This window comes from Beta vulgaris, chromosome 2 (assembly GCF_026745355.1).
Source record: "Beta vulgaris subsp. vulgaris cultivar EL10 chromosome 2, EL10.2, whole genome shotgun sequence".
Classification (NCBI taxonomy): Eukaryota; Viridiplantae; Streptophyta; class Magnoliopsida; order Caryophyllales; family Amaranthaceae; genus Beta; species Beta vulgaris.
The window spans coordinates 15,691,230-15,752,422 of NC_079203.1; the positions used below are offsets into that span (position 1 = coordinate 15,691,230).

The 61,193-nt window shown below is 34.6% G+C and overlaps 2 protein-coding genes across 2 annotated transcripts; both read left to right on the forward strand.

Moving 5' to 3' along the window:
- The first annotated feature begins 16,041 nt into the window (after positions 1-16,041).
- LOC104906176 (ribosome biogenesis protein WDR12 homolog) lies at positions 16,042-37,472 on the forward strand. Its single transcript, XM_010694896.3, has 14 exons — positions 16,042-16,304; positions 16,467-16,567; positions 16,961-17,067; positions 17,438-17,473; positions 17,559-17,644; positions 23,664-23,731; positions 23,847-23,957; positions 24,049-24,174; positions 25,512-25,655; positions 25,845-25,953; positions 26,061-26,197; positions 26,295-26,330; positions 26,411-26,528; positions 37,080-37,472. Exons 1-13 carry the CDS (start codon positions 16,148-16,150, stop codon positions 26,501-26,503), a joined length of 1,311 nt encoding a protein of 436 aa, XP_010693198.1. The 5' UTR covers positions 16,042-16,147; the 3' UTR covers positions 26,504-26,528; positions 37,080-37,472.
- Positions 37,473-37,859: 387 nt separating this feature from the next.
- LOC104906187 (protein FAR1-RELATED SEQUENCE 8-like) lies at positions 37,860-39,807 on the forward strand. Its single transcript, XM_010694906.1, has 3 exons — positions 37,860-37,952; positions 38,118-39,414; positions 39,728-39,807. Exons 1-3 carry the CDS (start codon positions 37,860-37,862, stop codon positions 39,805-39,807), a joined length of 1,470 nt encoding a protein of 489 aa, XP_010693208.1.
- The last annotated feature ends 21,386 nt before the right edge of the window (positions 39,808-61,193 follow it).

A 61,193-nucleotide genomic window follows, 5' to 3' on the forward strand; every position in this document is an offset into this window, starting at 1 on the left:
AAAAAGTTACTTGCAAGTTGTGATATTACTATTTCTTACGACATATTTTTTTTGACGTGTATATTTTCTATGAGATGAACTTGGTTATTTAATGTCTTAAATGGCATGTATGCATGTGATCAAATTCATGCAAAGTGATCATTCATATATACATTGTGTAAAGCATTAATTTGTTTATTTTGTTGATTTATAAGTGTTAGGAGAACCTATGAGTTCAAAGTAAGCCAAGTTGACTATTTGAGATCCATCAAAGGTGAAGACTATTCTAGTTTATTCCTTTGAAGAAAAGAAGTTTAGTAGTTATTTTTTTAGTAGGAGTGTAGGCAATACATTGTATTATGTGCCAAGAATTGTGAAATTAGTCATTTGAAGTTCTATGTAGTTGGATGATCTTTAATGTTTAGTGACATGAGTAAGGAAGAGTTTTTTTTTTTGAGTTGTGGAAACAAGAAGTAGGAGATCAATGATTATACTAGCCTTGATGAATTATTAAGATTTAGATAAGTTATATATTTTGTTTATGGATATAGTCAACACCATCTTAGCAATGATATAGACATAACCTTTGAAAGGTGACAAAATAAGGAATATTATGAGGACCTTACAGGTATGCGAGGTACCATATTTGAAGCTGGATTTAATTAAGGAATTTTCCCCTATGCTGAATCGCAAATATTTTAAAAGGAGTTATCGTTGTTATAGTTAAGCAAAGAAAGTCCGAAGTAAGAACATATTTGAAACTTTAGCAGGTTCCTTTAGATCATTTTTGTTTTCAAAGGTGAAGTAAGATACTAGAATTCTCTATTGCTTAAGTGATAGAGTATTCATAATAATTGTTGTTTTGGCAATATGAAAGATAAAGTGATTATAAGGATTGGGTATATCCTTATTGAAATAATTTAGTGACTCTAATAATAGAAGAAATATATTCTTTTGGGAGAAATTCATAGCTTAATAAAAGAGAAAAAAAGGAAGAAACTAGTCAATCAAGGTAATTGATTTTGGAAAGAATAGTCGTATTTTTATATTATGGATTTAAGCATTGAGTTTATATTATGTGAAGGAGTTAATTTTATTGAAGTGAAGAATGTGTGAATTTTCAGGAAAAGTTTGTTTAGTTACTACCTCAAGTCCTAGTTGAGTATTGTCTATTTGATATGAAATGGTAGTCGTTATATAGAGTTCTAATTCTGTTAGGATTCTATGTAAATTAGGGTTTTAATTTCAGCATTATTTTAATTAAGTGTTTAAGTGATAAAGGAATCCTATTATACTTAGGAGTCTAATTCCTTATCAAAGTCTAATTAGGAGTCTTAATAGGCGTGTGATATATAGGTGATTATTTATCGTGATCCTTAAGATAAAGATAGATAAGATTATGTTTATCTTTTAAGCTTTACTAGTCATAATAGGTTTAGGAAAACTTGTACTATATAATGAGTTTTTCGGCCATAATAATAGTTAGATTGATTTTGAGTTAATTCTTGTGAATTAAAGTTTCAGGAGAGAATCCACAAAGTTTCAGGAGTGAATCCACAAAAAACCCAGTTGAACTTTGAGTCGAAATACGCCTAAGTTCTTCATATCTTGGTTACTAATTGAGTTATTGCGACGAAATACGCCAGTATACTCAAGGTTACATTAAATAAAAACATAAAAATCCAATCTTTTATAAATAAAGCCACTAAACTACATCAAGAGCCCTAACTAAGTGAATTCTTCCATAAAGAATCACATCACTATTTTTGAGAGTAAGAAAAATTTGAAGACGAATTTCGAGGAGTTTTAGTTTTGAGGACCTAAGTAAGGAAGTCTATTTTTTTCTTCAGGTATATGTTGTGTTAGTATATATACTAACAAGTTTTGCTTGTGAATAGTGATGAATTGTTTTGATTTTGATTTGTAATAAAGTAGGATTAAGGATTTTTTTTTTTTTTGATATTTATTGTGAGACCTTCATGAGTTATGTGCAGTTGAGTAAATTTTGAGGAGAAAGTAAAAGTTTTTTTTTTTAAAAAAGAAGAGATAGACTGGTTTGAATATTATATTTTCGAGTAAAGCTTACGAAAGGTTTTATAAAGATTTTTTGTTCTCACTATATTATAGTATTTTGATAATATATTAGTATATTCTTAAATAGTTTTCCTACAAAACTTGTCTTTAGTATCAGTATGTAATTTTTAAGTATTTCAAGAATTTGGGAAAAAAAATTATGCTCAAATTTTATAAAATTTTCAGTTTGTCATAAACTATACCCTTTTGGACTTATTCAAATATTTTCTTTATTATGTTGACCTATTATTAAAGGCAATTATTTCTAATACCTTGAAATAGAGATTATTCTTTTTAAAGTTTAAAAGTTATTTTTGAAAGTGTTATCTCTCTAGTGACTTTACTATTATATTTCCAGCAATGATTTTTATATTGTTTGCATTACAAAATTGGAAAATAATTTTAAGTCAAATTTTAAGCTTTAGTAAGTTACAGGGTCGTAACTACTTTTAAGGAGGGTATAATACGATAGAGTTTCGCGCTTTTAACTTAAAACGGTATTTTTGACCTAATTTTGACTTATTTTATGAGTTATTAAGTGAGGCAACTTACTTTAATAGAAATAATTTGATATATATGTAAATTAATTGCTATATTTCTTATTTGCTTGCTTCAAGTTTCGAGGACGAAACTTCTTTTAAGGGGGGTAGTCTGTAATACTCCATATTTTTTTAGTAAGTTATTATTTATATTTTTATAAAAGTTTTAGTTTTCAAAAAGGTATTTACTAAAGAGGCTTTTAAAATAGGCTTTTATAAAAGATTTTGAGTATTTAAAATAGATTTTAGCCCAAATAGATATTTGGGCCTAAGTTTACTAGTTTTAAAACTCAAGTACTTTAGTAACAATTTAAAATATTTTAAAGAAAAGGTTTAGAAAAGAAAAGAAGAAAAAAAAAAGATTTAAAGAAATTGCAAGTTGTTTTATTTATGCCATTATATGGCTAAAGTTTTATATAAGAATTATTATTCTTTTTAAAGGAGGATTATTTCCGAAGAATTTTTATTTGTTATATGATCTTTTATGATCACAATTTATAAAGAGGCCACGACTTGTTAATTATTAGTAAGAACGGTAGCTATTATATTATTTACCCATGTACTTTTTGTATAAGTCATGTGGACAAGGTAGTTCCCCTCGTAATAGACTCATTAAGGAATACTAAACTTGGGGGGTGTACACACTTTAGGAAAGGTACCTAGGCAAGAAAAAGGAGTTTTATTAAAGTTATATACTTTATATTATATAAGTTATTACAAGTACCCAAGGAAGGTTTATATGAATATTTCTGAATGTTTAATAAAGTATTTAAATTTCCGCATATACATGTACTCAGTATTTTTACTGACACGCATTTTGTTTTGTTTTGTTTTGTTTTGTTTTATGGCTTTGTCCCTATGATGACCCTATTTTGGCGAGCAGATTTTACAGGTTGATATGATGCATACTTCATATGGGGGAGCTAGTGAGGAATCATAATTAGTCAAGGAGAAGTTATTTTATTTTCTTTATTTCCATTGTTATATAGTTGTACAATAAAGTTCAGATTAATAAAGAAAAGTTATTTAAGTTATTTCCGCTGCATTAGTTTAAAGTTCAGTTAGTAGTTAGTATCAAAGCCTTTAACGTTATCACGTGGCGGTAATACTCTTAAGGAGTTTTATATTAAAATAAGTTTTTCCAAAAGAGGGAAATTTGAGGGTGTTACAGTGATGACTTGAATTAAAAGTTGTAAATCACTTAAAATGAAATATCGGAGGAAAATGATGAGCATGTTGTCCTGTATGGGAGGTTTAGTGGCCCCCTACAGGTTTATCTTGTTACTAAGCTGAATTTCTATTACTTGTCTTCCTTCTACCTTGTTGATCCAAGTAGAAGGGGTGTGCACACTAGGGACTCCGTTATTATGGCCATTATGTTATCCGTAGGTGGTTACAGAGGATTGACCCCGGCCTACAATGTTGAAGTAAGTGGTTACAGCGAATTGACCCCAGCTTACGGGTGTTCTATTTCCTCTCCTTTAATAACTTGTTTAATTGAATTAATTATGTGATTATTCATTGTATATGTGCTATGATCTTTAAACCTATTAACCCACTATTTTTCAAAGTATTTTCAACTTAAATATTTTATGGAATGTAGTTGGAATTACTCAGTTTTTATTTTTTATTTTTGGGAGCTTCTCTCTCTTGTTTCTTTTCAACGTATTTGTGCAGGTAGGTGATCGGCGGGGGAACCAAAGGGAGATCATTTAGAGTTGTCATCCACTTAGCTTATGATTTAGCTTCCGCTGAAACTCTGAAACACTTAAGTATTTAGTAATATTTCATGAACGATTTACTTAGTTGTAAGAATTAATGCATTTGAGTTTAGTATGTTTTAACCTAACCTTGCATTTATTTCCAAGGAGGTAAGTGTGGCGGTAGTGCCTTCTTGTCGAGTCGAACCCTCGTGGATTTTTCCCCCATCTCGAGTTTTTACTAAAAGAAGGAGGGTCTTGATCGATGGGGGTGTTACATTGACAAAGTAAATGGTGTTGAACCCTAGTTTTAATAATGACAAAGAAACAAAGGAACAAACTAAGTAGTGAACTAATGAATTATTTAAGTGTATGGTGTCTAAGGTATCAATGCAAGGAACTGGGAGAATACGAAGTCAATGAAGAAGTCAAGAGAGGATTTCAAAGGCTAAGTAAAGAAGTTTCTATGTTGATACTGGAGCAAGCATTGGATCAAGAATAATAGAAGCTAGGCGTTTTATTTTCTAGTTCCAATGTAAAGGAACAAAGAAAGAATGGTAAGGAACTGTGGCAGAATATTTGAGAATGAAGCGTTTGTTCTTGTAAGGAACAAACTCAGTGGCACTTAGAAATATGTTAAAGGAACTGAACTAATATAAGGAACTAGACTTAGGCGTGTATTAGTATAACGTTAAAAGATAATGGAGTAAGTCATGCCTAGATTATAGGAAATTAGTTATTTCTAATTTCAAATGATAAAATCAGTTTTAAAAAGAAAATCTGTTTTGGAAAAGATTTTATTTTTCGGAAAATAAGAAAATAAATATCCGGTTGTTAGAAAGATTTTATTTCAAAGATATTATTTTCTTAAAGATTAGAAATTCAGATTTAAAGATAAAAGAGTTTATAAAAACTGATTTTCGGATAATGCTCAAGGAACTCCTGTTATTTAGGAGTAATGGCTGCATTTTATCCACGTTCATTATAGTTCATGGGATCATGGGACATGATGTAAAACGTGTTCCTTAGGGGAAGGAACATCATGGGTAAATGGATTAAAACGTGTACTCTAACATTAATCCCACGTTCTTCATGATTAACACTATAAATATAGAAGTCTAGATAAGTTCCAAATTGTGTCTGACTAAGTAATTAAGTGAGTTTAACTTATTAAGTGTCAGTGCCTTCATTCTCTCATAATAGCCATTTGTTCTTTGCCTTCTTACTCTAATTCCACTAAGCTTATTTCGATCAATTGTATTTTGGTTTTTGGGGTAAGGGAACTTTGAGTGAAGTTCTGTAAGAGAAAGGCTTTGAGTGAAGCTTGTATGTGTGAGAAAACTTCGAGTGAAGTTGAGAGGAACTGCTGTTAAGGGAACAGTGGTTCAGGAACTTGAGTTTAGGAACTCAAGGTAGGGCTCGAGTTAGAATTAGGTTGTAACAGAGTTGTTTGGCCTAATTAGTGAAAGTGTTGAGTTTAAAATCCCTAGTGGTCGAGGTTGTTTCTTCTTGTTGGGCCCAAGAAGTTTTTCCTCGTAAAAATCCCTTGTGTTCCTTTAGCTTGTTTATTCGTTTAAGTTTTAATTTCCGCAAAAAGTTACGTTTATTTCTACACCTACAATTCACCCCCCTCTTGTAGTGTTCCTAGGGAAATAACAATTGGTATCAGAGCTAGAACTCACGTAAGATAGGAAACCCTATTGAGGAAAAGATCCAAGGAACAATGAATACCACCGAGAAACTTGAAGAAGGTTATTCCACTCAAAGGCCTCCTATGTTCAATGGGAAGTACTACAACTATTGGAAGAACCGCATGGAGATATTCATCAAGGCTGAAAACTATCAGGTATGGAGAGTCATTGAAGTTGGTGATTTCGAAGTCACAACTACAAATGACAAAAATGAGGTAACTCTTAAACCCCTCTCTGATTATGACAAATCTGATTTTGAAAAAATGGAAGTAAATGCCATGGCTATTAAATTATTGCATTGTGGACTTGGACCCCATGAACATAATAGGATCATGGGATGCAAATCCGCAAAGCAAATATGGGATTTACTAGAAGTAACCCACGAAGGAACTAATGAAGTTAAAAGATCGAAAATTGATTTACTTATGAATCAATATGAACTGTTCTGCATGAAATCCAAAGAAAGCATCCGAGACATGTTTACTCGTTTTACTAACATTATAAATGAGTTGGCTTCTCTTGGAAAGTTTATTTCATCTGAGGAACAGGTTCGAAAGGTTCTTAGGAGTCTTCCTAAGGACAGATGGATGGCTAAAGTCACGCTCTTCAAGAAACAAAAGACTTCACTAAGTTCAACTTAGAACAGCTGGCAGGGTCACTTATGACTCATGAGCTTCACCTTGATACTGAATATGGTGAAAGCTCCAAATCAAAATCAATTGCTCTCAAAGCAGATGATGAAGATGATTCGGACTCTGAAGAAGAAGAAGCAGCCCTCATGGTTCGAAAATTTCGAAAGATGTACAGGAACATGAAGAATGGAAACTTCAAAGGTAAAACTAAGAAATTTTCTAACAAAGCTGCTTGTCATAAATGTGGAAGTACAGATCACTTCATCAAAGAATGTCCTCTTTGGGAAAACGACAAAACCAAAGAAAGGAACAAGGAACGCTTTGCTGAAAGGAACAAAGAATCAAAAGCACCTTTCTCTAAGGCAAATGTCGCAAAGCTATGATAGCTGCTTGGGGAGATTCAGAGACGGAAGAAGAAGAGGAACAACCAACTGAAGAAACAGCAAACCTTTGCCTCATGGCAAACAATGACGAAAAAGAAGATGAAGAAAAAATTGAGGTAAGTCAACATGGACTTGAGTCAGAACTAGATGGTAAAACTAGGACTGAAATATATGATCTTCTTTATGATGCAATTCTTGAATGTAGAGATGAACGTGAAAAACGTGAACAAACGGAACAAGCCTTAAAGGTTTGCAAGGAACACATAGAATGGCTTAAGAAAATGAGAACTGATGTCGAAACTAGATTTTTTGATTTGTTTGATAAAAACTTAAAAATCAAAGAATGTTATGAGAGTTTGAAAAATGAAAATTATCTAATTAATTTAGAGATTTCACACTTGAAGGAATTTGTCCCTGTTCTGAGTTCCTTTGATATAAGATCAACCCCTTTGAAAGGATACAGATCTGAGATTGAAAAAATAAATAAAGAGAAAAATATTTTAAAGGAACAGATCTGTAATCTTAAAAAGGAACTGGTTGTCGCAAGGAACAGAGGCAAAATCATGAAAGTTCCTAAGTGGATTGAGAAACCACAGACCAAAAGGAAGGAAGGTCTTGGTTTTGAAAACTACAAGAAAAGGAACAAGACAAAGAAATATGTTGATCTACCTAGTGATAAGTTCTGTATGTATTGTGGCAAGGTAGGTCATTACATAAATCAATGTCAACTAAAATCTGAGATGATTGGGAAAAATGTGACAATAAGTAAGAAAAAATGGGTTGTCAAAACTAAACCTAGTCAGGAACAGGAACCCACGAAAGATGGGGTTCCTTCAACTAACAACTAGTTGATTTTTGCAGGTTGGAGTGAGGGGGAACAACACTTGGTATCTCGATAGTGGTTGTTCCAAGCACATGACAGGAGACAAAACGAAGTTTCTCTCACTCACAACCTATGAAGGTGGCAGTGTAACATTTGGTGATAATAAGAAAGGTAACATTGTTGCTATGGGTAAGGTCGGTAAGTCACCATTACACTCCATTGAAAATGTATTTTTAGTTGAAGGTCTAAAACATAATCTATTAAGCATTTCTCAATTCTGTGACAAAGGAAATACTGTAAAATTTGATAAGAAAAATGCTTAATCATCAACATTAAAACTAAGAAGGTTATTTGGAAGGAACAAGGAAAGGGAACACATACATTGTGGATCTAGACCTTGTTCCTCAAATCAATTTAACTTGTCTTAGTGTTATTGAAGATGATTCACTTCTATGGCACAAGCGTCTAGGACATGCTAGCTTTTCATTCTTGAGAAACTTAGATCAAAAGACCTTGTTTTAGGATTACCATCTATAAAATTTCATATTGATCAAGTTTGTGATGCATGTGCACGAGGTAAACAAGTAAGATCCTCTTTCAAATCTAAAACGATTGTAAGTACCACTAAACCATTAGAGTTAATTCATATGGACTTATGTGGACCCATGAGAATTCAAAGCAGAAGTGGAAAGAGGTATGTACTTGTGATTGTAGATGACTACTCTAGGTACACTTGGGTTATTTTCTCTCTAGTAAAGATGAAACTTATGATGAGTTCCTTGTCTTTGCTAAAAGAGTTCAAAACCTAAGTGGACATAAAATAATGCACATTAGATCAGATCATGGCAAGGAATTCGAAAATTATAAATTTGATGACCTAAGCAGAGATAATGGCCTAGATCATAATTTTTCTGCCCCTAGAACACCACAACAAAATGGTGTTGTAGAAAGGAAAAATAGAACTTTGGAGGAAATGTCTAGAACCATGTTAATTGCTAGTGAACTTCCAAGGAACTTTTGGGCTGAAGCTGTTAATACTGCTTGTCACATAATTAATCGTGCCATGATGAGACCTATCATTAATAAAACTCCTTATGAACTTTACTTTGGAAAGAAACCAAACATCACCTATTTTAGAACATTTGGATGCAAATGTTATGTGCATAATAATGGAAAAGATAATCTTGGAAAATTTGATGCAAGGAGTGATGAAGCAACATTTTTAGGATACTCCTCACATAGTAAAGCTTATAGAGTATATAACAAGAGAACTATGTGTGTTGAAGAAAGCATTCATGTAATCTTTGATGAATCTGACAAACATAATCCAAGCATACAGGTTGATGACTATGAGATAGGGTTAGCAACCTAGTCAAGGAACACAGATTCACAAGAAGAAGAAGAAGTGAAAGAGGAAAGGAACGAGGAATTCGAAAATAATGAGATCAATGATATTCCTGTTCCTCAAGGAGGAGAAGATGCTCCTGTTCCTCTAAATGAAGGAACTGAGTCCACCGAGGCTAACAGAGGAACAACTGAGCAGAGTTCCTCATCCATCAAGGAACTCATGAGGAACAACATGTTCCTATAAGAGAGTTTCAACCAAAACCTTGGAGATTACAAAAGTCACATCCTGTGGAACTCATAATCAGCGACATATCCAAAGGTACGCAAACTAGATCTCAGTTAAGGAACTTTTGTGCATTTCATGCGTTCCTATCAATGATGGAACCAAGAAATCATGAAGAAGCCTTAACTGACTCTGATTGGATTATTGCAATGCAAGCTGAATTAAATGAGTTTGAAAGAAACAAGGTATGGCATCTAGTTCCTTCATCTAAACAACAAAAAGTAATTGGCTTAAAATGGGTGTTTAGAAACAAACTAGATGAATATGGAACCATTGTAAGAAACAAAGCTAGACTTGTAGTAAAAGGTTATAACCAACAAGAAGGAATTGATTATGAAGAAACCTTTGCTCCTGTAGCTAGATTAGAAGCCATTAGAATCTTAATTGCATTTGCTGCTTACATGGGATTCAAATTATATCAAATGGATGTTAAGTGTGCATTTTTAAATGGCTATCTAAACGAAGATGTATATGTTGAACAACCCCCTGGTTTCGAAAATAACAATCTCCCAAATCATGTCTACAAGCTTGATAAAGCTCTTTATGGGTTAAAACAAGCACCTAGATCATGGTATGAGAGATTATCTAAGTTCCTTTTAGAAACAACTTTAAAAGAGGAAAGGTTGATAAAACCTTGTTCCTAAAATCTAAAGGAACTGATATTTTGCTTGTTCAAATATATGTTGATGACATCATATTCGGAGCTACTAATGAAACATTGTGCAAAGAATTCTCAAGTCTCATGAGCAATGAATTTGAAATGAGTATGATGGGTGAGTTAAATTTCTTTCTTGGACTACAAATCAAACAAACTGAAAAAGGTATAATTGTTCACCAACAAAAATACATAAAGGAACTATTAAAGAAATATGGCCTCGAAAATTCAAAGATAAATCACACTCCTATGGGAACTTCAACTAGATTAGATGAAGACTCCATAGGAACAAGTGTTGATCAAACAAAATATAGAGGAATGATTGGTTCACTTTTGTATCTAACTGCTAGTCGTCCAGACATAGCTTTCAGTGTTGGTTTGTGTGCTAGATTTCAAGCAAATCCAAAGGAGTCTCACCTCACTGCTGTGAAGAGAATTCTTAGATACCTTAAAGGAACAGATGATCTTGGACTCTACTATCCAAGAAGTGATACATTCGAACTAAAAGGATATGCAGATGCAGATTATGCTGGAGATCTTGTTAATAGGAAAAGCACCTCAGGTATGGCACAATTCCTTGGTCATAGTTTAGTTTCTTGGAGTACCAAGAAACAAAACACAGTTGCTTTATCCACTGCTGAAGCAGAATATGTAGCTGCTGCTGCATGTTGCTCTCAAATGCTTTGGATAAAACAACAACTTAGTGACTATGGAATAAACTTTGAATGTGTTCCTATTTATTGTGACAATACAAGTGCTATAAGTATATCTAAAGATCCAGTGCATCATTCTAGAGTAAAGCATATACATATTAGACATCACTTTTTAAGAGAAAATGTGAAAAAGGTTTGATCAAACTTGAGTTTTGTCAAACTGATTATCAGATTGCTGATATCCTAACTAAGCCTTTGCAAAGAGATAGATATGAAAAATTAAGGCTTGAGTTAGGCTTAATAAAAATTAAGTGATTGTTCCTATGTCAATTCCCCCATGTTTGAATCAATTTGAGTGACTTTGTGTGCTAAAAATAATTGTGTTTAATTGCCTAAGACCATTGCAAATTGGAATGTTGAAAACATAACCATGAAGTCAAAGAAATAAACAACTCACAAATGTCACATAATACTCCCCTTACTGTTCCTAAGGTCAAGAAACATGCATAGTATGAAGGATATTGATATGTAGCATTAGTTGTTCCTATAGCACAAGTTCCTTAGCATTTATTTTCTTTCAAAAATTAAAATTCATAAAAATCCGAAAAATCCGATAAAATCCCAAAAATAAGGGGAACCAGTTTAATTAAATCTTGGTTCTTTTATCTTTTCGTTTTCTTCCTTTTATTTTATTTTTATTTTTATTTTCTTTGCTTTATTTCTTTCCCGCGTGTCATAATTACTATTACATGCAAAACTTCCTTCTTCAATTCATCTAAAGAAACCGTGTTCCTCTCAAACGCTTCATCTTCACCAAATCCGAAACCTCATCACACCCTTTGATACTCCATAAAAACCTCCAAACCTTCGAAAATCATGGCAAAAACTTCAAGAAACTCACCTTTTCCAACACCAAAAACAACCGACACTTCAAAAATGGAAATTTCTTCATCTCCAACTAAAACCCTTGAAACCGACATAATTCAAGAAAACCCCATAGAGGAACAGCAATTAGAATCTCCTAGAAGGAGCATGAGAAGAAGAAAATTGATTGGGGAAGATGAAGAAGAAGAAACCCCGGAACAATCTCAGGGGGAAGAAGAAGAAACTGCACCTGTTCCTTCCAAAGGAACTGTTTCTTCGTCTTCCAAGAAAAGGGTCGAACGAAGTGAATCTAGGTATGTCTTGGGCTTTTGCGTCGATTTAGAATGGGCAATAAAATTGAATTTCTAGAATTAACCTCCATTCTAAAGGAACAAGGCATGGAATTCTTGTTTGAATTCGCCTTTAATAATGCTCTTGTTCCTCTAGCTATGGATGAGTTTTGTGCAAATTTTGTTAATACTAATGGAACTTGCACAACTGAAGTTAGAGGCAAGAAAATAAGGTTTAATCAAGCAACTTTAAGCAAAGTATGGGAAGTTCCTTGCAAAGGAACTGATTTGTATTTTAAAAGGAAAGGAACTGTTTCCTTTCCTAATTTTCCTCAAGACAAAATCTTAGAATATTTTGGAGGAACAGCTGGCCAAAACAAACTTAAATCAATCTACTCTCTCCCCTTCACAAAGTACTGTTTAACTTGGTTTGGAGAGCACTCATTCCTCGAACTGAAAAGAGGAATGAAGTGGGTCTCTTGGATATGTGTTACATGTTTTCTTGGACCAACATACAAATAATTTCCCTTCCCTCTTCATTCAACACTTAACCCATTGATTGAAAATCATTGTGTATTGGTACGGGCCTTGATATACTTCTTACTTCATCATTTGAAGTAAGACTTACTGGTTGGACCACCATAGGGTCAAACAAGGGAACATGAATGAGAAGACCCTAAATGGACTTGGTTGTCTGTCCAAGAAGGTGTTCTCATTCAAGGAAGAATGGCTTCCAGTTCCTCAGGAAAAAGAAAATGCCCAAACTGGACTTAGAAGAAGATGATGATGTAATCTTGGATAACCCTGTTCCTAAGCCGGAGGAACCGAAACCTAAGAGGCGCAAACACATTGCCACTAAGCCTAAACCCTCTGTTCCTTGAGAGTGAGAAAGAGCACTCGTCGAAAAATTGCTCCTGTTCCTGTTCCTTCCAACGAGGACTCTCCTTTAGTCCTTTCGGATAATGAGGAACAGGTACCCTCTACTCTCAAGGAACCATACCTCCACCATCTCCCAAACTCTCTGTTCCTTTCACAAAAATACCCTCCATTTCACCTTCGTCCTTCTCTGTTCCTTCAGTTTTGAGCAGTTGAAGGATGAAATAAAAGGCCAAATCCTTTTGCTTCCACCTCCACAACTCTTCCACCCACACCACCATTTCTTCCTCCCATTTATCACCCTTCACCTTCTGTTTCCATTCCTGGAACAGATGAGCCTTCCACTCAAACCTCCCCAGTTCCTTCACAACATCCCCCATCTGCCTCTAGTTCCAAGGGTAAGGAACAGGAAAATCCGGATGACACTAACTGGGTTAATGAAGTCTGCCTTCCTGCACAACATATGATAAAATTTTACAATCATCTTCATTGGACTTTGGATGCCAAAACTGATACTATGTAAGTCTTATGAAGAAATTGAGTGATACCGTGGTTCGCAGCAAAGAAGATGGACTATGGCTCGTACCTTGGAGGAGCTGAAGGAACAGGTTGAACTACATCATGGGGTGGTGATGAAAAAGTTGGAGGATGTGGTTGAAGAAGAAGTTGTAGAGGAACACCATTCCCCTTCCCTTTCTTAGTTTCTTTAATTGTTGTTCCTGTTTCTTTCATCAAGGAACACAACTTTTGTTTCTTCCTTTTTCTTTTCTTTCTTTGTTTTGTTATGGAACAAGTGCTATATAATCAATGACTTTTGCTATATTGTCTATGTTTCTAAATGCTTTGCATAATTTCTTCCTTGGAATGGCTAGTATTATGTGATTGATGTTTGAGCAAGTTTACTCTTTGATTTTCTAACTTAACCACTAATGGTGCTTGCATATTGGTCTTAAGGTGTTAAATCAATTCATCAATTCATGCAGAGTCTATTCTTTTTGAGGATGACAAAGGGGGAAAAGGATTTAAGGAACAAACTAATATAAACAAAAATAATGAAAATTGAAAAAAATTAAAAATTGGATAAGGTAAATGAAAAATCAAAAATAGGTTAAGGTAAATGAAAAATCAAACTTCAGTTACTCATATAATTGCGTTTTATTTTTCATTTTCTTCTTTATGTTTTTATTTTCATTCACTTATATTATTTGTTATTTTCCTTAGTTTGTACCTTTGTTGTCATCATCAAAAAGGGGAAATTGTTGAACCCTAGTTTTATAATGACAAAGAAACAAAGGAACAAACTAAGTAGTGAACTAATGAATTATTTAAGTGTATGGTGTCTAAGGTATCAATGCAAGGAACTGGGAGAATACAAAGTCAATGAAGAAGTCAAGAGAGGATTTCAAAGGCTAAGTAAAGAAGTTTCTATGTTGATACTGGAGCAAGCATTGGATCAAGAATAATAGAAGCTAGGCGTTTTATTTTCTAGTTCCAATGTAAAGGAACAAAGAAAGAATGGTAAGGAACTGTGGCAGAATATTTGAGAATGAAGCGTTTGTTCCTTTGTAAGGAACAAACTCAGTGGCACTTAGCAAATATGTTAAAGGAACTGAACTAATATAAGGAACTAGACTTAGGCGTGTACTTAGTATAACGATTAAAAGATAATGGAGTAAGTCATGCCTAGATTATAGGAAATTAGTTATTTCTAATTTCAAATGATAAAATCAGTTTTAAAAAGAAAATCTGTTTTGGAAAAGATTTTATTTTTCGGAAAATAAGAAAATAAATATCCGGTTGTTAGAAAGATTTTATTTCAAAGATATTATTTTCTTAAAGATTAGAAATTCAGATTTAAAGATAAAAAGAGTTTATAAAAACTGATTTTCGGATAATGCTCAAGGAACTCCTATTATTTAGGAGTAATGGCTGCATTTTATCCACGTTCATTTATAGTTCATGGGATCATGGGACATGATGTAAAACGTGTTCCTTAGGGGAAGGAACATCATGGGTAAATGGATTAAAACGTGTACTCTAACATTAATCCCACGTTCTTCATGATTAACACTATAAATATAGAAGTCTAGATAAGTTCCAAATTGTGTCTGACTAAGTAATTAAGTGAGTTTAACTTATTAAGTGTCAGTGCCTTCATTCTCTCATAATAGCCATTTGTTCTTTGCCTTCTTACTCTAATTCCACTAAGCTTATTTCGATCAATTGTATTTTGGTTTTTGGGGTAAGGGAACTTTGAGTGAAGTTCTGTAAGAGAAAGGCTTTGAGTGAAGCTTGTATGTGTGAGAAAACTTCGAGTGAAGTTGAGAGGAACTGCTGTTAAGGGAACAGTGGTTCAGGAACTTGAGTTTAGGAACTCAAGGTAGGGCTCGAGTTAGAATTAGGTTGTAACAGAGTTGTTTGGCCTAATTAGTGAAAGTGTTGAGTTTAAAATCCCTAGTGGTCGAGGTTGTTTCTTCTTGTTGGGCCCAAGAAGTTTTTCCTCGTAAAAATCCCTTGTGTTCCTTTAGCTTGTTTATTCGTTTAAGTTTTAATTTCCGCAAAAAGTTACGTTTATTTCTACACCTACAATTCACCCCCCCTCTTGTAGTGTTCCTAGGGAAATAACAAATGGGTTTCTATGTTTTCTCCTTCTCCACGAACAAGACGGTCGCGACAATTTTAGGCGAGGCCGAGATATACAACTGCAATACATTGCTCATTTTTGGCCTTAAGATTGTTGGCAGGTTTTTCAAATGCTCCTTAACCGTATGGAAAGATTTGCTATGCTCCTCACCCCATTCAAATTTCTTATTCCCCCCTTAGCAACTCAAAGAAGGGTAAAGTCTTGTTGAGATGAAACGAGTTAGAGCCATCATTCTTCTAGCCAATCTCTAAATGTCTTGGACACTTCTCGGTTCTGTTAAGTCCATAATCTCATGGAGTTTGTTCGGGTTCGTGTATATTCTTCTAATTGCTTACCTAAACCTTTAAGAATATCTCGTCTCTTACTCCAAAGACACATTTATTTAGGTTGAGTTTCATCTTGTGTCGTGTGAGAGTATTGAATGCTTTTTTCAAGGCTGTCAAGGTGTTCACGATGAGTTTTACTTTTGACGATTGAGTCGTTAACATACACTTCAATGTTTCTACCATTCTAATTCGCAAAGACCCTATCGACCTGATAACGGATTAGTGGCTCCTTAATAATTTTTAATATAAGTATATCACGAATCGTATAATATGACTAGTTAAAAAAATAAAAGAAACGAGATGTTGGCATTGTCATAAACCCTAACAAAACCCCTATTACATTTTCTCTCTCCTAGTTTCCCCTCTCTGTTGCCAGCACCTCGGCAGCCATGGATATGGACACAGACGAGAATGTGAAGAGGGTGCAAGTTCGCTTTCGTACTCAGCTTGAAGACCAATTTAAAGTTCCTACCAACGCCATTGCTATTCCTTCAGACCTTACTCGATTGGGCCTCTCTTCTATCATCAACAGTCTTCTCAAAGCCGGTTAAAAATTCTCTCTCTTTCCTTTTCTCACTTTCTGTTTTCTTCCGTTATTTCGTTGTTCAATTAATCAAGTATTTTGGTTGTTATGATTGTTTCTGTTTTAATTGGTATGATTGTTATTGTACTGTAAGCTGTTAATGTTTGATGAATTCATTTTGACAGTTGATTCTGATTGGGAGGCTGAACCTTTTGATTTTCTAATCAATGGCGAGTTGGTTCGAATGCCGCTCGAGGAGTTTCTTCTTGTCAAGGGGATTTCAGCTGTGAGTTTTTGTCTATATTTATGCAATAAAGTATTATTTTTTTTGTTTCTGTTAGCAGTAACTTTATAATGCAGAAATTTGGATCATCAATTGTTTCTTGTCCCTTTTTCGGGTGTCGGTATGTAGTACCAAGCTTCGTTCAGCAATGCTATATGTTGAATTGCACAAAACAGATTGTGGATTTGAAACTCGAGGTTATTCGTGTTAGTCTAGAGCTTTGGTCATGCGCTTAAACAATATAAAAGTTTATCGTACATTTAGTCTACATGAGAAAGAATATAGTTATTAACCAGGGGAGGCTACTGGTCAGTTCATATATGCCATTGATTGCACCTCGAAATTTGCCATCTTTACTATATGTCTTGGTCACTAGAAGTTTCTTTTCTTTTACAGGAAAAAGTCCTTGAGATAGAATACATTAAGGCTATTGTCCCACGCAAACAAGAAGAGCCTTCTTTGCACGATGATTGGGTTAGTGCAGTCGATGGCTCCAATCCCGGGTAAATTTACCTGCACCCTGTGGCTTTTTTTCTTCTATATTTTGTTATCTTTTTGCGCTGTGGTAGCGAAGATGCACATGAAACTCCATTTGATTGCACCGTGGTAGCTACATTGCATCTATGTTGTTGAACATATGGCTGCATCTTGGCTATTATTTGATGGAGATAGGCAATCTTAAACGAAGTAAAGATTGCTGGTTTCTAGTATTGCGTGTTATGGTAGCTGTAATTATACTTTGTTGCCTTTTCTTTCCAATTGCACTCTTGCAATATATTGTTATCTCTGTCTTATTATTGTGATCTTTGAAATGGTTGGTATGACTGCCTTCATTGATTTAATTTGATTTATCTGTGTTTTTCTCTGATGCAGGTTTGTTTTGACAGGATGTTATGACGGTTTTGGAAGGTACTAGTGCTGTAAGCTGTTGTGATTCTTTTTCCTCTGTCCATGTTGTATACTAGAATAGAATTTAATGAATTCTTTTTTACAGGATATGGAAGGGTGCTGAGACATGTACACATATGTTACAAGGACATAGTGGTGCCCTAACTTCCCTTTGTATCATCAATTCTAAGGGTATGCCAGTTGGACTTTTCTCTGAATTTTGCACCTTGTTTGACTTTTTACTTTTTATCTTTTATACTATGTGCGATTATCTTCAATTTTTGGTAAATGTCTAGAAAATGGACCTGCTTGTTGTTAATGCCTCATGGTTAAGATGTTGGCTATAGAAGATAAGCTGCTCTTGTGAAGAGCATTGTCATTGACAGCCTTGAGCTTAGAGCCTCCTCCACGAGAGCGTTGATTGGGAAAGCATAATTAGTCTTGGTTTTTACACAGAATTAAAACCTTTATGTGAAATGCTTAATTTGATATGTAAATAAAGCTCAAAGATTGTTGACCTATGTAATTGACTTATGAGGCCGTTTGGTTAGAGGGTTTCGACAAAAGGGAAAGGGAAATGTTTTCCTTGTATCTCTTTGTGTGCGCCTGGTTGGGTTTTTATTTTCAATTCCCTTTCCCCTTGAGTTACCCCGGACTCCTCTACCCTAATTCCACACTACCCTCAACAATTTTCAATTCACCCAAAAATTACTGCCACCGTCCACCAACACTACTACACCTACATGGCTACTGCACACAGAGTTATTGTTTACACAATCACAATCAACAACACTGATCGTCTTCATGAGTGTGATACCAAGTCACCAACACTATTGTAGCCCTAGCACCATCACCCACTACCACTATCCTTAGTAACCTATCAAACTCTAACCAATTGCCAATAAACCCACCACTATCAAATGCCAAGAAACCTAATTGCATCACTAACAATCTATGCTTTCAAATGACCAGTAGCTACAACCACTTGCAGCAAAACCCACTTTTGAAAAAAGGATTCAATCACCAATCACATGCCCTTTTATGCACTATCTCGCCACCTCCACCTTAGTTTTAAAAGGCACAAGGTGCACCAAGGCGCCACACACAAAGCGAATGCACACACATTTCGTAGGTGAGGCACACCTTTGAGGTCATAATCTTCGAAAATCAATTATATAACATATTTCTACTAAAACAACATAATAATTACACTAAAGATGAATATAAGAATATAAGATATAACATAGTTCATCAGTAAACTACCGCAAAAGTTGAGAAGTACTAAGTACAAACTTAAATCAACTAAAAGAAGTAAAAAGAAAAACAAAAATAGTTTCTTCTTTTTCGATGTTATTTTATTTTATTTTTGGTAAAATGGCTCAAATATAAGAATTAAAAACAGTTGAAAAACAAGTTTAAAAGAATTAGGCGGGTAAGAAGAGAATCACGTTAGTTGCAATTTAATAAAGGTGGGTACTCATTAACCGCGTGAAATGAATGGAGAGGAAAAAAAGAAAAGAAACAAGCTGGGTAGGGTACATGCACAAAGAGAGAAGGAAGACCGAGTGGCATGGGTAGATTGAAGAGGAAAAGGATCTCATCGGAGATAGCCGCCAAGGAAGACAGACATGGACAACGGCCACCGGAGACATGTCACCGACAATTTCTGTCTAATCTACAACCATCAATTTGCGGTATTCTTACCCAATTTGTGAAATAGGGTTTTTTATAATTAAGGATCATAATTTGGGAGTTCAAATGAAGTAAATTCATGCAATGACTTGGGGCTTTTGATCGAAATTGCATGATTAAGATTGGGTAAGTGTTTTTTTTTTTTTATAAAAAGACTCTTTATGGTTTAAGCTCAGATGTCCCTTTTCTCTCGTCTCTTCCGAAATAGCGTGCAACTAGAGCGCCTTGCACCTCTCTAAAAAGCGCAGAAGGCGCGTGCCTTATTGCGCCTCTCATAATGCGCTTCCCCCGTGAAGGCGTTTTGGCTTGCCCCCCATTTGCCTGGTGCCTAGGCGCACTTTTTAGTTTTTGTAACTAAGACCTCCACTACCACCACCAAACAAAACCCCGACCCAACCTAATAATAACATTAAAAGAAGATCTTAGAGAAATTATATGTAAGAGATAGTTTAGTATAGAGACACCTTTAACATCTCAAATGATGGTTTTCCGTTCTTTATAGTGACGATAAGAATAATTGGCGGGATAGGACCCTTAGAAAGCTATGTCAAAAGGCGTTTTGCGAGATTTCAGCGGTGTAAGGTAGTTTAGAATGATAGTGATGAGAGTAGGAAGAGAAAATAGTTTGAGGTAGATTATACTCCATTCGCCATAAAATAGCCTGAATAATTTCCTTTTGTAGATGGCCCAAATTAGTTTCAACATTTCCATTTTAACATGGTTTCACTATTATTATATTAGTTTTCTAACTCCCCTTTTGGCCTCTAGTGTATTTGTGGCAATAAAAATATACCCAATTTTCTCTCTCTCCTTCAATATGCAAATCTCTTCCTTTTCTTCGGGACCAAACATCGATTGGAATGATTCAGTAAACGGCTCATTGGGATAGACTCTATCAATACCCCTCCGAAAATATATAGGAGGTTTTAAATAAAATACCCCACCAAGTCATATTAATAACATTTGATAATAATACTACTTCCTCCGTTTCTTTTTAATTTACTCACTTCACTTTGGGAGAGAACCAAGGAGGAAGTACAAAAGTATGAGAGAGAGACTAAAAAAGTGGAGAGAAAAACTGAAAAGGTGGAGAGAGAAACCGAAAGGTGAGAGAGATAAAGTAAAAAGTGGGTTAGAAATATTAAAAAGTGGGTGACATGGGTGGAAAAAAAGGAGAAAGTAGATGTGACATGTTACCAAAAATAGAAAAAACAACAGTGTGTAGATTAAAAAGAAACAGACCAAAAAGAAAAGTGTGTATATTAAAAAGAAACGGAAGGAGTACAACTTATTGAATTGAACTATGTGTCACAACAAGTGTTTAAATCTTGCTAGGACGGAGGGAATAATATATAAATATAAATATAAATTAACTAAAAAAAAGTAGGTTACATATACTACCTATGTTTTTAATTAGTTGCAACAATTTTTACTTTTAGGTGTTTTTAATTAGTTGCAACATTTCCCTTTTTAGGAAAGCTTTTGGGATAATTTGACTATATTACCCTTACTTCACCTACTCTTTAGTAGCAGGGGCAAGTGGGTCAATTATATTCTATTTTCTCATTTCTTAAAGTTTTGCAAAAAGGTGAATGTTGCAACTAAATAAAAACAGAGGTAGTAGTTGTTAGTTTGAAGTAAGGTTGTCTTAAATAGTTTTGGTGCCCTATTAGGCCTCTAAAATAATAATTCCTACAATGTTAAAATTCAAACATATCTCTACCGTAATTTTGCTATTGTATTCTATTTATTACATAATGAAGCACCCAAAAAGTGTATATTATTATGTTTATATTCGCTTGATTTGCATAGTGGTAGATGATGTTGGAACTTAGGGATGGGGATCGAGTACACTACGAAATATGAATTTGTAAAAGAATATTTCTTCCATTCAATAATTCTTGCAACTGCTAAGTATTTGATGATCAAACTAATTAACTTTAACCATGAATTTTCACCATTATAAAGGAAAAAAATTCATGTGGGATTATGTTATATTCATCTCAATGTGTAGCTTTCAAATATTAGATTTTCATAATTTCTACTAATACGTAAATGAAAATGTTAATGGTCGAAGTAATGTGTTGTAGATCTTGAAATTTCAAGTGTTGCCAGTTAGTTAAATTTCAATGTGACAACTAATAATTTACATTTTTCAAGACAGTTAATCAATATGCTTTTTGAATGGTTAACAAATGAATTTTCAAGATAAATTGGTTATACACTTATAATTTATACTATCTAAGCATGACTAAGAATATATAATAATGAGGGTGAGTTTTTAAGATTTTATTTATATTTATACCGTTGGGTAACTTCTAGAAATCAAAATTAGTATATTACTATATAAAGTGAAAAAAGGAAAAAAATACCAAGTGATTTTTATTGGTTGGAAGTATAATTAATGAGGAAATACACAAACAATAGATCCATTAAAAAAATACTAATGGAAGATTAGAATCTGAAAAGGCAAGGAGCTATAAAGGGTAGCTTAAACTAAAAATATATATACTCGAAGCAAATAAGGCTTGACATAATTGCATGTGATGGACATCAAACCCTAGACTTGAGCGTACAACTAGTTTCTTATTTTCGCCTCTACTGCCATTAAGCTTTATTAGTAAATCAATTGGGACTTCCGACAAATTGGGTCCTTTAATAATTGGTTCCTTGTGCTATTAGTTTGTTTGCACATACCATTAGCTGAGATTGCCTTAAAGTATACTTTAAGCTGAATTTTGGTATTAAAATTATAATCTTTAAATCATGTACCTTTAGCCATAATCTATTTATACTATATTATAGATTTTTTTGTTCGTGTTTTCGAAACCAAATTTTATAAGTTTCCCACATTCTACATTCTACTCTCTGTGTCAAAATCCATTTTGTCATTTTGCCAGTGGGGTGTCTCAAGATACTTTTTTTTTGTGCTCGGACCACATCGTAATTATAATATAAAATTACCCACTATCTTCTGTCACATCTACCTTTCCCCTCTTTTCTCAATAAATAATCTACCCAAAATGTTCAATCATATATTAATATCTACTCTTTTTCTCTCTACTCAATATACTCATTACTCTCTCTATTCCTTAATAGACTTTTCAATTGCTTTAGGCATAGTTTTCAAGACACGCCTTTAACAGCTTATATTTTCAATTATGTATAGAGTTTTTTTGGGGGTATATACCAAGGTATTAAAGCATTTTGTGGGGATATACCAACCTAAATTTAACTTTTGTTTTAAGGTACCGAAGACACTATGTCTGGCGAGAAAGTCAAATTTTCGGCCTTTGACTTGCTTAATTACTCTTTGTATAGTGCGTGATAGTCAATTGCTTCTATTACATTCATTTTCCTCCAACTTCCTTATTGTCAATTTGTGGCTCACTCGCGAGTTCCTACCAAGTCAAAGGCTGGAAATTTGACTTTCTTGTCGGAAATAGTGTTTTTGGTACCTCTTAACAGAACTTGAATTTAGGTTGGTATATCTCCACAAAAAAAAAATTAGTGAGATATATCCCCACAAAATGTCCTATTACCCTGGTATATCCCCACAAAAAACTCTTATATATTGCTATATATTGTATTATAAATTGCTGGGAATTTTATTGTCATATTTTACAAAGTTTGACATTGAAAAAAAAGAATGGGAAATCTATGAAGGTACAAAAGGAATAGTATATGTTCAAATGGCCCACCTTATATTCTCTCCTAAAACCTTGTGCCTAAAGTAAATGAGTAATGTATTATGAGATGGAGGATTAACTGTTAATTGTATTACTACGAAAACTCTTATATATTGCTATATATTGTATTATAAATTGCCGGGAATTTTATTGTCATATTTTACAAAGTTTGACGTTGAAAAAAAAGAATGGGAAATCTATGAAGGTACAAAAGGAATAATATATGCTCAAATGGCCCACCTTATATTCTCTCCTATAACCTTGTGCCTAAAGTAAATGAGTAATGTATTATGAGATGGAGGATTAACCGTTAATTGTATTACTACGGAAAAATAGGCATAAATATATTATATGACATGGCATACCTAGTTGCACGCTCTGTGCATTTAAGGAAGTTACTCTTTTATACAGATCTATATTAGTATATGAGAAAATGGATGAAAATTAAGACACTGTTCTTTTCCACTTATTTTGTTCAGTTGAGATTAGTTTACTTCTGTTCAGTTTTTGTGTGTACTTCACTTTAGTTCAGTCAATTCAGTCCAAAGGATTAGGGCCTTCAGCTCATTTTGTCAGAATATAATTTTTAGCAATTTCAGAAAAAAAGCTTGTCAGATAAAAGAAGATTTTTGATTAAAAGGTGCAATGTTCTTCTTGTAAGATCTTTATGCTATGCTAACCAACAATTTATTCTGTTAGAAGTAAATGTTGATACTGGATACTGCAATAAAATGCATCTGCAGTTCAGTTCACAGAAACTCACTGGATGTAGTTTTTGCTTTACCCTATGTATCTTTGAGATTATCTAGTAACGAGTATGCTTTTCTTAGGTTCTAATAATGGTAACAGCATCCACGTGGCTACTGCTTCAAAGGATCGGACACTAAGGCTGTGGCAGGTGATTCATGATACTGATGCTCTTATTTGATTTTTCTCATTTTTTTTTTGGGGTGGGGTGGGTTTATTATTTCTTGATTTTTTTTTTGAATTACGTAATTATTTTTTCTTTATAGGTTGATACAGAGGATGCCAAGAATCACCCTGCAACGGTTTCTGCATCTAAAGTTTTACGAGGTCATAGTGCAGCTGTTGAATGCGTCTCATCTCAGAAATCTGGAGATATGGTATTTATGTTTGACATACAGAAATTAGTGACAGGTATATGTAATTGGTGTCCATGCTCAGTTTTGCTTTTCTTTTTTGTTGCAAACTTAGGTGTGTTCTGGTTCCTGGGACTCTACAATTAATTTGTGGCAGACAAGTCTCTCTGATGTTGATGGTGATCTCTCTTCTTTTAAAAAGAGAAAGACGAATGGTGTCGTAAATGATTCACAATCGGAGGTAAGTGTATCATGGAGTTACAAGTTGTGATTTATTGCATTGTTTTAGGAAAGGTAGATTTGTTGACATGTCCATTAGAAAGATGCAATATGTAAATTGATGAAGGGAAGATTTCAGACGGTGAATGTCTTTGAATCAGTCCTTTGATCTTATACTTCGTTCTTCTGGTTACAAAATTTGATACTCACATACTCCACTTTGAGCATCTTGTATCATCTATATGCAAAGAAAAATGTAGTCATGTGGGATCTTATTAGATTCGTCTCAATATATCAACTATATATATTTATTTCTTATACATAATTGAAATTTTAATGCTCAAAGTTGTGCGTTGCCAATAATGCAAAAGAGAAATGGTGGAACTACAAATAAAACGGAGGAAGTCTTATGCTAATGAACTTGAAACATATTGTTCAACGCTTGAAGCCTGAACTTGAGAAGAATTTTTAGTAGGTGCTGAGAATTTTCAGCACTGCCTTCTTCTCAATATCTGAAACCTTGCAGGTCTTGGTGCATGCACTTTCATCACTTGAAATGCTTAGATTGTTTAGAATATATGATTTAATGGGGATGATATGATATCTGAAACCTTTTGCATTATAGGATTTAATGGGGGCTATTTAATGGGATTTCTCTCGGCAAAAGAGATGAATTTTCTAAGGAGCTAGATGTGTCACCTTTGATTTTAATATGAAATTCCTCCAAGGAAGGCTATTTAATGGGATTTCTCTAAGTCAATTGTTATAGAAGTATGTTTTTAAGGAGTTAGCTGTGGTAGAAGGGATATGTTCTTAATGCTTAGCACTAGCCTTCCTTGGGGTAAGCCTGCCTTTTCCCATAGTTCCTGCTGGTACTCCCTGTTCTGTGATGATTGAATCTAGTCAGTTACATGGAATTTGACTTGTAGAGATGCTTCTAGACCTTGTGTTTGCTTAAATATCAAGAGAACATAAGGATCTCGTGCAGCAGTTTATATCGTGACCTTTTTTTGAATCTGCTTAGAATCAGTACGGGCTGAAGCTTTGGTTATTGATTTATCTGTGTCAGAAGATTGTTTATGATGCATAACATAGTATCAGGATAGTGATTCATTGGGATGCCTCACGACGATCAATAGAAGTGATAGGTATCAATTGCTATGCAACACAAGCACACAATGAGCAATGCTCTGCACTTTTTTGTCTGTTACATTCTGACAAATATTCGTAGCTTGTAAGATACTAGCGTATATGCCTGTTACTCTTCATTGTATTGCTCTCTCTTCTCCCGAAAGAAGACAATCACATAGTTGATTCCAAGAGAGTGTCCATTTCATTATTATTATAATTCTATTTCAGGGTGAAGCTGTATCTACACTGGTGGGACACACCAATTGTGTTTCCTCTGTTCTTTGGCCAGAAGCTGAAACCATCTATTCAGCATCCTGGGACCACTCCATCCGAACATGGGATGTTGAAACAGGGACTGCGACATGGAGTATGGTGTGTCACACTATTCTTTATCTTTCTGTTATTATGTCTATAATTTAATCCTTTTTGCTCTGCACCTATCTGTCACATCTCTGAAGTTTGCACCTTTTGTGTTATGCTCATTTTGGGTGAGGGTGGGTGAAGGAATTTTGCTATATTGGTTTTGTTGCTCACATATTTTGGATCGATTCTGCATTGCAGTTTTGTGGCAAGGTTCTTAACTACATCGATGTTGGAGGTGAGAGCTCTGCTCTAGTATGCGCTGGGGGATCTGATGGCATGTTAAGGATATGGGATCCTCGCAGACCAGGTTCGAGTGTTTGATAGATCTGTTTGTCCACTTACACCTATCATGTATGTGTCCATGTTTATCATCTCTCCACATCTCTAGTTTGATCGTGAGATTTATTGTTGCAGGGACACTGGCGCCTGTGTACCAGTTTTCATCGCACACCAATTGGATTTCTGCTTGCAAATGGCACAATAAATCATGGTTCAATTTAGTTTCCGCATCATATGATGGGAAAGTGATGTTATGGGATTTGAGGACAGCGGTATCTTCTCTTGTCCTTCTATCACACATTTTATTTTGTTGACATATTATTAGTAATTCTGACATCTGCTTGCTGAACAACATATGCTGTGATGCAGTGGCCTTTGTCCGTGATTGATTCACACAGTGATAAGGTAATAGGTTCTCATATTACTAAGGCTTTTCACTATTATTTTTTGAACCTTTATAAATTGTGCTTATTATTTCATTTTAGGTGCTATGCGTTGATTGGTGGAAAGGCAATAGTGTTGTCAGTGGTGGAGCAGACTCAAAAATGTGTATTGCTTCTGAGATTCCATTGAAGTGAAGCAAGATTTCACAAGTTTCCTCTGGTAAACAATTATAAGTGTTTGTTAAAGTGTTTTTGTTTCAATGATACGTAATGTATCACATAGTAGCCTCGGTACATGATAAAGGTTACCTTAGTATACAAAACGTTCAAGTTAGACCTTAGTATACATAAACCTTTAAGCATCTACTTCAATTGTTAGAGGTGACTGGTTTAGTTGCTTTCTATAGAATTATTAGGGTTGTGGCAGTTAGTTTTGTATGTTACGTATGGAAGTAACAACGGATCATCAGATTTTTTTTAAGAGTAAGGGGTTTGAGAATCTGATAAATCTAAGGCTAGGCCTTGGTAGCATGGTGTCATAACAAAGCCGTATCATATCGCTTGTATCGTAAAGGTTTTCAAATCTACCGAACCGATATTACCCGCATCGTAAAGGTGTAAAAAACCCGCATTTTAGGTAGGTTTTAGGGATATTTCATGGTTTGAGCCAATATTCCGGGGTACGACAACCGTATCATCCCTGTTCCCGCATCACCGTGACCGTTACCGCAACTGTGACCGAAAGCGTATTTTCGAACTATGTTTGGTAGAGATGTAAGTCCCTTAAACATGAGAAAACTCATAGAACGCTACTCGTTCATGTATTAAGGTAAAACACTCTCTTTAGTTTCTTGTTTTTTTTGGGGATCAAAGATATCAGTACCATCAATGTTGATTGTACTCATTGATTGATCTTTTGTTTAGCTAGGAGCTTTTAACTTTCAAGAAAAGAAACATAGTAAGAGAATTGAAGTCTCATTCCCTTTCTCCATATCTGGTTATCTACTATACCAAGTGTCTTTTTTATGTCACTCATTTACTTCAATAAAATCACCTTGATTCTTTGAGAGGCTCCTTTCCGATTCCTCGTTCTCATACAAGGTTTGAATTCTTCTAATTGGGTAATTAAAATTATGAAGTTTGCATGATAGTACCAACGATGTTCTTAATACTTAAAAGATAGAATCTTGTGATTTGTCATCATGCTTATCACTTATCATTGTTGTGTATCAAGGGTTACAATATCATCTCTCGCACAAATAATGGAGCAAATAATTTCTTTTTGACATTAATATTCATTCATTGATTCAAAGTCATACGACATCTATAATAGATTTCAAAACTAACAAATACATATCAAAACACGATCGTTGATGGGATCTAATACTTTTGAAAACCTTCGTCTTTCACATCGTTGTTTGATGCAGCCTCTACAAAGGGGTCTATTGATTTGTTGTAGTTTTGAAGTAGAAATGGATAAAATTCAAGTGATTGTAGTACTAGCATCTGTTGCAACCCCACATAAATTCCGATCAACAAATCAACCTTTAAAATCTCACTAAAAATAAAAAACAGAGTCTTTAAGCTCTCACATGGAAAGAGATAAAACTTAGTATATGGGTAGATATAACCTAATATATGGATAGTTAGGAAGAGATTGAAGTTTATTAGAAACAATAACATAAAAACTAGTAACAAAATGAAAAAGTTAGTTAAAGGTAATTTAAGAAAATGGATTTATTATCAGGATTAGGATTTAGAGAGAACGATGTGCTTATCAATGTTGTTGAGGAAGGAATGGCTATTGAGGTGGTGGTCATTGAGAGAGATGGTTTTGTGGTAAACTGGTTATGATGTTGATGGAGGTGGCTTTGAAGAAGAGTGATAGGAGGGCTTCTATTGCTTGAGTTAAATTGATCATGGGCACGTGGTTTTTTGTTTTTTCTTCTTGTGGTCCGAACGAAAATTCAATTTCCTTTCGATTTCAATCTTTCTTGAGTCCTTTTCCTTCCCTCCCTTTGACCGTAACATATTAAAATATTAAATAACATAATCATCCTTGGTATGCGTAACTTAAGTAAGAACCTTGACATGCATATTATGATTTGCACAAAAAACCAAGGCTTTATCTTTTGTTTCCCAACCAAAGTGTGACTTCATAAAGTAACCATTAATCCTTTATTAAAGAACACAGGCTTTAATTTTGTTTCGTGATCAATGTGGTGCAGATCCAAATAATGAGTATTGTTACAAGTTAGTGACATTTTGTAGTGAAACTAAGGTTGTTGTTTGCCTTTTTAATTGATGTGGGACATTTTATATTTCTACAAGTTGTTTAAGAATTTTTTGGCTTGTTCTCTAGCTATCTAGCAATAGCCTCTCGAGCTTGCCTAATAATCTGCTTAGTTTCAAATAACCTTCACTCAGTTAATCTCCACTAAGGGTTCTAATTCACTTTTAGGAATTCACTCACCTTAAACTTGAATTAGGTAGGGTTTTAGATGATTTGATTTAGGTTCACTCAATAAATAATTTTCCTAAGCTTAATCTAAACTTCACTCGTTCAAATCAAGGATCTTTTGTTTAGGTTCATTCCCTAAAAACAATAAGAAGTGTGGAAAAATACGTCCAAATTCAAGATTAAACTCACATTTAACTTTAAGCAAAAACAACTTGTTTATTAGTAGGGCCGAAATCAGCTATAAGTATTACAAGAGTCCCAAACCAAACTGAACTAGGAAAAAGATAAACCAAAACAGAATACATGAACTTATCCCTAATCACATGGCTAACGTAATAAAAGTCCTAATGCAAAATGACCTCTAAACAACTAACAAGACTCTATGATTAAGGGAATTAGACACCTAAACATAATAGGATCCCTTATTCAATCACACGCCTAAATAAAGAGTTGCAATGAAAATACATAGTTCCCTAACAGAACTAGGGAACTACATAGTGAGTCGTAACAGAACTAGGACTTATTGACAATCTTCTTTCCTAAGGGAGACAAGCACTTCCAATCCACATCATACTCTCCTCTTCCTCAAGTTCCATATTCATAACAAGGAACCGAATCAGCAACACTCAAGGCTGCACACGCGCCATCTCCAACCGAAACATATCATAATTCTCCCTATGCACAACCTTGACGGACCTTCTTCAATTGGTTCGGTTTTCCCCTTTGCATTGTTGTGGAGTTTTTGCGCACTTAAAGGCAACCATACATAGTCACCAATCTCGAAGGGTGTTTTTTGCTATGCATGTAAGATCCGATCCACAGTCGTTTCTTTCTTTTGCTTGCAGTTCAACCCATGCTCCTCCACTCCTACAAGTGAAAGTACCTCGCCATCCTTCTTAGCCACCGAACTCACCTTGGGAGGTAATGGCTTTAATCCCACTCGTAGGCCTGGCAATCAGGTCGGGTTGGGTCAGGTTCGTGTTCGGGTCACCTATAATCGGGTTGACTAACACCTGCCCTGAACCCGACCTGTTTATATAATCGGGTCAAAAACAAGAACCTGACCCTAACCTGACGTGCGTGACCTAATTTTTTTAACGTACTTTTTAGCGGGCTAACCTGAACTGCTAGACTTGTTATTTTTTTTGGTTTGACCCGAACCCATTAACCCATATAACCTGATTTTAGGCTTTTCTGCTCTTTAAAAAAATCAAACAAAATATATTGCTGCTCTTTTAGAAGATTATTATACAAAAGATAAACAAGCATCTTTAGAAAAAAAAAAAAATGGCAGAACTTGAAAAACATAAAAGCAGAACTTGAACAAAAATATACACCAGCGTTTGTACTGTGTAGGCATAAAATTTACAGAGAAAAAAAAAAATAAAAATAAAAGCGTAAGTTAAAAAAATAGAGAAAATTCAATATAGAACTTAGTACTTCTTGATTATTTCTTGCAAAATACATAAAATCAAAATAAAGTAAAAGAGTAGTATAAAAGAATGAACACAGCATCACACACAAACACTCATACAAAGCAATTTAAACATTCTTTAAACAAAAAAAAAAAGAGGAGAATTGATATTGTCGATTGAAGCAAACGAAACAAGTGAATCTTCTTCAAGAGCTTTGAAGCGCAGCAAGTTGTAATCCGAAGAGGAGAGAGTAGATAGAGATATCGAGTTGCGAGAATTAGCGCAGAAGAGATAGGTCATATGAAGGAAGGGAGGGGCTGAGAAGGAGAGGAACGAAGAGGAGAGAGAGAGATTGAGAGGTGACTGCGTAATAGATCTGATAGTTGGGGGGTTTTTGATGTTAGCTAGGTTAGGTTATTTTTCAATAAATATGAGTAAGAAGATTTGGGCTGGTCAGATGAGTCCCAATTCTAACATTTAAAGTTTGACCCATTAAAATTCAGGTTAGACGGGTCAATTTCAGGTTGAAAATTTCGACCTTAACCTAACCCATTTATCTTTCAGGTCGGGTTCGTGTCGACCCATTTAACTAATCGGGTTGAAAAACTCAACCCAAACCCGCTATTTTCAAGTCGGGTTCGGGTCGGGTTATCAGGTTAGGTCAGCTTTTGCCAGGCCTACCCACTCGTCACCCCTCATGAAGCACCGAGACTACATTCTTCTTGGCTATATATATCACGTCCCTATCATACTGCCACGATCTTCCCAATAATAAAGCACACGCATCCGTAGGCACTATATTACACCAAACCTCATCCTTAAATCGCCAATTGAGAACGAAACAAGCGCTTGTTTTGTAACAGCCACGCTACCATCATTCGTCAACCAGTTTAACTTATAGACGTTTGCGTGCTATCTTGTTTCTAGCTTCAAGGTATCCACCATCTTCTTAGAACAAGCATTAGTGCACGAATCATTATCCACAATCACCGAACAACTCCTCCCATCGACCAAGTAGCATGTATGAAATAAGTTCACTATTTGATTCATATCCTCTAAAGGACTTGCTTGCGCATGAAGAGCTTTCCTCAACACCAATGTCTCATTATCAGGCACGACTTGAAATAAAGGTTGATCCTCTAAATTCACCACATCCATGTCATCATCACTACGATCCAAGCCCTTGCCCTTCATAAGCAACACACGGTTTGTTTCTTCTTCCTCCAACGCATTAAACATGGTGGCAGTCATCACTCTTCTATTAGGACAGTCGGATTGTAGTCCCCCAACACTTGATCTCATCCTTCTCCCCCCTTTGGAACTCTTGAGACGCTTCACCCTTCACAAGATTTGAACCAGATTTTCCCTTGTCCAAAGTTTCGGCTTTTACAAAAGAAAAGGAAGTTTCAGTTTTTGGAGTAAAAGACAAACGAGAACTTCTACCCTTAGCCTCCTTTTGCTGCCTTTCCACCTTACTTGTTAATTGACACAACTCATCAAACGTGTTATAAGTTTGCAATTCAGCAAGATTAGCAATAGGTTTGTTCATACCGAAAAGAAATTTGGCCATCTTTTGCTCCTCTTCCTTACAACCACACACCAAATATAGTTTCTCAAATTCAATCACATATTTAGCCATGGAAAGATGATCTTGTTGAAAAGAATTTAGCCTAAGGTACAATTCTTGCTTATGGGACTACAAAACGTTTCCTTAATTTCAGTTTTAAAGATGTCCAAGTTTTAATCTTTTCCTTCCCATCTCTCACTCTTTGCACTTGAAAAGAGTCATACCAATAGGAGGCATAATCAGTAAATTTAAGTATAGCATGATTAAAACGTTGAGCCTCATCCATACCTTTGTGATCAAACATTCTTTCAATTCTCCTTCCCCAGTTCAAATAAGTTTAAGGGTCCTTCGATCCATTGAATTCCGGAAGATCTCCAAGTTTTAACTCGAACTCCTTATTGTTTTTCTCTCCTCTCGTTTTGCTTGTGAGTTTAGCTAGGAGTTCGGAATTATCATGAGCCTTTTTCTCATATTCCTCCAATCTTCCATCAAGAAGGTTAGCCACATGTACAATCATCTTATCCGTCATGGTTGTCATCCAAGGCTTAAGTGCCTCGGATTCTCCCATGTTAACTAGAACTGCTAGGAATTTTTCGTCAAAGTTTCTGCTTGCTGCGATTTTGTTACTGCTCGGATGAAGCTGAAATTTTCACACAACAAACTTCAATGTCTAGTTTCCCCACACAAAATTTCACAACAATCCGACATCTCACACGCACTCACGCACCTCTCCAATCTTGCTGCTCTGCTACCACTTGATATGATTCCAGGAACGGAATCTGCTTAGCTTCGAATAACCTTCACTCAGTTAATCTCCACTAAGGGTTCTAATTCACTTTTAGGGCTTCACTCACCTTAAACTTGAATTAGGAAAGGTTTTAGATGATTTGATTTAGCTTCACTCACTATATGATTCACCTAAGCTTAATCTAAACTTCGCTCGTTTAAATCAAGGATCTTGTGTTTAGGTTCACTCCCTAAAATCAATATGAAATCTGGAAAAATACGTCCAAATTCAAGATTAAACTCACGTTTAACATTAAGCAAAAACAACTTGTTTCTTACTACTATGGCCGAAATCAGCTATAAGTATTGCAAAAGTCCTAAACCAAACTGAACTAGGAAAAAGATAAGCCAAAACAAAACGCATAAACTTATCCCTGATCATACGGCTAACGTAATAAAACTCCTAATGCAAAATGACCTCTAAACAACTAGCAAGACTCTATGATTAAAGGAATTAGACACCTAAACATAATAGGATCCGTATTCAATCACAACTAGGACTTCTTGACAACCTTCTTTCCTAAGGGAGAGTGAGCACTTCTAATCCACATTATTGCCTAAGATCTCGAGTCGAGGAGCTCGAGCTTGGGTCGTTAAGATTGTGAGTCAAGTCAGCGAGCTCGAAAAGTTCCCGAGCAGGCTTGGCTCATTAAAACCCCTCAAATGCACTAATATATTTTTTCATAGCAATAACTATAGAGACACATGCCCTTCCCCCACATTGCATATTTTCCTCTCAAAGTTCTTATGACAAAGTTACCACCTTTCTTGCTAATATTATAAGGGGGGAAAAGAAAAAATACTACAGGAATTTCCAATCCAATATTTTCTTCCTTTCACCTGCTATAGCATCAATACTTTCTCTGATCTTCCACTTCCTCCTTTCCTTCTTCTCATCGCAATGATAACCCAATATTCTTCAACTCAACCTATGAACTCTCAATTACTTCTCGTGGTCCTTAATAGCCCTAATATTCTAAAACCCTCTCTCAAGTAATTACTTCCTCCGTTTAGAAATAGTTGCACCATTTCTATTTTATGCACTATTCACATCTTACACTTAGATTGTCTTTGGTGATTTATATTTTAGGAAAAACATAGTCATCCTGTTAGATTTCTCTCGATGTAAATTTTTTTAAAATAATTTTTTTTATAATTTTTACTTATTGATAATTAACGATATTAATGGTTGAAATCATACATCGGCATGCGTGAAAGTTAGAAATGGTGCAACTATTTCTAAACGGAGGAAGTATATTTTTTCAAAATGCTCCTCCTGAACTCCAAATAATGTCACTATCAACCTCTGCCTAGTGGCAAAATCTCTCCTTCTCTACACCCTCACACATCCTAAAAACGTTGTTTTGGAGAATAAATTGATGGTGAAGCAGTAAAGAGATACTTGGCAGGTGATAGTTTTTTTTAACACTAAGCTATTAGTTTTGAATCTGTAGTTATTCCTAACAGGCTTCCTGCACTTGTTATTATTGATTAATTGGAGTGTAGAGCACTAATTTCCCAATGATTCAAAAGGTTTTTTCAACTAATAATAGGCCATCTGGGAACATCAATATGATGTATGAAATTACAAAGTCCCATTTATTACGTGTCACTCATTAGATTGATTCTTAAAGACTCATATGACCTTAGGTCATGTAGATTGTAACACACATGTATGATGGTATATGATTTGAGTTGGAAAACAATCCCCTCAGGGCCTCACCGCACACTAGTGTCTCTGGCTTCCCAGACTTCTGCTTTCATGATCATGATCACGATTGCAACAAAATAAACTTTCTTTTATTTATTTTAAACTTCTGATTTACTCTAGAGTTTCAATGAAGAATTCCTATGTCAGGGAGAACCAGGATCTTTGTTCTTTTGCCACCTCCTTGTAGGTGTTTCACCACTATCTTCATCTTGCTGTTCCATAGCTTTCAAACTATATTTCGTAGTCCTGTTCCATAACTTTTTTTAAGGGTCTTTAGCTCTACCTGAAGAAGCTTGGTAAGTTGCAATAGCACAAATCAATTTTGATGAAGCTCATATATGCAGATGCATCAACTAGAGATAGTAAAAGTAATTGTGTGATCAAGTTACAAATTTGCTCTTATAGTTAGCGCCAAACAGGATATATTTCAATTTCTGTCAATATGCAGCACTCTTTACATGATATGCCATTTTTAATACTTTTCTTGATACACCATTCATGTGTTTGAGTCTCAGGGAGATGACAAGAAGTGTATTTATTGTGTGTAGAGAAGTGAGTCTCCTTGTATTAGTGTCCAAAGTTTATGAAAAGTAGGTCTTACCTCAAGTTAGTTCTTTACTTGATGGTTTGGTCTTGTGCAAAAGCTTGTATTCGGGTGAATTCAATTATTGGCGGTTAAGTTGGTCTTTGTTAGGGTACCCTGTTGGAGGCTTGCACAACTTTCCTACTCATTCATAGCTGTCTGTTAACCTTAGCGGTTTGCCTAACGGCTAAACTAAGTAATTTAGGTCTTTATTAGTGTGCCCAATGGGCAGCTTGCACCACTTTCGTACTCATTCACTAGCTGTCTGTTAACCTTGCCTAACGGCTAAGCTGAGGAAATTAGGTCTTCTTTGGCTTCACTAGGAAACTACACTTCTCTTGTTTTTGAAAATTCCTATGTATTTTCACTTCCTAGGATTTGAATAATATTGTTTTTCTAAGTATAGGGAGTTCGAATTCCCATGGGAAGTTCTACTTACCTAGGGGGAGCTAGGTAAGCAACTTCGTCCATTCTGAGGGAAGTGGAACTTCCAATTCTCATGTCAAACAAATAAACTCTCTAATTCAAACTAAGAAATTGTACTTCTCATGAACTAGAATGTCAACCAAATAACACTTTATTCTTCTCGTGACCACCTTTCCAATGAAGATTCGTAGCATGTCATCCCTTATTGTTCTCCTAGACATAGCTTGTCTATTTTCTTCTACGGGGCGATTATCCTTTGAGGATATTCTTCATAATTAGCTATGGATTGCAATTATATTACAATTTTTAGGCACTCAGCAGTCCTGATGCATCTTTCAAGTAAGTTTAGGTTCATGTTACTTATATATTTCCCTTGAAACTGGAAAGCTTTAATTCCTTTTAACTTTATGCATCTAAAATCACGTGTCAGATGACTGTTGGCATTGCAATGATGCAATCCAAGACTTGGATTACCTACAAGGCCTCTCTTACCAATATCATCATAAATGATATTATTAGTATATCTTAAAATGTTTTTAGCTTTCTTATATTTTTAAAAACTATATCTGCAAAATGATGTATTCTTTATATGCTATTTTGGGGAAGTATCAGCAAAGGTTTCTTGTTAGACCTTTATATACTATAAAAGCACAGATTTCCCAGAAAATTGATGTCCCTGTATCCTCTTTTAGGGGTAAGGTTTACTATTATATCAATTGTTTTTCAGATGGGGCCCTGAACATAGTTTTGCAGATGGAGCTTATAGTTCTTTTCTGGGAAACCTTTCTCTTCGATGCAATGTCTGTAGGTCATATCCGATGTATTTCTGTTTTTTACATATCGCTAGGCAAGGCTTTTGTATCTCACCCTGTCTAAACGTTGTTCTTTCTGATTTGATGTTGGTAGAAGTTCCATATTTGAGAATCTGGTTAATCAAATGATGAATGGTCACTCCCGTTTGATGCTATGACAGGCTGACGGGACAATTTTTTCAAATTTGAAGTTTTCTTTGTTTCCTTGCCCTCTGCAGCATGCTTGGAATGGGTTAAAAATAATTATAAAGGCAATGGAGTCTATAAGAAGAGGTAGTAGAGGACATGAGGTACTGTTGGTTGAAGGAGGAATGGCTAAAGATTTATTCTACCAAGTGGTTGAGAACTATGACCCTCAGTTGAGGGTAACAATTATCGCAACTCTACCACTCTCTCGTCCCCAATGTGGTCTGTGACATGGTCTTGGTTTGACCTTGCTCAGATGTTCCCCTAACCTAACCCGGGGAAGCAACGGGACTCCCGCAACCACCTTCATCCGTTTTCATTCTTTATTTTGTCCCCTTTCTGCACTTAGCTGTAGAAACTTCTCTTGATTTAATGTCTCAATCTCTTGCAGCAATATACAGATCACTATTAGCACAATCAGTTGTTTCTATTGAACATATGCTATATTACTTCGTTTCGCGTCATCCGCCATAAAACATATTTCGTTTTGCATCATCGACATTTTGCAGGATGACTTGAACTTATAACGACCTGGTTAACATGTTCATGTTGGTTACAGTGCACTTATAAAAGTATATTTAGAATTCAGGTAATAGTAAATTAGATCTGGTTGATTTTGCAGGCAGTTGGCTACCAGGGTATTGCGCCTAGTGTTTCATAAATCAGATTCAATGTGTCCGTTTAACTAGTTGTCCTTTTTAAGTACCAATATAACAGTATCCTAGTACTGCTGATAGTGAATGTTTGTTGTATGTTGACGTACCTTTAATATGCTAGGACGGCTACATATGAAATACAACTTACTCTGTATTATTTTTCGTCAGGTATGAAATTGGAGAAGTTCAGAAACACCAAAATTTGTTTCCTACGTGCAAACTTTTGGTCTCTTTTTGTCAAATTTGAAAGGTGGGCATGTCTGATCTCCTGGCAATTGGGGACTGAAGGATCACATTTTTTGTAGGGCTGGCAAGTGTACGAAGAAGCAACTGTAATTAGGCCAATTTTGCTGAAGGTTGAAAATCTTTTGGCTCCTTGTTTCAATATTAGAGTTTTGATGTAATAGGAATCAATTATGATACCCTGGAATGTTGGAAATTTATTTATACTGTCATAGTGACAATATCTGTATGCTTAATATTTGTATCATTATTAGTACAACTATTTTTTGTACTATCTGACAAACAGCATGGCTAGTGAAGTTGACCAGCGTGAATTCAGAGAGGTTCTCACAATTTTTTCAAAATTTATTTATGACTGTCTCATTCGAAAGATAATAATCATAATCAATTTTGTCTCACTGATGGTCGCTTGATTTTCGTTTTACTCCATGAGGAAGTATTTGCTATGGGCTGACAGTTGCCCATATCCGATATGGGCTGACAGTTGCCCATATCGGTGGCAAAATTGTAATAAAACTGAAGTTCAGGGTTGTTAATAAAAGCAAGGGAAATAATTCCTGTTTGTTGGTTTGAGGAACAGACAGAACTCGAGAATAGGGAGTTGAGCAAAAAGAAATTTTTTTTGGAACTTAGGGAAAATTGGGTTCTTGAAATCTGATTTTTACAAATAAATTGTTTTGGTTTTCGGAGTAAAACAAGTTAGAAATGGATAATATAGAAGCATCATCAAGCATGACAGTAGTACGAGTTGAAGATGATGGAAAGATGCACAACGATGGAGATGGCGGTGAAGAAGATGTAAGTTGATGAAACTTTGTTTCATAAAGGAGATGATGTTGTCATTGAATTGAACAGGGGTGTTAGGGTAGAATTTATATGAGTTATTGGTAATGATTTTGTTGCCATTGAATTCAATTTGGTTATTTATAGTTGAGGGTATAATGCAGTTTGTGGAGAAGTTAGTTTTATGTGTTGAATGGTGAAATGTATGTGGGTGATGGAGCTATTGTGGAGGAGGTGCAGGTTGAGGGAGGTTCGATAGTAGCAGTGACTCCTGATGGAAGAGTTAGTGGTTGCAGGATTGGAGAGGTTGGGATAGTAAGTGAACCATTTGTTGGGATGGTTTTCCCAAGTTATGATGCGGTTGAAAGTTACTACAAGCAATATGCTAAACAAGAAGGGTTTGGGATTGTGCGGGCTGCTCAAGCGTACTCCTCTAAATTTGGAGAAGAGAAGAGAAGGCGGAGTGGTTCGTGGACGTGTGAGTGTTTTGGAAAAGCGGATAGTCGGCATAATAGAGTTGGTAGAAGAGTTGTGAGTAATGTTCAATGTGATGAAGGGCATGTGAATAAATCAAATAAGTGTGAATGTCCGGTCAATATATATGCTAGTGTGAATGATAATGGGGAGTGGGTGTTGAGGAAAGTAGTGGTTGAACACGAGAATCATGATCCAACCCCATCAAAATCCTGTGCCATTAGCATTTATCGAGAGGAGTTGTATAAGCATGTTAGGAGGAGATTATTCAATGACTACAATTCTGGAGTGAAGATACCGCAGATTCATGGGTGCCTAGCTAGGGAGAGGAATGGTGTGGAGAATTGGGTTGTTACTGAGAGGGATTTGCGAAATGAGGTAAGTAAGGTTAAACGGTTGAAACTTAAGGATGGTGATGCAAATGCGATGCTTGCGTATTTTCAAAAGATGAGTGCGAATAATCAATTTTTTTTTCATATGCATCGGTTGGATGACAAAAATACCTTGAAAGACATAATGTGGGTAGATGCTCGGAGTAGAGCAGCATATGAGGAGTTTGGTGATGTGGTGTGCTTTGACTCGACGTATTTGACGAATGAGTATGGGCTTCCGTTTGCTAACTTTGTGGGTGTAAATCATCACGGGCAAAGCATTTTGCTTGGATGTGCTTTATTGTCTCATGAGAATACGGAGACATTTGAGTGGCTTTTTTCGACTTGGTTGTGTTGTATGGGTGGGAAGACACCGAAAGGGATCCTAACGGACCAGGATGCTGCTATGCGGAAAGCGTTAAGGACGTCGATGGGAGAGGCTCATCACCGATGGTGCCTTTGGCACATAACTGAAAAATTCTGTTCTAAGTTGGGAAAGTACAAGGGTTATGAGGACTTCAAGGATGAGCTATTGAATGCCATTTACGATAGTTTGGATGCAGGGGAATTTGAGGATAGTTGGAGTACGGTAATTGTGAAATACAAGTTGACAGAGAATGAATGTCTAGCAGGTAAATAAAGTAAAATATTTTATTGGTAATTAAATATATGAATTGGTTAGTAGATTGTATGAGAAAATGAAGTTGTAATAGGAGTTTATGTATAATAATCGTTGATACATAGTAGTTCATATTGTGATATGATTCAGTTTTTTCGTAATATGATTTGGTATGTGTATGATTTGATTCCTTCAGTAGGTACTTTAGAAATCAGAAGTGTCATACTAATTATGTAGAAATGATTAGAATGTCAATAAGTGTGAATATATAATGTAGAGAAATGTTTAAATTTGAATTGAAAACTAATAACTTATGGGGTTTGTAGGACTATTCCGTGAAAAGGAAATGTGGGTCCCCGCGTATTTGCGGCATATGTTTTGGGCAGGAATGAAGACGATGCAATGAGTTGAGAGTATTAATAGTTTCTTTGATGGATATGTGAACAAGCACACAAGGTTGTTTGAGTTTGCAGAAAGGTATTGTGAGACGATGGAGATACGTGCTAATGATGAGAAGGACCGTGATGGGAATTCAACCCGATATGTGAGGCAGTTGATTACAGATTTTGTAGTGGAACCTGTATTTCAAAAGGTGTACACCGATGCGAAATTCAAGGAGGTGCAAAGGGAGTGTACATGAACGAACTACTTGATTTTTCATGGTAAGAATGTGTTATCGGGTAATGTTGTGGAGCATATAGTTGAGGATCGTGTGTGGATTAGAGGTAGGGAGACAAAGAAAGAAATTTCGTCGAGGAAGAAACGGAATTACAAAGTAATCTTTGATTGCATGTCGAAGGATGTTAGTTGTTCGTGTAAAATGTTTGAGTGCCAAGGCATTATGTGTAGGCACATGATCATGGCGTATGAGATGCATGATCAGGTTGATGTTCCGGAGAAGTATATTTTACGGAGATAGAGGAAAGATGTGCAACGTAAGCATACTAGAGTTTAGGTTGCTTATCACGACCCTTCGAAAACGGATGAGGTACGGAGGTTAACATGTTGTTTGATATATTTGTCCCATTTGTGAGAAAGCTGCTATTTATGAGGAAGTGGTTGGAGTAGTTACTGAGGCGTTGCAGTTATTAGACATTAGAGTTGATGAGAATGTTGTGATGATTAGGAATAGAGTGAATGGAGAGGTGGAGAAGGGTAAGAAGAGTTCTCCTCCAACTGTGGAGAAGGGGAAGAAACGTAGAATAGATTTTGAAATGCATGAGGTTGATCCTTTGGAGAAGATAAATGTCATTGACCCCCCAAACCGAAATGCGGCTCATAGAACCCGAAGTGTCCGGTACTATAAAGTTGCGGAGGAATCTAGAAAGAAGAAAGCATGTGGCGAGAAGGCAACGAAGAAGGCAAGTAAGAAGAAAGCAGTGACGAAGAAGAAGGAAAATGGTTCAATAGGGCTCGACGAAACGTCATGTTGTGCCGGGGGAAAACCAAGGCAGAAGGTATGTATGAGATTGTTAATAACATTATAATTGAACAAAATAATGTAGGTTTTTATAGTTTTATATGAAGAAGATGAAAAATAGAAATGAAATATATAATGAAAGTAACTAGGAAATTGTTGTTGTTGATGGTTCTAAGTAGAATGGGGAAGGGATTTCTACTATGACATGTACCCCGAGTGCGACCATGACAAGTGCTACTATGACATGTACCCATAGAGCTACGTCAGGAGGCGTATTTATACAGGTAAGGTTAAATATAATTTTATTGTGTAATTAGTATTGGTTTATTTTACCATGTTCATTTATGTATAATGAATATTCTCAGACAGAACAATCAAACTCAAGATAAAGAGGTTTTGAAATGGTTGATGGAGATGGATCAATAGGTTACTTTACAAGGCTTTTAGTAACACCTGTGGATGGGGGAAGTGTATTTGAAAGTTCCTCGGCAGCTGCATCGAATTTACTATGTTCTAATTTGAAGTAGTAGGAAATGCATCGAATTTAATTGCATTGAATTTACTATGTTTCAAATTTCAAGTATGAATGGCATGGTATTGTTGTATTATTGTTGAGAAATTTGGGCCTGGTAAAGTAGTAAAGACTTAAAGTAGTTGTAATGAGAAATTTGGGCCTGGTAAAGTAGTAAAGCAGCTATAAGGAGATATGTGGGCCTGGTAAAGTAGTAAAATAGGAGTAGGAGATATTTGTGGCTGGTCAACTAGTAAAGTAGTAATAAGGAGATATTTGGGCCACCAATTAATCAGTGCTCATGTTGATAGTAATAAGGGAGTGGTGGGCCACAAATGTGGTATACATCAATATTCAATAGACGTGGCCACAAATGTTGTAATGAATTTGGGGATTTTAAGTTAACAATGTAATTAATGAGCATACCTACCTACCTACCTAACTTCTTATAGTAAAGTCGTGTAACTACAAATAGAAGACACTATAGTTGATGAAATGCATTATAGTTCATTGAATAGATTTGCAAAACAGTAGTAGTGGAAAAGAGGAAAAATATAGAGAGTTGTCACGAAGATGACCGACAATGAAGAAATTATGATTCACTTAAAATCTGGTGAAGTTGCTGATAATGGTGTGCCATATGTGTTAGGTCTACATACTCCACTTCAGGAATTATATTCCTTTTATGCCAATCATGTAGGGGTGGAGGCCGATGACCTGTATCTTATGTGTCGGGGTCAATATTTATGGCCCGACACAAACTCTTTTGTGTACGGGTTCGACGCTAACGAGGTTGTACTCGCTTAATCGAAGGTAAAAAAATAATATAGATTACAGATTTTTATGCAACTATAATTTTGATTACTTATGTAGTTAAATTTATGTATATGAAGTAAGTAAAACAATTACAATATTTCAATTCTAATTATTTGTAGTAGTTAAATTTATGTATATGAAGTAAGAAAAACAATTACAATATTTCAATTCTAATTATTTGTATTTTAGTTACTGTATGGGTGAAATACTAACATTTTTAAACAGTCAGGAAAGTGTGTTGCTGCTGATACGGACCTTGATCCGGACTACTACTTGGTTACAATGCATGATCTGCAAACTAAGCTGACTGTTAGGGTATTCCGCATGAAGTGCAATATAAAAATTGGTAGGCTAGCTGAGTTATGGGCCTCTATGGAGGGGATAGATCCCGCAATGGTTACATTGTATCATGAACAAGACGTTGTTGACCTTGAAGGTACCTTCGTTAGTGAAGGGGTGGTTGATGGCGATGTTATATACGTGGTTATGAATTAAGGGGATTAAAATAAGATGTGAACATTTTGAATTTTCATGTTGGTATTGTGTTAAGGAATGGTAGTTAAGTAATCTTAAGTATGTTGCGTATATAGTATGTTGCGTATGTATTATGTTAAGTAATATTAAGTATGTATTTTGTTAAGTCATATTAAGTATGTTTGTGTATGTGTAGTAACGTCAAGTAACATTATAATACTTTTCGTATTAGGAAATGTATGAATCAGGTTATCTACATTAGAAATCATATTTTGAAGGACTTGAATCATATTTTTCAGAAGTTGAATTATATTAGAAATGAAAGTATTGTGTTAAAGTTTAGTAATGTATCTTCTTGTATTACTATAAACTCCAATACTTCAATTCATGAATGAGGTCAACAACTTTTCAGAAGTTGAGTTATATTAGAAACGAAAGTATTGTGTTAAAGTTTAGTAATGTATCTTCTCGTATTACTATAAACTCCAATACTACAATTCATGAATGAGGTCAACAACTTTGAAATCATATTATGAATTTAAAGAATCAAGTGAAACAATTTAGAAATCATATTAAGGATTGTAAGAATGAGGTCAAACAACATCGAAATCATATTATGAATTAAAAGAATAAGGTCAAATAACTTTGAAATCATATTATGAATTCAAAGAATCAGGTCAACCAACTTACAAATAATTTTATCAAGTCATTTTATGAATGATCTCCTAAGAATTATTATAAATTATAACCTCCATAACTCCAACGTATAATTATTATTTACATGGTTTACAATATTACCTCAATTAATGAATAAATCAATAGTATGTAATGAATAACTTTTTTCAATTCATCATGTATTAGGTTTTTGACTAACAATTCACTACAACTATACGTTTAACTTAAATTACACTTTAATGATATAGGTTTCAACTCACACTTCATGTCAAAACTCTTATACTAAGACAACTTTTGATGATCTAGTACCATGATTAGCAAATATATAGTACAAGAGTATGTATTGAACTCTTGCGAAGAACTTATAAATCATATTATTAATTGTAAGAATCTGGTCAAACAAATCATACAAACAACTTACAAATCATATTATCAAGTAATATATTCATGTTGTACTAAGAAGTACTATAAATGAAAGATTAAGAATTATAACCTCAATTAATGAATAAATCAATAGTATTTAACGAATACATTTTTCAATTCATCATGTATTAGGTTGTTGACTAATAATTCACTACAACTTTACGTTTAACCTAAATTACACTTTAATGATATAGGTTTCAACTCATGATTAGCAAATACATACTACTATCATTAGAGGAGTATGTATTGAACTATTGCAAACAACTTAGAAATCATATTATTGTATATTGTAATAATGATGTCAAACAACTTTCAAATCCATACTATGAATTAAAAGAATCATGTCAGACATCTTTTAAATCATATTATGAATTCAAAGAATCAAGTCAAACAAGTTAGAAATCAAATTGTTGTAAGAACGAGATGAAAAAGTTAGAAATCATATTATCAATTGTAAGAATCATGTCAAACAACTATCAAATCATATTAAGAGTTAGAAGAACAGGTCAAACAACATAGAAATCATATTATTGTATATTGTAAGAATGAGGTCAACGATTTATAAATCATATTATTAATTGTAAGAATCATGTGAAACAACTTTGAAATCATATTAATCATATTATGAGTTAAAAGAATCATGTCCATACAAATCATTTTATGAAGTCATTGATGAATGATCTCGTAATAAGTATTATAAATGAAATATTAGGAATTATAACCTAACTCCAACTTCTAATAATTATTTACATGGTTTACAGTATTACCTCAATTAATGAATAAATCAATAGTATGTAACGAATAACGTTTTCCAATTCATCATGTATTAGGTTGACTAATAATTCACTACAACTATTGGTTTAACATAACTTAATTTTTGGATTGAAAAAATGAGGTAAAATCACTTACAAATCATATTATGTATCAGGTGAAACAAGTTACAAATTATATTATAAATGAGGTGAAACAACGTACAAATCATATTGTGAAAATCATGTCACACAACTCACATATCATATTATAAATTGAAGCAATCATGTCAAAGAACGTACAAATCATATTATGGCCTATTTCACTCACCCATGTTTTCTAAAAATGAAAGATTTGGAATTATAACCTCCAAAATAGGTTTAACTTCTAATTATTAGGTCCAATTACTGATTTCAGAGTAATTAATTCACTACAGCTATAGGTTTAACTTTAATAACACTTTTAATGAAAGAAAAATTTCGATGAAGGATCACCTTCCATAGGATGCATCACCAAATCACCAACTCCTTTACGATTGATATCATAAGGAACCAAAGTGGATATCATATCATTGATATAAGGTTTCGGTTTATATATGATGAATATCATATCAAAGATTTAAGGGATCATATTAGGACATAATTAAGCGTTAATGATTCCTATCACTAATGGCAAGTAAAGAAATATTTAACATGAAAATGGATAGAAATTGCAGAACATATTACATAATACATCCGAAAGTTGAATACTACAGATATGAATGAAACAAAGTACGTTCCATCTTCCCGTCAAAAAAACAAAAGTACGTTCCATCTACTAAGCGAAAATAAACAACATAACTATTAACACAAAGCATATAGCTATCAACATCTTCTCCCTCCCCGGCCACCATGGCATCGAGTCTATGTTGGAGTTGTTTTTTTTCATTTCGCAATTCAACTCTCGTTTCCTTCAATTTAACCACCCTTGCTTCCAATTCTCCGTTCAAGTCCATGAGTTGTTGAACAACAACATCTCTGTTCTTCAATAGTTCATCCATCAACGGAGTCTTCAGATCATCTTCCGAGAGGAAGAAGCCACAATCATCATCCTTACAAAAACATAAATTGTTCCAAGTTTGAGGTGAAAGGAAGAAAGTAATAATTTACAAATTGAATGGAAATTTTAAATAAGTAAGGTAGATTATTACCGGCCAAGAAGAACAACTGAAATATTTTCTGCCCGCGTTTGTTCCGCCCTTAGCGGTTCGAATTCTGGCTTGTCGGCGGTGGTAACATTTCAGAACGTTTCTTCTCCGACCACCACCGGAACATGCACTGGAGAAGGAGTCTTGCATAGTGTTCCCACAAAATTTTCTTTCTCTTTCAAAATACTTGGGGGGTGGGATTTTATTATGAACATGAACATTCAGATAAGCAAATGGGCTTATTGACATTTATTATAATGGTTGTACGGGGGAGGCCTTCATTATACCATATTATAACATTAATTATAATAACATATAAATAACTTTAACAATATCCTTGAAATCATAAAATTAGTAACATGACCTGCAGATAATAACATAACGATAATAACAAACCTAGAATTTAAACTTAAAACGTGACATCACCTTACATAAAAAACACAAAACATATATAATAGCCGATAAAACCCGCTTCAAGCATCCAAAATTTGTTGTGCATAATTTCTTTTCATCGTCCTTATTCAAGAAATTATGTTAGTCAATATTCTATATATGTATTTTATGATAGATTGATAAACCTCAATTACCTTAAGCACAACCTTCATACTTGTATCCTCCATATATATCATTCACAGGAATGGTGGTGAAGTCAAATTTAGTTGGATCCCACATAACAACACTCCCCCCGCTATGTCGATATCCGGGTGCATGGAGCCATTGCATGTTTCTCCGCCCCCCAGTGCCATATAGAGTGGAATTGATTTTCTGTTGCTCGAATCTCTAATAATATAATTAATTTGGGTTGATGGTCGCGAATAACCGAGAACAATTTATATATGAACCCTAGACTAGTTATCCCCCTCGTACTCCATATAATTATTGGAGTATGTAACATTATAGTCGGGGTACGATTATGCATTTTCGGGCTTATCTTCACTAAGTTGAATGGCCTATAGCCATTGTTTTGCCTTGCAACCCACTATTTAATAACAATATGGAACACACTCATTCGCCCTATTACCTGAAAAACCTCAATGGAATCTTCAAATGTATCTATGCATAAATGACATGGTACCGTGCGCAAGAGTATTACTCTACCTCTATTGTACATTATGGGATAAGGGTCCATCATATTTTCGAAGCGCCATGGCACAATTATATGTTCCACGCGTTGCATGTCGAGCTGCACCATCTCCCACTTTATGAAGACCAGCACAACTTTCGGAAGGGCCCCCAAATCACCAATCGAGGGTACGTACGCGTATTTAACGTACTCATCAGGCCCCACCATATATAATGGTAACATGTGCGGAGGCCATGAACAAAAAGGAATCCTCATTAGGTGTCTTACATCTGAAGCACTTAAGTAAACTCAATTTTCTTCACACACTGCATATCTTGGAACATGGTAAAAGTAAACATGTTCATTAACATTCACTTCGGCATAGTCCCTAATGAGGGGGGGGGGGGAGTTTGCCTAACCACAAAATCTCCACAATAGTCATAAATATAATTAGGAGGTGGAGGTAGTATAGGATATGAATTTGACATATGCTGGTTAAGGATAATTAAGTGTTGGTGGTTGCTGTTGTGTTTGGTGGGGTAGAATGAGGGTGGTGGGGGATGTGATGTGTTTGGGGTGTGGGGTAGAATGAGGGTGGTGGGGTATTTATATAACACTTTATGTACAATGAGGGTGGTGTGGTTGACTACATGCTATTCGTATGAATACAATATCATATCCTACAAATGTATGATATAAATCATATCATACTATTATAACTTCATATCAAAGGAAAAAATACAAAATTTCCACACTACATGGGACATGTGACATGTAATTTATGTTTTTAATTTAAAATAATTTTTTTTAAATTTATATTATTTTTGAATTTGTAATACTCGGTATAGTAACATTAAAAACCGCCGTATATATGACATTTTCTAAAAATAATAAAATTTTGTTATATTTATTATATTAATTTTAGTTAAATCAATATATAACAAATTTTATAAATAAATATATATCCTACAAAGCAACACTTTCATTGTGTATGATATAAATCATATCATACTAAAATAACTTCATATCTTATAAAACGTAAAAATATAAAATTTCCCCCCACACATGTGAAATTTATATAACATATGTGGGTAATTGATGTTATATTTATTATATTAATGTATTTTTAAATCAATTTATTATAAATTTGAGTTTTATAATATAATATATATATATATATATTTATTTATTTATAACATTAAGTCAATAAAATTATTTATTTTAACTTCATATCTTATAAAATGTAAAAATATAAATTTCCCCCCCTAATGTGACACATGTGAAATTTATATAACATATGGGTAATTGATGTTATATTTATTATATCAATGTATTTGTAAATCAAGTTATTATAAATTTGATTTTTATAATATATATATATATATATTTATAAAATTAAGTCAATAAAATTATTTATTTTACGTTTCTTAATTTAAATATTTACATCAATTGCATTAATATACCATATGCCCAAATAATATCTTACAACCACTTCTAGACTTTAAAAAATATAAAAATATATGTTAGCCCAATTGCACATCAATTGCATTTATACTTTTAGGTTTTACGGTCAACTTTGTCAGGCCATCTGGCCTTCTGTCCACTGCAAAAGTGGGAAAACTGGCACTGGACTTGCGTGTGGGTATAAAAGCCTACAAAGAGGTGCAGGCCTACGAGTAGACAACTTAGCTGTTGGGCTTGTTTTTTTTTTTTTTGTCGTTTGCAAAGTTCTTATTCTTTGCGTGTCTGGCAGGCCATGTAACAACCATGAATTTCCAATACTTCTAAAAACAACTTAATATAAATAAACTCGGAAATCCAAAGGTGCTACGCCGCGATAATTATTAATAATAACCGCACGACTAATGGTTCTAATTAAAACATTAAACAATAAGTTTTAACTAATTATTACAGACCAACTAAATAGAATGTAAATTAATTATTACAAGCCAGAACATAAATCTTATAGTCAAATAAATAACAACGGAAGTCTTTTAAAGTCCTATTAAATCAAAAGGGATCCAACACACTCTTTAACCCAACTGGAGCTAACTATCTTCAAGTCCCTGCACATTAAACACTGTAATATCAGCCAAAGGCTGAACAAGATTTAATACTGATTTAAAACAAAACCATTCAATGTGCTGGTAAGATAATATATAGGAATATCTTACAAATTCATTTAAAAGTTGTACAGATTATATATATACATAATATATACTACCTCCGTTCTCTTTTAGTTGCAACGTTTGACAAATTGCACTATTCATATTCTCTTATTTGACCACATTTATTGATTTATATGTTAAACAAAATATAGTCATGTGGGATCTTGTTTGATTCGTTTCGATGTAAGCTTTCATAATATCAAATTTTTATAATTTTTACTTACATACAATTAGAGATAAAACGATTTGAAATTAACATTGGCAAGCGTGAAAGTCAAAACGTTGCAACTAAATAAAAACAGAGGTAGTAAATAATTAACTCTCTAATAACCTCAAATACAATCTTTCTTTCTTTCTGAACTATTCTGTAAAACCTTCAAATATAACCTTTCGAAATCTGTGAGTAGGAAGTAATAAAAATCCAATGAGCTAGCTATGCTCATTAGACAAGGTAAACACCAAAGTCCCTAGTATGCATACCCCTAACTTGATAACGTACCAAAAAGGAAGACAAATGGCAAGAGTATTGATCAACATACTCCCAACTACTAAAATATATTGTTGAGACACTGTTAACTCAACATACTTCCAAACTCGGAGAATACCGCTTACCAGCAACCCCACAATGAAACTCTATAAACCCTCATAAGGGTGAGGAACTTCCTCCTTTCAAAATCTCAACTTGGTAACATAGAGGAACTTCCTCCTTTTAATATAAGTCTCATATATAATCTCATAAACTCTTTCAATACAAATATTGAGAACAATATAAATCTCAACGTATAAACTTTATAAAACAATCTCGTTGTAAAAATAAATTTCTAAGCAATGTAAAATAATTTCTGAACTCATCTGTACAGCGCAGTAAGAAATCTTACCTTAACAGTAACCACAGTTAACAAATCTCAATCTCAAGTCAAAAAGGTTCCTCTACGAACCCGCAATCTACAAAATATTAACATATGTAGTATAAGTTACTTGTGGTATACCTAGAGTTGATACATACGGGTAGTCTACACAGTCTAGGAGCAACACATATGTTTAGCACATACTAGGCTACTAATGACAACAATACAAAGATTATGAGGTAGAAGTATATCTTATTGTTTTGAGAATACAAACACACTTCCTGAGCAGGGCCTTCATAACATTAGCATATTTGAAAGGGATTTGTTCACAGTATGCAACGTTGACCAATAAATGTAGGGAAATTTGTTAATTGAAAAAAATATATAAACCAAATGCACGAGCAGCCTACATAAATGGGGAATCATTGCTCCAAATGCTATAATGCCATTTCACAGTATATTGCAAATGAGAATGGAAAGATTGAGATAGGATTAATTCTTATTTTATGCTCGGCTCTTATGTAATTCACGATGTTGGACTAATACTTAAAACTAGTCAACTATCATCGATCCAACTTAATAATAATTGCACAAGCCAAAGTCGAAAATATGATACTTAGATACAATTAAACATCAAACATGAACAGAATACTCAAATTTCATATAACAAAATTTCCCCTCAATTTAATTTGTCTCAAGAACCCTAAATCGACAAAATCTCAATTCAAAAATACATTAACTAAGTCGAATTAAACATGAATCACAAACCAATTATACAAAATTTCGCATAGTAGGAATTTTCCCCAATTCACTTTTGTTATGAACCCTAATTTATAAAACCCCAAATTCTGAATAAATCACCAAATACGAAAATAAAACTTAAGATTATAACTTACTTGATTAGGGGAAGTAATAAGGATGAAACTACACTATAAAAGACCCGAAAAACTGTTCCATGGATCCGATTTTCGACCCGAAATCCGCAACCCCAAGAACTAATTCCTCTCTGCCAAACTAACAAACCAAGGATGAAGATGGAGATGATGAATCAAGGTTGATGTTTGTTGGTGATTAATGAATAAAGTTGTAGCTTTAATGGAGTTTTTGGGTTTTTTTTTTCTTTTGGGTGTAGCAAGATGTTGAAGAAGAAAGAAAAAGGAAGGTACGTAGTACAGAGGGCGTGGGTTCTAACCTTTAACTTATACTTTCTCTCTTTCTTTTTTTTCTTTTTTCTTTTTTTTTTTTCTTTTGCTTACTCTATCTTTATGATAGATTAGTTAGGTGATTTTATTAACCTAGGAAATCTAGGATTTAGTTTTTTGACCACTTCAAAGATAAAGTCAAAACTAATAAAAGAAATATATTTTTAATAAAAGACATCTGAAATTATTTTCCTAAAATTAATTAATGCAACTAATTACTAAAGGGTATAAAAATACGGGGTGTTACAGGCCAAGAGGTACAAGTGGGCTTTGGGGTATTGATTTGATCCGTCTTCAATACTTCGACCTTTGGAGCCCAATTAATTTCACCTTTCTAAATGTTTCCTTTCTCCTCTCGTTTTATAGAGTTTTAGCCCAGTTGTATAAATAACTTCAGACCCTTTAAAATAGTTTTAGTTGATGCATTTGCCTACGTCAATGAATAGTAAAATATCTCTACATTGTCCTGCAATCGATGAATTACTTAACGGCGGCATTGATACTGCCTCCATTACTGAAGTTTGTGGCGAAAGTGCAACTGGTAAAACACTATTACGCTTACAAGCTGCACTGTGTGCACAATTCCCACCTACACTTGGTGGAATGACTGTGGATCTATCTACTTAAACACATGTGGTCCATTTGCTTCAAGTAGAGCTAACACATTAGCCACCTCATGTCGCACCTCATGTCACATGATTTATGATTCAGGTGAGAACCCCTTGGACAATATAATTGTCAATAAAGAATATCACCCCGACGAAATGCTTATCGTTCTAGATAATCTTAAAACCCTCATGTGTGCCTCTCTAGATTCTCCTCGACATATACGCTTAATTATAGTCGATTCAATCACGGCCCTATGCCGCTCTTACTTTAGCAGTAATGATATAACATGCAAGAGTATTTTCCTACGAAAAGTCACTACTGCTCTAACTGAATTAGCTATTGCATACAACTCCGCTATCATCATCACAAATGAGGTTTCCGAGGTTATTAGAAGTTCAACAACCACCACTCACGTTCATCAAGTTCGCTCAAGTGGTAGGATGGTGCAACCAAGTCTAGGTATATATTGGACAGATCTAATTAACACCCGTATGTTCCTAACAAAAGAGGCTACAGATGGTGGAACGCGTAGAGAGGCACGTGTTGTACTATCTACCGCTCTACTTTAATAGGGCGGAATTTGCCATAGGTACTTTTGGCTTATTCTTCAACATACAAACAATTCATATTTGCTAGTATCTTTAGTTTTATTATTTAGTATGAACAAGTGTCTTAGTTCTTACGTATTACTATTATGCGATTTATATTCTAAACATATTTTGTTATTTACATGGGTCTTACAATTTACTATTAGGCATTTTGTATATTACCATCACAATCATACTTCAACTCTCTTACCTCGACAACAGTACTATTATTCATTTGCAAGTTGCAAAAATCACAAACATACTTAAATTTTCAATTCTTCATGAATTGAAGTATTGGAGTTATATTTCCTAATCATTTATAGTAATAGGAGAGAAGATACATTACTAAACTTTAACACAATACTTTCATTTCTAATATGATTCAACTTTTGAAAAATATGATTTAAGTCCTTCAAAATATGATTTCTAATGTCGATGACCTGATTCAGACAATTCCTAATACGACAAGTACTATAATATTACTTGACATTACTACACAAATACGTTACATACTTAATATTACTTACTATTACTTCACATAATACATACTTAGAACATACTTAATATTACTTAACATACTACAAACGCAACATACTTAAGATTACTTAACATACTATTACCATTCCTTAAAATTACTAAACTTTAACACAATACCACCAGCAAAGAATCAGGTTAGAGAAATTACAAATCATATTATAAATTCAAATAATCAGGTAAGAGAACTTACAAATCATATTGTAAATTGAAATAATCAGGTCAAACAAAAATAACATACAAATCATATTGTGAAAAAAAGGTTTTTGTAATAACACTTACATATCATATTATATATTGAAAGAATCGAACTAATCAAATTTAGTTTCAAATCAATTTACTTTCAAAATCAAATGATGAATTGTAAGAATGAGATCATACACCGTACAAATCATATTTTCAATTGCACGAATCATGTCACACAACTTATGAATTGTAACCTCCACTATCACAACAATACTGAAACTGTCATTTTCAAGTTTGCAAAATGTTTGATCATCAATACACAACATTCATTTACAGACAACAATACTTAAATCTTTTATACATAAACAAAACGTTACTATACAAGTTCCCCAAAACATTTATATATACATATCATCTACAAAAAATGTTATCACTTCTTCAATTCCAATTCAATAAAAGTCCATCCAAACTTAATGACTCTCACCCAAATCATGTTTTACCTATTCCTTCCACTAATTCTTTAACAACATCCTTCACTTCGTTCAATTCACATAGTAGATTTTCTGTTAATAACCAGCTTCTCTCGTCCTTGATGTTTCCTGCCTACAATTACAAAATTTTAATGTCATACGACACATGTGCAACTAATAACAAGATATAAATTTAAGACATTCATCAATACTAAATACTTTACCATTATAACCTCAAACTTCAGCCTTGCAGCACATCCCTTAATACCAAGCAACATGTGAATCCCTGAGCATAAACCGTGCTTTCTCCCCCCCATCACAACAAACGTCCTCGGCCATTAGGTAGTCTTTCCGCTAACCCACTCATCATCCAACTAAGAAAAAAACATATCCGCACCCACCACCTACACCACGACACTTCCAAATCAATTTCACACACTTCAATCATACTTTAAAAGACATAAGATGAAACTACTTACAATTCTATCTATTGTTGGAGCGTGATTCTCGGTTCTGTATGGATTGGAGTCACGTATCCACACTTCCTTTGTGTTTACATATAATGCAACACACCACCACTTCGTGTCATCCAACACCAGAAAAAATACCTTTAATACATACCAACGAAACCCGTATATTATAAGTTTTAGCCACTTTGCACAACTTCGCAGCAAAACATAATTTACTATGAGAATAGAGAACAATAAATAAATTTACCACAAAAATCCTATTTGGCTTAACACTCGACAATTGTTCAGCACACCTTCTTGCAACACATTTTGCATCATTCCAAGTTTCAGGATCCCCAACCTCTCCTAGAATACTCGACTATAACATATCCTATTTTAGTATTCATAATTATAAATTAACTCTACCACACCATATGTATAAACATGAGTAATAACTTACAACAAACGTCGGGTCCATGAAGTATCGCATGCTTCCATTGACAAACTTCTTCGCCCACAACCGCGTATACATCGCGACAACAACTCTAACATACGATTCACACATACAATAGCACATACAATGAATATATTACCAATATTAGCCATATTAAGCAATCAATTGAAAACAACATTATTAACAAACCAAGATATTAAGTCTACACTTACATTAGCTGATACTTCAACTTTTGGATCTAAAACTGAACAACAATCAGACATGCTTGCTGTTAAATCACCAACTTTCACCATTAACTTATTGGTGGTCCTACACAACAAAATAGCCACATTACTTAAGAAATACATTTTGTAAAATACTTATTTATAATTATACACACACTTTACTTACTGTTTTGTCATGTCATATTTTGAAATAAGTCGCACTAGCCGCGTTCTGTAGTTCGGATACATCCTTGGTACTAACTCAACTTCAAAATCATCCTCCCTCAATTTACGACTCGGCCTAGTACAACGCCGTCTCCTACTTCCCTTTAATTCCTCCCCGACCCCTAAACTTGTTTGTGACATAGACCCCGACACCTCTTCCATGTAAGGAACCTTAATTCCATCCCCACTCATATTGTCACCTTGCTTCTCACCATCTCGATACTTAAATGTACACGAGCCCCACTCGTACCTATTTTTCTCAATATCAGGTGTACTCCCGTCAATCCCAACGATAAGCTTCTTTATCAAGCTACTAACAGATGTTACCGATTTCTCTGACCGTGTACCACTTGTATCACTCAACCTCTGCTCACCTTCTCCATCATGGTGATCATTTCCATCCTCACCATCCCCAACTTTCCCCCCCTCACCCTCCTCCACATGCTCACCAACACCCTCACCGATTAACTCCCTCTCCAAGAAATCCCTCCTTTCCTGAACCCCCTATTATCCCTGCTCTCCCTGCCCCTCCTGTTGTCCTTCCCCCTCTCCCTTCCCCTCACAATGCTGCCCGTGCTCATCCCCGTCCCCCTGCTGCCCCTCTCTCTCACAATGCTGCCCCTGCTCATCCCCATCCCCCTGCTGCCCCTTCCCCTCCTCTTGCTCCTGCTCATCATGCAGCCCATGACCTTGCCCCTCCTCCTCATCCCCATCACCTTGCTCACCATGCCCCTCCTCCTCCTCATCCTCATCCCCATCACCTTGCTCACCATGCCCCTCCTCATCCCCATCACCTTGCTCACCATGCCCCTCCTCCTCCTCCTCCTCATCCTCGTCGCCATCAGCCTGCTCACCATGGCCCTGCCACTCATTGTCACTCCTCGTCATTCTTCCCTCCACATTATCATCACAATCCCTTCCACCTCTCCTCAACATTTTCTGCTGATATGGGTTCAGCTTGTCCCTAGGGCCCCTTCGCCGTAACCCATATCCTTCACCATCAGATTCCGACACAGCGGCTACATTATCACCACCCACACCACCGAATAACTCAATACCCATTCCCCTTAAGACTATACTTGCAATCTGCACACATATTTCACAATAATACTTAAAGTTTGGTTTCCAATTTCTCCTCAATACATAAAGTTTATTTTTTTCAAACTCAATAAGTTAAATATAACTTTTGGTTTTTTTGAAAGTCAATAATAACACTGAAGTAAATTATAAAAACACCATATACATACAGTTTTTTTCAAACTCAATAATAACACTTAACTACAATAAGTAACTACCTCATACGCCATCGACTGAGGACCTAGACTGTCTCTCGCCATCAAAGGATGTCTCTCCCCATAAGCTAAATCTATGCACTATCCATCACAACACAAACATATTATAAGCTTCAACACAATAACCTAACTACATATTATTATCAGTTCAGTAAATTACTCCTATTCTCCCATAATCTCCGTCATCAAATTGGTCTTCAGATTTCACCAAATTCACAACTTTTAACGACCATGCCTTACATCTAGGAAACAAACCCCATTTAGTAGGAGGCAGGTTAAGCCTATCAAGATACATAATCTGCAAATCATAAATAAATTTAGCCATGTTCAAAGGAACTATGTGCATTTATTACCTATTTATTAACAACATATATTACTTCTTATTATAAGAATTTATTATACATTACTCACAGCAAGAAAGTACGTGCAACCTCCACACCCCTTTGCATACCCATGCTTATAAAACTTCTCTGCAAAATGTCGAGCATGTACTAGAAGCTTTTCTAGCACCAGGGACGACCAATCATAATCCTTTGCATCCATAGCAAGAGTTACGGCAACGACAAGATCACTCTCTAGCCTTCGGCATGTCGTAGGACATAAAAATCACACAAAACCAATATAAGAAATGCAGTCTTGAATTCATACTCTCCAGAATTATCGCATACTCCCTCAACTTTCTCCAACACTTTCACCATCGGAATCCCAACACCCGACCCATACTTCCTCCTAATGTCTGCTACTGCCATCTTGCTATCATCATCCCGTGCAACCTTCGACACCCTCTTCGGACCAACCGGGGTGCCTAAAACCCAATGCACCTGACTCCTATCCAACGGATAATCCACACCACCAGGCAACATCAACACCATCTTCTCTGTGTCAACCAAAGTCATCAACCAATAACATAACGAACGCGACAATCTCCTACGCTTCAACTCCAACAAACCTCCGAAACCCATGACCATAACCTACTGCACTTTCATTGCATTAAATCCACCCACAACTTTGCCTAATGTCTCGACCCTACAATTCACATTAGGATGCGCACCTTTGCACTTTATTAGTTGCGTTTTACAAACCTCACCACGTGATCTCACTGCACCACCTTCACTTAGACCACTCACCCTAAATATATTTCTTGAAAATTTAAATTTCCTCCTACTACGTTCGCTTCCAACCTGCCATTTTACATTATTCAACTATAATAATTCATTGCTAATAATACAAAACAAAACATACTATATTAAACCTATACAATAAGGAATCATATATATTAGACCTACAAATTATTCACCAAGTTCTTACCTCTTCAACCACACGTTTCAACCTCTTGTTCCTCTTACTTCCTTCAAATTCTTCTTCCTCTTTGATCCACCTCCCTACTCCAATAATAATTAAATTTGTTACATTCTATTTATAATAAATACATCATCATAATCTAATAAACACTTTTACAAAATTACCTGCTCCAAACATTCTGCTTCAGACTCGTACTCATTTGACAAAGTATCGTCATTCTGATGACTCATATCTATACAATTCCCACATACATAATCAATACCAACATACTAAATCCATCTACCAATATTCATCTACCAATATTATTCATATACCAATATCATATTGAAACATATTCAAACATTATCCAACACATATAACTAAGCGTTGCCATATATTGTAAGCTACAACAGTTTTTCTTCACACTCCATTCATACGTAATTTGTAAATTAAATACACAGAAAGCAAAAAAACTCAGTAAATTACAACTGTTTTTCTTCGAACTCCATTGTGTCAATTAATTACACAAAAAACAACAAATTCTCAAAAATTTACAACACTATTTCTTCACCAATCCATTCACACGAAATTTCTCAAAAAATAACATAAAAATCAATAAATACTCAATAAACTACAACATTTTATCTTCACCACCACCACACTCCATTCATACGAAATTATTAAATTACACAAAAAACATAAATTTCTCAATAAATTACACATAAACCCAATTTTTTTACTCAAGTAAAGACAAATTGCCTACAATTCAACTAAATCCCATCTCTTTTAACGTATTTTTACAATAACCCTAACTATTTAACTCACTTTTTTCTAAAAACAACATAAAAATCAAATTCAACGAAATTAACTTCACTTCTACAATTTCCAAGATAATCGGACATACCTTAATTGCAAACAATGTGATTCAGATGTTGCGTTTGCTACTTCGCTTCAGCGATGGAGATGGAGAAGAAGAGAAGAAACAGATCCTTCATGAACAAGCTGCTACCTTTGTTCTAATTTTTACCGCTGCCTAAAATTTACTAACTCAACCTCCTTTTTACTTTTGCCTTGAAAATACTAAAATGCCCCTGATATGGGCAACTGTCAGCCCATATCAGATATGGGCAAATCAGTGCTCTTTATTCCATATATCACGTTTTTTGATAAGCCAACAAAGTAGTAGATTACCTCTTTAAAAGGGTTTTAGATCATTTCGTTCTTGATTTGTTATAATCAATTTTTGTACTTCCTTGTTCTGTTTTAAATGAAACGTTTTCTTTTTCACGCAATCCAAAACGTTTCTTAATCATTAATGTCTTTAGTTGTGCACACGTAGATATAAAAACAAATAAATAAATATAATTTGATAGTATGCATAGAGACGAATCTAATAAGATCACACTTGATTATGTTTTTGTTTATATAATGGCGATAATTTGGAATCATAATTGATCAATGAATAGTGTTATTTCACCCAATGTTTTATTTTAAACATATGGAAGAAGTATAAGAAATACTTCTTCTGTTTATGTTAAAGTGTAACAATTTGACTTTTACTTTATTTATGCACCTCACTTTCACTGTATATTTATTTACTAATATATAAAAAGACTCCTTCTTTTTTTTAGATGTAACATTGGACTTTTTACATTTGTCGAGGCACAACTTTGACCGATAATATCTCTAATTGTATAAAAGTAAAATAAATTATAAAAAAATATATATATTTGGAAAGTGTATATTGTGACGAATCAAACAAGATCCCACATGACTATTTTATCTTATGTATAAATAACAATTAATGGTCAAAGTGTATTGGATGAATAGTGTCCAAAGTCAATATGTTACATCAAAAAAAAAGGAGGGAGTAAAAATAATCATATAATTTTTTTTGGATTTGTTTCAATGAATATTTTCATAATATCAATTTTTTTAGAGATATTAATGACCAAAGTTACGCGTTGGCAAGCGTGAAAGTCAAATTCTTGCACTTATTTAGAAATGGAAGTTAATTATGAATCATAGGGTGTATGACACTATGGTTGGACAATAATCATTTCAGATAAAGATTTATTTTTTCCATTGCTCTTGGTTTGGTTTCACATTATCATTTCACATAAAGAAAGTAAACAGTAATTTTATACAGTTGAAAACATATTTAGTTGAATTTTATCTGAGATACTTAACGACAACTTGTGTCGATCACCATACTAAAAACCATCATACTAGGTTGAGTCTCGCCAAGAGAACTATGTTAGGTTTATGAAGATGGTTATGCTTTTGAAGAGCATTTTAAAGATGATCATATTGGTTGAGTCTGATAGCAAATTCATGGGAAGATCGTTAGAAGTTTGTCGTAACAGGTCATGGTAGTGTGCCCATTCACCAAGAGCATATTTGCTTTTCTATAGCATATGAATATGTGGATTCATTTTCTCTAAAAATGCATTGTTGCCAAGTTAAAAACTAGTTGTGCTCTATTCCTAACCAGTTGCCACCTAAGAGACAGAGAGAGATTTGTCAATGGCTTTATATCAAATGAGTAATGAATATAATGAGAGTTTAGGTTTGTTGTGTAGTCGAACTGTGTTGAACTGATATAATGGATTAGGATCGGCTCTGAGCAAGTTCAAAATGGAACTCAGAACAGGGCCTCCCTTTCGGAGAGCCTCAATTTTTATTTTTAAAGTCTTTTTTTACCCAAAAGTGAAATCACGTACAACAACATTACTTTGCATCAAAAAAACAAACAACAATACTTTCTCTCTCCTTACTTTTTTCCTAAAGCTCTGAACTTTCTATCTCTCTCTCCTACTTTTTTCCTAAAGCTCTGAAATTCTATCTCTCTCCTTACCTCTTACAAACTATGAACTACTTCTATCAAGCTAATTAATGAAAAATCACATCATCATTCTTCGTGAAATATTATTGTTTGAATTGGTGTTGAAAAAATAATTAATGGAGTGCAAGAGGATGCATTCTTCTCGAAGAGTACCAATTGTACAAGTGTGGGAAATAATTGTCTTAAACAAGCATTCATATTAATAATTGTGAGGGGAAAATTCGGCAGAGTCTCCTTTGTAATATGGATAACCCAAGAAATCGTTGGGAAAAATATTATATATATATATCAAAGCCTGTTTCAATACATCTTAAATGATCTCTACCAAGCAACCAATGTTGCAATACTCAACCAATAATGTACAACTACTACATTTACTAAACTAACAAGTTAGATGGCCCTTTCTTCCCCCACGAGTTCTTTAAAGAATTGCGCAAAATGGTCTTTGAGTTCATTGATATCTTCTATGGTGTATGGCTCAACGCTTGGAGGAAAATCCTATAAATATGTTAACTTAGTTAATAAACTTTAAAATTATATAAGTAAAGTAACGAATTTGCAACATATATATACCTTCTTCAAATCATTTGACTAATAGAGAAAGCGGACGATTAGAAACATGTATTTCATAACGAAATTGCCGCATTCATCTCCTCCCGTTTGTTGAGCACACTACACCACATTTAAATACAAAAATAAACCAATTAATAATAAACGATTAGAATAATAAACATAATCTCAATTAGCTTATTAAAAGAATAAGGTTACTTACTTTAGCATCTTCCCACAAAGTATTTTTTGTGCCTTCTGGAACATCATCCCAAGTGTCGTACAAGATAGACACTTTGCTTCTAATGATCTCCCCACAATATATCTTGTACTCACCAGCATAGCGCCCAATCGGACGTATCCACTCATCCCAAGCAAGAACTCTCTGAATGCCGGTTTTGGAACGTATCCCTTTTGTAGGACCTCTTGGCCTACTTTTCTTCTTCATAACAGCTGCATCAGTAATCTGGGGCTCATCAGATGCATCACGCATTATCTCATCTTCCATCACTACACCTGAAACCATGTACATGTTAGATTAATCAATAAATTAATACACAATTATTTGAACA

Coding starts and splice junctions, on each gene's coding strand:
- LOC104906176 (XM_010694896.3), top strand. CDS start 16,148: ATGGATATGGACACAGACGAGAATGTGAAGAGGGTGCAAGTTCGCTTT. Junction 16,305..16,466: donor CAACAGTCTTCTCAAAGCCG/GTTAAAAATTCT, acceptor TCATTTTGACAG/TTGATTCTGATTGGGAGGCT. Junction 26,198..26,294: donor TATGGGATTTGAGGACAGCG/GTATCTTCTCTT, acceptor GCTGTGATGCAG/TGGCCTTTGTCCGTGATTGA.
- LOC104906187 (XM_010694906.1), top strand. CDS start 37,860: ATGGATAATATAGAAGCATCATCAAGCATGACAGTAGTACGAGTTGAA. Junction 37,953..38,117: donor GAGATGGCGGTGAAGAAGAT/GTAAGTTGATGA, acceptor TGGAGAAGTTAG/TTTTATGTGTTGAATGGTGA. Junction 39,415..39,727: donor AGAGAATGAATGTCTAGCAG/GTAAATAAAGTA, acceptor TGGGGTTTGTAG/GACTATTCCGTGAAAAGGAA.